Source organism: Sarcophilus harrisii, chromosome 5, assembly GCF_902635505.1.
Source record: "Sarcophilus harrisii chromosome 5, mSarHar1.11, whole genome shotgun sequence".
Taxonomy (NCBI): Eukaryota; Metazoa; Chordata; class Mammalia; order Dasyuromorphia; family Dasyuridae; genus Sarcophilus; species Sarcophilus harrisii.
The window spans coordinates 57,622,863-57,694,951 of NC_045430.1; the positions used below are offsets into that span (position 1 = coordinate 57,622,863).

At 34.9% G+C, this 72,089-nt stretch overlaps 1 protein-coding gene across 1 annotated transcript; it reads right to left on the reverse strand.

Annotated features, from left to right (window-relative positions):
* Positions 1–14,335: 14,335 nt before the first annotated feature.
* Positions 14,336–36,555, reverse strand: TSPAN8 (tetraspanin 8). The gene is made up of 7 exons (XM_031938977.1): positions 36,486–36,555; positions 31,816–31,953; positions 29,376–29,450; positions 29,181–29,288; positions 26,636–26,770; positions 19,131–19,214; positions 14,336–14,616 (listed from the first exon to the last, which is right to left on the reverse strand). Exons 2-7 carry the CDS (start codon positions 31,876–31,878, stop codon positions 14,563–14,565), a joined length of 519 nt encoding a protein of 172 aa, XP_031794837.1. The 5' UTR covers positions 31,879–31,953; positions 36,486–36,555; the 3' UTR covers positions 14,336–14,562.
* Positions 36,556–72,089: the final 35,534 nt, after the last annotated feature.

The following is a 72,089-nucleotide window of genomic DNA, read 5'->3' on the forward strand; positions in this document are numbered from 1 at the left end:
CATTGTCAGGCTGACAGGCATTTACTCAATTTCTAGTCCCGGGCTACTATAAAAAGAGCTGCTACAAACATTTTTGCACATTTAAATCCTTTCCCCTTTTTTTGATTTTTTTTGGGATATAGACCCGGGAGTGACTCTGTTGGATGAAAGGGTATGCATAGTTTCATAGTCTTCTGGGCAAAGTTCCAAATTGCTCTCCAGGATGGTTGGATCATTTCACAACTTCACCAGCATCATATTAGTGTCCCAGTTTTCTCACATCTTCTCCAACATTTGTCACTATCTTTTTCCTATTATTTTAGCCAATCTCTCTCTCACAGCACTTGAAAGAAAGTATAAACACATTTCAAAGTCATAAATAGAAGTATATGGTATAGTTGTAGCCATGTTAAGAATGATGGAAGTAAATGTTGAGCTATCTGGGAATATTTTAAAGCACAAAAATAAAACATAATCATAGTAGATTACTTCAACGAGTTATTGAAAATTAGTGGAAAGGGGGCAGCTAGGTGGCATAGTAGATGGAATACTGGAACTGTAGTCAGGAGAACCTGAATTCAAATCCAACGTCAGCTATTTGACATTTACTAGCTGTGGCTCTGAGCAAAATAGTTTAACCCTAATTGCCTCATCAAAAAAATAGTGGACAAATATTGGAAGATTATGGCAATATACATTTGGCATATGAAATACAATTTCAAAAAATTGAAAGATATTTCAGAAAATAAAAATATATCACAAACTTTAGTGAACTTTAATCAATCAATGGAAACAAAAGTCAAAAAGTTAAAATATCCAAAACCAAAGCAATGAAAACAACAAAATTAGGAATCCAACATCAATCGAATATTTTAAAAACTAATCTTAAGAAGTAAAGATATTACAGTGATGTGACTTACTCTCTTTTGCTGTCAAGAAGAAGCAATTATCAGATTATTTTTATTACCCGATAATTCCCAGACTATCTAGGAAAGAATTCTTTAGCAACCTCCATTGTCCATTCCCAACCTGGGTAACTTCAAACAACATTTTGAAATATTGATTAACATTCTTTATACAAGTCTGGGAACTGATTTGCCAGTTGTATTCAATCTGGCTTAATTCCCCCACTTTTGAGTTCCCTGAGCTTCTTCTACTCCTTGATCCCCCTCCCTCTTGAGTTTGAGTCTTTATACCTGGGAAACCCCCAATGCTATTTTTTCCCCTATGAAAGATCTGCTTATGATGAAGATCTTTGCTAAATTCTCTTCAGGACTAAGCCCTTGTCTTTTTCCTTAGTCTAATTATATGCTCTCCCAGTTCTATTTCATACTTTCCATTTCTGGTGTCTATTATATCCCTTCATTTTGTCTATAGCCCCTTCCCCTAAATAAATCTACCTTTTGTCAAAAAGAATGGCCATTATGAATTTGTCACATGTTTATTTTGAACTAGGTATTGTTATCCCAATCACATCAACAGGACCAATGAAAACCCTGAAAGTATATTTAAAACTTTCTAGTCATCATATTCATTGTGCACAAAATAGGGACCAGAACCCCTGAAAGTTGAGGTTTTACTCCAGTGAGTCCATGGATTGTCACTGGTTATCAAGTCAAGTAAGTATTTATTTAACACTTACTTCCTAGGCATTGTTTTTTTAAAAATGCTGTGAATACAAAGAAAGTCCTTTGACTCAAAGAGCATATATTTCTAATGTGGTCAGAAGATTAGGATCTCTCTTCTTTAGAATTCTCATGAATTCTTCCCCCATGAAGATTGAGAGAATTGAATAACCAATCTTCACCAATCAGAAATAGTTTATGCAAATGAATTTTAAGCCACTGATTATATAAATATAATCCCCTAGGAAAGTATAAGCATAATGGCTTATTTAAGTATTCCTGTCAATGAGTGCTTATGGGGCATAGTTGTGTTCAGAATTTCTTTTCTGTGAAAGTATACATATATAAAATCTGCAACAAGAGCAGCTAGGTGGCACATTGGATACCACCAGGCCTGAAGTCAAGAAGACTTGAGTTCAAATCCAGTCTTAGACACTTAATAGTTGTGTGACTTTACCCTGTTTGCCTCAGTTTCCTCACCTGTAAAAATGAGGTGGAGAAAGAAATGGCAAAACCATTCCAGTATCCTTGCCAAGAAAACCACAAGTGGAGTCATAAAGAATTGAACACAATTGAAAAACAATATTTTAAAATAGAACTGAGTTTGACTTTCAAGTCAAAGATGAAGTCAAACAAGATCATATTTCTCTTAATATATCTGAATAATGGAAATATATATTGAATGGGACAGATTGGATGAACTTTTCTCAGTATTGAGACTAGGCCTAAGTCACATGATCCCGATACGCAGAACAGGAAGATGAAGTCTTGGGCCTCAAATTTCAGGAAGTCACATGATCCCTTTTTCTAGTCTTGAACCTTGGGTTGCAGGGAGTCACATGGTCTCTAAAGGTCAGACCCTCAAGAAGTAATGCCCACAGGAAGTGATGTGACTCCCAGGAAGCAGACAACATTGGTGACCACTGGTCAAGGATGGTTACTTTTAGTGTATCCAATGAAAAGGCTTGAGTCTTTTGTTATTTAAACCTGAGAAGGCAGAAGCTGGTCAGGTTCCAGGAGCACATGATGGGAGTTGGGATGTCTCCCTAGTGTGTGTCTGGGCCTTTCCCTGCAGGAATTAAATGAATACTTTCTCTTTGTACCTGAAGATGTCTCTGATTAGTTAATTTGAGAAAGGGATATAGCATCTGTCCCATACAATATGATCCCAAAACATGTTAAACATCAATTATATCTCATGGAAACTTTCTCAAACAATATCAAAATGTCATTTGGATTCAAAAAAATGTACAATTTGTTATGGGCTCCAAATAAGAATGGAAACTAAATATTTTGACTTTGAATCCAGGAGTCAGATTAAAACAATGAGGAAGAAAATATTTACAAATACAAATGTCTTTTTCTTTCTTTTTTTTTTTTATTTAATAGCCTTTTATTTACAGGTTATATGCATGGGTAACTTTACAGCATTGACAATTGCCAAACCTCTTGTTCCAATTTTTCCCCTCTTTCTCCCCACCCCCTCCCCCAGATAGCAGGATGACCAGTAGATGTTAAATATATTAGAGTATAAATTAGATACACAATAAGTATACATGACCAAACCGTTATTTTGCTGTACAAAAAGAATCAGACTCTGAAATATTGTACGATTAGCCTGTGAAGGAAATAAAAAATGCAGGTGGGCAAAAATATAGGGATTGGGAATTCAATGTAATGGTTTTTAGTCATCTCCCAGAGTTCTTTCACTGGGCGTAGCTGGTTCAGTGCACTACTGTTCCATTGGAAATGCAAATGTCTTCTTCAAGAAAGACATTTCAAGTATAATGTTATAAAATAGAAAGCTGAGACTTCAAGTATTTAGACATTTACTGGCAAAATCGAAGGCAAAGCTTAACAGAAAAATATATTTAGAATAAATTACATCTAGGCAATATCAGTATGATACACTCAGCATAGTAAAATGGATAATAATAGATATATACAGTGTCCAAACAAGGAGTTGTTAAACAAAATTTGGCATTACCTTATCCAAAAAAAGGTAGAGGATCACTAGACATTCCCAGAGTATATAACAATGGTTAGCAATTTACAGAAATCATTTTGAAATAAAGACCAACTTCCTAAATCAATAGTAAAGGCTGACCGAAGGTCTATCATCAGAATTATAACTTTTAGTCTTTTTCATTAGTATCCCCTTCTATTCTCATTCTCATGTCTTTTTGATATGTCAGTATCAGTTGGAACTTTTTTATTTAAAATACAGATGTCTCTATAGCTAACATTCATATAATTCTTTTTAAAAGCATTTTACTTCCATCTCACTTAAGCATCACAAAATTTTTGAACTATTATTATTGGTACAATTTCTTATGGCAACAATTTAGCTATTCTATCAACAGATTTAGTTTTGACCCAAAATAATATATACTCTAATAAGCAGCTAGATGAAGTGCTGGAATTGGAAAAAGGTAGACATAAGTTCAAATTATGACACAGACATTTAATTGTGTAATCCTGAGCAAGTCACCTAACTTTTCTGATACTCAGGTTTCTTTTCTGTAAAACAGGGAAAATAAAAACATCTGCTTTATAAGGTGATCATGAAGGTCATATGGGATAATGTATATGAAGCTTTTTACAAACCTGAAAGTATTGCATAAATGTTAGCTATTATTTTATTATCATATTGTTTTGTATTATTGAATATTATATATTGTTATATATTATATATTATGTTATATATATTATGTGTGTGTTATATATTATTATGCATAATATATAATATATTATTATATTATTATTCATATTGTGATAGTTGAATCCTATGTGACCATGTATAATTTGTTGAGCACAGTCTGCCATGACATACTATTACCAATTGTCAAAAGATCTCTGAGTTTATTTCATCATTTCTGCTGGGGAAGATGGAAAGCAGTCTTATCAATGGTTCTACTCAAAAATGGAGAATCCACTGAAAGTTGTGATAATCCTAGCAAGAAGAAGGGAAATAAATAAAGGCACAAAAGTGTGAAACATGTTCAAATTTGACAAGTGTCTAGGTGGATAGGATATTACCGGATACTTAAAGGTAGGAAAAGTAATATAACAACTAGACATAACATATATATGGACATATAATAACTCAATACTTTGAGTTTCAATAGGGGCAGAAAAGTAATGTATTAAGTATTATATTTTAGGAAAATTAATCTTGGCTCTATATGCAGAATAGTTTATGGAAAGGGAAAGTACATCATTTGGGTAAAAAGAAATAAGAACTCAGACTATACTGATAGTAATATGTCAACTAAATAAACCAATATGGGACAATAGAAACAAGCTGACTAGCTTCGGAATCTATTAGACTCTAAACTCTTGAAGGACAGGGATCTTTTTTATTCTTATTTATTTCCCCAAAGTATCCAGCACAATGTTTTATTCATAGAAGGTGCTAAAGAACTACCTCTTTTATGAAGAAATCAATAAATGTATGTATTGATGTGAATATTTGACAGTTTGTCTCTATCTCTTTGTATCAGTCAGAAAATGCTTGATGGAAAAGTTGGATTCAGTGCAATTCTATTAACATAATTGTCCTCTACACAAATAACATTTATAGATCTCATACATTTATACATAAAATGTGTATATTAACAGGAATATATACTGAGGATTTTTTAAAATTGTTATGTTTTCAAGTGCACTTCAACCCCACAATCCCAGGGACCTATGAGATGGAGACTTTATCCAGAAGAGAGAATTCTCAGGTTCTGATTGCATAAATAAGCAATTTGTTTGAACAATTTATTCCCTGTCTAAAAATTATTATCTAAAATAGAACAGGACCTGAAAAGAGTAAACACCAACAATTTTCTGCTTACTTTTGCTATAGGTAGAAAATAGTGGGAGTGCTTTGTGTGTACAAAAGGTTACCCTAGGAGATATTTTTAAAACGTAATTCATTAAATCTGGAATATTAGTAAAATCTTTTTTAAAGGACTTTTAAGGAGTGGAGCCAAGATGTCAGAAAAGAAACAGAAACTCACCTATAAGTGCGCCCAAATTCCCTTCCTGTAAGGCAAACGCATGGGAATGAAAGGTTTTTCTTGTTCTCAGGATGTGACAAGAAGTTGCCACATATACATGTTGGAATCCTAGTGTTAACTCAACTTGAAACAAGGTACTAAGTGGAACTGAGAAACAATGCTTGTGTTCACACCTGTACTAACTGGAGTTTACACGTTTGGGAGATTTCAGGTTTAGTATGAGATATCCGAATTCACACCTCCCTTGAAACTCTCAGGGCCAGAGAGCACTCTGGGAGAAACCCATAATCCCTCTCTCTCAGAAGAGATCCTATATAAGAAACAGACAGAGGATCTCTTGGGGTTTTGAGCTGAAAACACTGAGAGAAGAGTTCAGCTGAATTAGATTGGAGAAGGAAGCGGCAGTTCAGTTGAGGAGAAGCACTCTCTCAGAGGCACAACCACATTCATCACTCTGGGAGATTAAGAGCCATACGCCCTCTCTCAGAGGCCTCCATCTGGAGACTGCAGAAAGCAGAGGCAAAGGACAAAGCTGCAAGAGCTCTTATAACCAAGGAGAGAGAGCAGAGATAGAAGCAAGGGACAATCTGCAAGAGCTCTTGGAACCAAGCAGAGAGATAGGCCTCTGAGCTAACTGGGCCCAAGGAAAAACAAGACTTGGAAGGAGAAAATAAATGTTTGCATTTTATCAGCTGGCTGCATTTTGGGTGATTATTTACTTGTAACTGAAACTAAGGCTGCCTCCAGAAAACTTCCCCAAGAAACCCTCTCCTCCAGAGAGAACTATTATATTTAAAAAGAGAAAAACAACACAATACATGTTGAACAGGGAAGTAGCCAAAATAGCCAAAGGTCACAGCTAGTTGCTGACTGTGTCAGCATGATCCCATGGAACCATGTCCCACTTAGCAGTCAGCAGCTGATGTGCTGGGTAGGCTCTCTTCTGTCTGATGTTCCTTCACTGTTCACGAGGTGCTCATGCAGGTTCTCTGAATAATAATTGGAGAATGCTCACTGATCATGCTTGCTAAGTTATATAAAACAAAAGCTTTCCTACTCAATAAAGTCTTTTTCTTACCATCACTGGCTTCCATCCCATCAATCTGTTCCTGAGAAAAGGAGCTTGAGCTGGTCTCATGTTCTCCAATTGAATCAGCCATGACAACTGGCACCCAATATGAGGCAGGCACAGATACCAGAAACGCCCTAAGTACAGAGTAACCTCCGTGGTCAAGACAACTTCTTTGAGGACTCCAGGGAGTATTCCACTTGTGCCACATCATTCCTGGGCCAAGTGGAGAAAGCAGAGAAAGTAAGATAATGGAACAAAAGATAAGGGCACTTTCACCCACAGACAGAGAAAGCTATGTCCTTGTATTGTATAAATGTATCAAGAAATGGGGGATATACAGTACCACCTCAAGGACATTAGAAAGTTCTTGACTTAATTTATCAGATATCTCCATGGCTCCCCAAAGAAGGGTACTACAGTTGAGACAGGTGGAAGGTGTTCGGTGAACAATTAACAAATTATGACAAAACTTGTTCTGGAGCCTTAGTCCTACACATTTTACCATTTACCAACTGGTTAAGCAAAGCCTAAAGGGAGAAACTCAAAAAGAAAATCATTGTTTTCTAACCAACACACAAACAAGTCTTTCACTTAGTAGTAGGGATCCTCCACCTGAAAGGAGGGAGAAATCAGAATGGCCATTACCACCTTCAGACCCAAGCTATTCTTGCTTATATCCAGACCTAGACTTACTGGAGACTTCCCTAGATGATTATAATATGGACATGCCACAAGTTTCCCAAAAAAGGGAGGAACATGTGGCGCAGCTAAAAAGACAACAAGATGGCTCAGCCTAAAATAAAGTCAAACAGGGAGGGAAGTGTGGTTAACAACAGAAAGCGCATGATGTCCCCTAATGGAAGCAAAAAGGAATTGGCATTACAACAAACCATAAGAAATGCCAAAAAGCAGAGTAAAACTATTAGTGCTTGGGAGGGTCTCTTTTTAGTCTTAGAGAAGGATGATCCTTTTAATCCTGGGCAGAGAAGAAGGAGGCATGAACCCCTTTCTTTTAAAACAATAAGCAGTTTGAAAGACTGTCCAGAAATATGGGCTTACAGCCCCTTTTGTTATGTACCAGCTAGAGATTGGAAGGCATGACCTAGGGCCATTCTCTCCTCTGGTCAATCTGTATTCTGGATGGCTGAATTTGTTGAATAAGCTGGAACACTTGCAGCTCAGCTAGTACAGGGTGCTAACATGACTGTAGTCTTTGAACAACTCAGTGGGACAGGAAGTCAAGCCACCATAGATAATCAGTTGAATTTCACAGAACAAGCATATTTGCACACTTCACAATGTACACAGAAGGCATGAAGTAAAACACTGGTAGAAAAGATTGAAAAGGAGAGTGTCATCCAAATAAGTCAGAAAGCTGGTGAGCTCTTCACTGATTTTGTGGCCTAGTTGCAAGAAGCTGTGGTCCGAGCAATGGGGGATGTAGGGAGAGCTGATAGATATTGAAAATCTTGTTGAGAGAAACTGTTAATACTGATTGTAAGAAGCCCATGATTGGGTTAAGGAAAGATAATTCCCTAGAGAAAATGATTCAATGGTGTGATACAATAGGCTCCCATGTGTACAAGACAGAAAATAATTTGGATTTTATCTTGATTTGCATACAATATATTTTAAAGATAGATTTTTAAAATGTTTCACTGAAACTTGTACTTCTTGAGCTTATGAAATATCTAGTTAATAGATTGCCTCTGAATGTGGAAAAGACTACTTCCTTTACTATATTTAAGCATTTTGTCCTGTTTTTGCCTGGCTCCATGACTTCATTTTAATGATCATTTTCATTACTCTGACAGAGAGGGGAAAGCCTCAAGTTCTTTGGTCGAGTGTTAATCAACACTCAAAATAATGGAAAAGGGGTATGCTTTAAATGTGGAAAGTCAGGTCACTTTAAATGAGAATGCCAAGTAAGAGTCTAAGGGTCTTAAAAGGAGCATCATCTTTGGACTCCTTACCCAAAAGGGTCTGAATGCTGGAGTCAGGGAAACAGGGTCAGGGACCTGCAAACCAATCAACTCTGGGGTATGACTGCTCAGACCACTGCCAATAACAACATGGAATGGAAAAACAAATAAGTCACTTTGGCAGACAAGGAACCCTCACCAAAATTCTCCTTGTATAGTAATGGGTTCTATAGATTATCCCTCCATGGAGCATGTGAAGTCTCAATACAAAGATATCTAAATGGAGATAACCTCAGAATTTTGTCTCTCTTGCCTTCTACCTAACATTATTCTCTAGCCATCCCAACAATTCGGCTTTATACCCATATCCTACCTATTCTCACTTTGTATAATACTGACAATGATGGTACATATATAGAAAAAAGACAATACATTGCTCAGAGTATAATCCTTCCCAGTGAGCTACAAGTTAAAATGAAGGATAAAGACATATAACAACTCCCACCAGCTTCCTCTAATACAGAAGCCATTGTTGGCACCTACTTTACATAAGCCATACAAGTGAATAGACCCATTACTATGATACAAATAGGAAATGTAATCTTGGAGGGACTCATCAATATAGATGCTGACTAGACTGTTATATCTGCTGATCAGTGGCCTCCATAGTGGCCTATCACAATTGCAGATATCAAGATGTCAGGTTTAGGTGGCACACAGGACACCAAGATATCATTGCACTCCCTAAAATGGAAAAAAGAAGGGAAAACAGGACATATTAGGCCATTTGTAGTTCAAGGGCTACATGTAAATTTATGGGGTTGAGAGATACTATAAGATCTGATTGTTGTTCTCACAACAGATTTTTAGAAGAGGCCATTGTACAAGTTGCCACTATCACCCCCCCCAAAAAATGTCATGGAAATCCAATAGCCCTGTTTGGGTGAAACAGTGGCCCCCCTCTAATGAAGATAACTGCCTTAAAAGAAATAGTACAAGAACAATTGAAATTGGTTTATATAGAAGAGACCCAGAGCCCATAGAATTCTCCAGTCTTTGTTATCAAAAAGAAATCAGCAAAGTGGAGAATGTTAACTGATCTGAGACAAATTAACAATGTGTTGGAAGATATGGACCCTTACAATCAGGCTTACTTTCCTTCCCTCAATATGATTCCCAAACACTGGATTTTATGGATCATAGATATTAAAGACTGCTTTTACTCCATACCTGTATAGTGATTGGAAAATGCTCACTGATCACGCTTGCCAAATCATATAAAACAAAGACTCAATAAAGTGAAGTCATTTCTTATTATCACTGGCTTCTGTCCCATCAATCTGTTGCTGAGAAAAGGAGCTTGAGCTGGTCTCGTGCTCTCCAACTGAATCGGCCATGACACCTTCCAAACAACTTTAAAATTCCTCAAAACAGAATTCATAAAAAAACATGATAAAATAATTGTCCAGTCCAGAACTATTTAAAATGTTGTTGGGAAGACCACTAAGGTAAAAGTGGAGCACAGTCTAGCACAAGTAAGACAGCAATCGAATTTGTGGGCCACTGAATTACAAGAGTAGCTTCCTGAACTCTCAGCCCACAGGAGTTTGGACAATGGTCAAAAGGAGAACTGAGGTCCCTTTAAAAACATATACATTAAAATCTTATCAACACACTCATGTTTATCTTTCTAATACATACTTAAAACTACTGAGTGCAAGAGTTTAAGCAAATCTTTAAGTGTAGAATGATTGTTTCTGATCATGCTGATGTGGATTGAACAACATATGGAAAATCAGAATAAGAAACAAGAATTTGTATTCCTAGCCATGAAAAAAAGATATTACAACAGAGAGAAGGAAAAAGCAGAAAAGAAGCTAAGAAATTAGAGTTGTAAATAATAAGGTTGAAAAGACCCTCTTGGATGCAAATTAAAACAACTCTGAGATACCACTACATACCTGTCAGATTGGCTAGAATGACAGGAAAAGGTAATGAGGAATGTTGGAGGGGATGTGGGAAAACTGGGACACTGATATATTGTTGGTGGAATTGTGACTACATCCAACCATTCTGGAGAGCCATTTGGAACTATGCTCAAAAAGTTATCAAACTGTGCATACCCTTTGATCCAGCAGTGTTACTACTGGGCTTATATACCAAAGAGATTTTAAAGAAGGGAAAGGGACCTGTATGTGCAAGAATGTTTGTGGCAGCCCTCTTTGTAGTGGCCAGAAATAGAAACTAAGTAGATGCCCATCAATTGGAGAATGGCTGAATAAATTGTGATATATGAATATTATGGAATATTATTGTTCTGTAAGAAATGACCTGCAGGATGATTTCAGAAAGGCCTGGAGTGACTTACATGAACTGATGCTGAGTGAAATGAGCAGTACCAGGAGATCATTATATACTTCAACAACAATACTATATGATGATCAATTCTGATGGACATGGCAAATGGTTAAATGATTTCCTAGGGTCACATAGTTAAGATGTGTTATATCTGAGGCTAAATCTGAACTCAGTTCCTCTTGACTGTAGGAGCAGACTAGTGCTGTATCCAGTGCTCCATTTAGCTGCCTCTTCCTAGTTGGTTTCTTGAAGAAGGCTGCTCTCAAGTCTGGGCATTTTCTCTAGCTCCCATGTCTGCAACACTCTCCTTTTTCTTTCTGCCTATTCACTTCCCTGGCTTCCTTTAAATCCAAATTAAAAGGTCGCTTTCTACATGAAGTTCTCCCCAAACCCTTTTCAATTCTAGTCCCTTTTTTCTAGTAATTCTCTAAAATTATTTAGAGTATGTATAGCTTGCTTTATCTATATTTGGTGTCATGTCCCACCAATTAATTTGCAAATTCCTTGAGGGCAAAGACTTTTTATCTCTTTTTGTTTCCCCCAGACTAGCCTAGAACATAGTAAGCACTTAATAAATCCTTATTGATTTGTCAGTATCCAGGTAGGTGGTAGCTTTCCCTCTTTGGAGCTCTTTAAACAGAACCTACTTGACTAATGTACGTTATACTAAGACTTCTTTTGTTTTGGGATTGGATTAGATGGCTATTAAGATGCTCCCAAATTCAAATTATGTGGTCAACTTTTACATTCATATACTTTGTATACACATGTACTATGAGCACAGATACATATTCATGGCAAATACAAAGTCATGTTCAAAGGGAGAGGGCAGCATCTACTACTGTATTCAAGGAAGACTTCAGGAAGGAGACAACACTAAAGCTAATCATAAAGGAAGGAAGGAAGGGATGCTAAAACAGAGATGAGGAGTGAGTTCATTCCAGATGTGTGGGACAAATACAAACTTGGAAGAGGAAATCAGAATGTTGTATACAGAACACCAAATTATCCAGATGAGCTAAAACATAAAGGCCATAAAAGGAAGATAATGTAAAAGAAATCTGAAAAGGTAGGTTTTACCCAGATAATTAAGGGTTTAAAAGACAAGGGAAAATGAGGAAATCAATCATCATTACATTCAAAGACTCATTGGTATCTAGGGCATTTTCTTAATTTATCATCACTTTTCTCCAAAGAAAGCATTTAATACTGGAATTTAAACAATCATTCTCAAAAGCAGCCACATTATCTTTTGCAGTATATAATCAAATTTCCATGTAAAAGCAAGGATAAAATAGCCAACCTTATATTTAGGAACCCCTCCCTCTAATAGTCATCACCTGAATGACTCTTAGAAAATTAACTTAAAACTTTTAGAACTCCAGGTACTACTCAAAGAATACACATTGTAAGCCAGATTTTTTATGAGATCCACATACCAATGAAATCAAAAGAAAAAAAAAAAAGAGCTCATCCTCACCACCTTAAATTAACAATGTTTCACCATGTTAACATTTAACCATAAAGACATTCTGTAAAATGGGTTGTCTACATATGAAGGCTAATTGAATGATAAAGAATGCCTTTCAGCTAGAGTGTCTGTGTGTGTGTGTGTGTGTGTGTGTGTGTGTGTGGTATGTATATATGTTGCTCATGATATTTTTAAAAAGGTTTTGTAGTTGAACACATTCTGAGAAACATATATCTATTCTCTGAGAAGCCATTAGTCCTTCAAAACCAGTGAGATGGGAATAAAGATTTAGGGGCTTAGTCAATGTTATTCAAAGTGAAGCTCCAAATCAAAAATACAAACTAGTTCTCCAAGTCCCAAATGCATGAAATTCTTTTTCCATTCATCCAGTAAATGCTGCATCATTCCATTTCATTAAGTAAAATTGATGCTTATTCTTACAACTTACTGGTTTTGTTTGACTCATCTAACTCCACTGCAAACTTATCATGTTTTTAAGTTTTTTCTTCTTTTTAAAGATCTAGCTTCCATTTATGAATTTATTGTTGCTTGTTAAGATTCCTGAAAATCAGAGGTTTAATCTTTGCCAAGAATTCAAACCTCTTTTCCCTATATTTAATCTCAGTGGAATAGCTGGCTTTACTGGAATTCTTTGAAATTAGTGTCACAAAATTCTTATGGAGGTATTTGGAGCCCAGACACTTCAGTTAGCTGTGTCTTTTGACATTTCCATGGCTGAACCTCAGATAGGACTAAAAAGAAATTACTTATTTGCCTCTCATCTTACCTGGCAAAGATGACTAGGATAGTCTTCTTGTTCTTGTGCTTTTGAAACATTTCTTTTTAATTCCCCTGTCATTTTTATAGGGCATTTCTTGGATCATTAACTTTATTCTGTCTCTTGATTCCACTGTTTGAACCTGACAGCTATATGGAAACTTAGATTACTTCACTGTAGAAAAACAAGGATTTATGTAGATTTAATATCAAATTTCAGTTGAGAAATTCTAGGTTTGGAAAATGAAGGAATAGATGGTTTTTGGTTGTTGTTTTGTTTTGTTTTGACTTCACTGATCATACTCCACTTTCAAATATATGTCCCCACTTCTTTACCCAGAAATTATCCTGTATAACTAAAATCAAGAAAAAACTCAATCCAAATGCTTACCAATCCAATAATTAAGTCTATAACCTCTCCATTTAAGCCCATCTCTTGTGATCTTCATACATGTCCTTCTCAAGGTTGACCAGTGGAAAATCCACAAAATGTGCAATTTTTTGAATTCAGTGAGACTAACCAACACATCATCTATCATAGTAATTACAATAGTATACATGCACACATGCATACATACACACACATATTTTCAGAGTATATATATATATATATATATATATATATATATATACATACACACACACACACACAAATTTTCACACATTTTCAAAATGGAAAGACCCATTTTTGCATCCTTGGAGGCCAAGCTTAATTCCAGTGGTTAGGATAAATTATACAGGGTTCAGTTTCATTTTTTTCTTCCTTTTTCCATAATGTGTTTATTGATTTACTAATCCTACTTATTTTACTTGGCAGAATATTCATGAATCTTTCTAATAAATCTCTATATTCTTCATGATATAGCATTCATATGATAGTTTCATATGATATAGCATTATTTTATTTGTCACAATTTGTTTAGCCAATCTTCATCTACTTTGTTGTCCATACATTTTATCAATCAAATAAAAATTTACATCTAATCAAAAAATGTTAAATCTTAATGGAGATTTATAACTTCATTTAATTGTTCTGTCACTTGGAGATCAAGATTGTTCCACTGAACTATTTAACCCACTTTACCACCTGAACATAATGATATAGAAGGAAATTAAGTCAATTTAAACAAAATGTATTTTATTCTGAAAAATATACATATTATTCCTATGTCACTCAACTAAAGACATCTGATGCATAATGAATGCATCATGCTTTCAGCAAAATGTAATAATTTAGCAAACTGGATACTCCTTGACAATATTGTGTTGTTTGATTTTTTTTTCTTTTTAAAGCAAAGTAAATTGTTAAAAGACAAATACAGTAGATAATGGCTTAACTTCTGTAGTTTCAATTTTTCCCAATTTGGTGGTATAAGACCATAGAAAACACCAATCCAAGTACCTAGAAAAAGAAAAAGAATACCATTACTTCACTAGGTCCAAGAAATTGCAGTTGCCAATTAATATCAGAAAACAAAGAAACAAAGGATTAAACTTCTGATGAGTCAACTTTCCTCTTACATTCACAATTGCAACACCATATCGCCAATTACCCCAACCCCTCCCTTTTATAAAGTTCCTGTCTTCCTCCAATTAGCATATAAACTCTTCAGGGCTAGGTATAAATGCCAGCCCTTAGCAGAAAACCTGGAGTGACAGGTAATAAATGTTCCATCTATATCTATGTATTGATCATCTATATTATCTTTCATCTATCTCTGTTTTCCCAGCTATTTATATCTATATCTATCATCTCTTCAGTATAACATGTGTCTGAAACTACAACATGAGCCAAGTGTTCTTCTATAACTTTTTCAACAAAACCTTTATTCCCTTTTCTAAGGTAATCAGTCTCTTTTACTTTTGGATGGCTCCAGTTATTGAATCTAAATTTACTTCTTAACAGTTTCTATCTATTGTTCCTACTTTTCCTCAAAGGTTCAAAAAAAAAATCTAATTCCTCTTCTGCAGAGGGAAGCATAGCAGTCTTTCAGGTACTTAATAGGGGTTGTACTGGACACCATTAGAAATGATCTCACTCAAACCATTTGGAACAATTGGCAATCTTTCTTTTTGAAAGATGGAATAAAACAGGATCTATAGCATAGGTCTATGTTTATTTCTTTAGAACAAATATCTTCACCTCCATCTCTTTATTTTCAGAATGGAAAGTGGACATACTGACTTCCATAATTTCAAAGGATCAGAAATTTAAAACTGGAAAATACTTCAGAAGTCAACTGTTAAGGACCATGCCTAGGTGATGGGGCAGGTCAATTCTCCAAGAGCCTCCACAGTTGTGAATCATAAACTTGAAGGAGTTGCAAAGCAGCCTTCATAAATGTTCCTTGTGGATTGGGAATGAAATAAATTGGAGGGAAGAGAGAAGAGGAGAGAGGTCAGGTCTGAGTTAGACCTCCTGTATTACAACAGTCAACCAGTCCAACTTTCTCCTTTTTCAGTTGAAAAAAGTAAGACCAAGAGAGGTTACTCAGAATAACACAAGTTACAGGTACATGGTAGACCAAGATTGAACAATAGACCAGTGAATCCAAATTCAGTTTTCCCAGTTCAACAGCTTCCTTAAGGAAATCCACTCTCATGATTTATTATAGACTTTATTTTTCCTGATTCAAAGACTTAGAGGTACACAAAAGTAGTCACAAAGTACTCAGGGACCCCAAATTTAGGCAATCTTCTTAAATAAGGATTATACAGAATTAAGATTCCAAGAAATTCCAAAAAGAAGTGGTCTCCAGCACAATTAGCTTTAGTAATGAGAAAATAAGAGTGCAGTGGAGAAAAGGATTGGACATACAATTAAAAAGGCTGGCAATGAGATAGCCTGGTGGATAGAGCCACTGCATTTGGAGTAAAAAAAGATCTAAGTTCAAATCCTGACTGTGACACATATTAACTGGGTGATCAGGGACAAGTCATTTGACCTCTCAGTGATGCATGTAGTCAACCAACTGAAGGAAGAGTTCTTTATGTGACTGAATCAATCCATTGTACCAAACAATTAAGTACCTACTATGTGGCAACCTCTTTCCACTATTTGGCATTCATATAGTGCTATAAAGTTTGATTCTTACAACATTATGAGTGTTATTTCTCTAGCATTCCCATTTTACAGATGAAGAAACAGGTTAAATGACTTTCCCATAGTCACATAGTTGTCACATAGTGACTGAGGCAGGATTTTAACTTAGATCTTTTATTATTCCAAATCTAGTGATTCTATTCATTGGGCCATCTCATTGTCCCTTCTAAACCCTGTGAGATCTAGTGCCACCAATGAACTAAAACTCATCTCTCCAAATGTAAAAAGATGGGTTAGATGATGGATGATGTTGTTGGCCACAAAAACCATGGCTCCATTCATAAAACAAAAGCTGAGCATTCATTAGCTGAACAAGACATTCAATAACTCATTATTATGTTCTCAGTGGTAAAATAATCTTATCATGTTTTGAAGATGAGAAAACAGCTAAGAGAGACCATTCATATGCAAAGTTTAATTAAATAAACAAAAATAATATGTCCTTCTCAACAAGAAAAGTTCATTTTGTTCAGAAACTGTGGAACAATAGCTCAAAGTCATCATTTTTCCATACTTGGACTGCTAGACTCTTGTGAGTAATAATCATACTAGCCTTTTTAGGGTCACTTTTCCCTTGGATATATTGACAGAAAATTCCCTATTTGTTAAATAAGTTGATCTGTGATTTAAATGGCATAAAGAAATTCCTGTTTGGAGAAACACACTTTACCCAAGGCCAGTCATCACTTCAGCAATCTAGGTTACTAGAATGATCTAGAACACTATCTGATACAACCACTATATGCCAAAGACCAAACTTACCCTGAGGTCTTCTGGGTTTTGACTACAGTAATTAATTGAGAAAATTGAATAATCTGATTGTTTTTTACTTCAAATTCTGATAAAGGCTCTAGAGATTTCTTTGGAAGGAGAACTTCTTTTGAAAACAGCATTTTAATGTGGAAATATTTTACATGTGTACATATATACTGTATAATCTGTATAATGTATAATCTGTATCTGATTGTTTACTATCTCAGAGACAGGGATAGAATTGGGAATAGTGAAAAAGTTAAAGAATTATTTAACAAAGAATTGAGAAAAATAAAATATATTAAATCAAAATCTTAAAAAAAATATATAGCCTTTTAATTTATCTGAAATATTAATGCATGTGGGCAAATTAAGATGATGGATCTTCAATATGATCTCCAACCCCTAACAGAGAAGTCAACAAATGAAGACCTAATTTTCCAGAATCCATAAGGATCTTCTTTGTGTTTTTCTTTGAGGATCTGTGTCTTTAGCGGGGTGAAAACTGTACTGTACTTGATATCAATGGCTCAAGACAATTTCAAAGGATTCGTGACCAAAAAAATGCTATCTACCTCCAGAGAAAGAACTGATGGAGTCTAAAGGTAGATTAAAGAATACTGTTGTTCACCACTGTTTATGGATTTTGGGGGGATGATCTCTTCTTTCACAACATGACTTACATGAATATATATTTTGTATCAGATCCAGTGAGTAACTTTGGACAGTTGAACAAGATAATTTCCAAGATATCTTCTAGCTTGAATCTTGTGATCATAATAAAGGCTTTTAAATTCTCTGCACAAATGCAGATCAGAGGGAATTTGATGGGTCCCTGATTTAACAATTTGTCTATACTCACATGACTAATATGTCAAAGGTAGGAATTGAACACATGTTTTAGAAACAAGTCTGAGAATCCAGAAACTTTTAGACTGAATTTGATTTTAAAATGCATTATAAATATGTGTATGTGTGTGTACATATACACATATATAACCTGAATATATTTGGGTTCATTCCTTCAAATTAGGTTTACCACTACTTCTTTACTCAAAACCTTGCCTAGGAAATGAAATCATTTTTAAGTTGCCTAAATGGCATTCTTCCTATGTGAGTGCTTGTTTTATCTATGTTCTGCAGTAAAATTCCTTTCTATGTTTCCAATGAGAGGTTAATTTGGTATAAAAACTCTGGGGAGAAAATTGTATGGCACTCCATGTGAGAAGATGATATGCAGAAAGCATGCATATAACTGCCACAAAATAATGATCACAATTTGTAATGGGTGCAACAAGAAGAAAGGAATTTCCACCTTTACCAGGATTGTATAAATGAAATCACTCCAATGAAGCTCTGGATTTTCTAAGGTTTGGAAATATTGCAAAATATAAATCTCTAAATGAGTCATTTTTTTTATTCACTTAGACATGAAAAAATGTCCATCAAGGATGCATAAAAAAACAAAAAGTATAAAATCCCATGCAGGGATTAAAAAGGTGATAAAGAACACTTCTAAGATGAATCATTTGAACTCTCAATGGTACAGAAAAGATGCTGACCTGTATTGGTTCATGAAGTTTCCTCTCTTAAGAGTTCGCTCCATTAAGGAATTAATAGGTCTAGCCCTTAGTCCCATCAAGATATGATAGTCTTTTTATATTTAACATTAGCAATTGAGTGCAAGGCCTTAATTAACCTTAATTGATCCACAAGGTATATTTAGAAATTCATTGAAATGAACTCAGGCTCTGTAAGATGGAGGTTGAGCATGGGGTTGCAATATTCTACTTAGAATTTCTAAGACTCAGTTGCCTTGACTAAAATGAAATTGGGAAGGTGGGAATTGGGGAAATTGAGCTTTGAACTGGTTCAATTTCCATTTTCTATTCCAAAAATCAATGAAATGAGAAATTCTTTTTTTTCCTGCAAAAGTATAAAAGTTGAGTTCTCTTTTAATTATTTCCAGTTGGAAAAGACAATTGATCTCAATACAATCACTCTGTGCCCCTACTGATAAACCCTGTAAGACAAAACTGAAGAAACTAATTTTTACTCACCTCAATCACTGCTACTCCAAATGCAATTCCAGCAATAATAACTAAATTTTTCCTTAAAAAATTTATAACATATTCACCACATGTCTGTAAAAAAACAAACAAACAAACAAAAAACAAAGAGGGGGGTTAATATAGTGAAGAGTTTAATTTTTTATGTTAATTTTTTAACACAAGGGATGGGTTGCAGTCCACACTGATGAGATTACAGATGCGCTGGAAAAGGGAAGCTCAAAACCAGGGACCATGGAATATATGGGCCTATCCACATATTTAGTTTTAAAACTTAACTGAGCTGACTCTACAGAAACCCACTATCCTGTCTGTATATTGTAGGTTGGATGTTGTTTCCCCAATTAGACTGGGAGGTCCTTGAGGACAGGCATTTTCTTTTGCCTTCCTTTGTATCCTCACTGCATAGTGCATTGCTTTAAAAATGCATATCAACTGACTAAAAGTATTAGAAGGACAACAAGCTGTTTGAACTCATGCAAGAATTAAACGAATTTTTTCTTTTGGGAAAAGAAATTAAACCTTTTAAATCAGTGAATCAATCAACTGGCATTTATTGAGTATCTACCATGTTACCAGGCATTGTAAAAATGACTTTAGATACAAAGACAAAAGCTTATATTCTATGTGAAAAAGGAATTTAGAATGACCAGGATATTGTAGGTATCACACTTGTGCCAAAGTTCTAATTGGAAATTTTATTGAGGCAAAAGAGGAACCACTAGTTTCCAAAAACTAAACCATTGGAGACCAGTTCTGAAAGTTGGAGAACTGGTCTGAAAGTTCCTGCCAGTCTGGGAAGAATAGTAATCCTAAAAGGCACGCAGAATCTAACCAGAAGATTGTACCTACCAGGTGATGAATTTTGAGCACAGGGGGAAAAGAAAAGATTATCTTTTCTAAAGCACACAAGTTTTTATTCTAATTAATCAAAATAGCCTCAAGCCTCTGCCCTCTCCACATAGCTGTCATGGTTTTCTATTCTGAATTTAATGGGAAAAAATAGTTTCCATATACATCCTCAACTTTTTTTTTTAACTTCACTATCATTAACCTCCCCCCCCTCCTCCCATTAAAATGAAAAGAGAGAAAGAGGAAAGGATAGAAGAGAGGAAGAAAAAGGAAGAAGGGGAGTTAGACAATGACCATATCTAAAATTTCTTCTTTTGATTGCAAAGTTATATAATTAATGTCAGTCAATTCCTAATTTAAACAGTTGAATATTTTATGTTCTTGTCTTTTTTAAACATGTTTCATCAAAGGCCCTCAAGAGACACAGTTGGTCTGTTTTTCACAATAATGTTATTTTCCTTGTATAAATAGTTGTACTTGTTCTGCTCAGTTTACTTTCCAGGATGCTCCAAAATCATCCTTTTTCCCTTATGTCTTTTTAATATTTTACTGCATTCACGTAACACAATATATTCAGCCTGTTATCCAACAGATGGCTACTTCTTAATTTCTAGGAGTTTTATTTTAATTCACATTTAAAGACTAGGAAGTTTGTTTTGGTTCTAGCCACTTGCTCCTTGGCTTGTGTTCCCTTTTCCCTTATCCATTTCAGAAAAAAGTAAGAGTTCATTTGATGCCTACTCCTTCATTTTTTCTCTGTTTGTATACTCTTTCCACTCATGCCAAATATGAGATAACAATTTTCTTTTTTTTTTACTAATGTATATTCCTTTTATTCTTTCCCTCTTAAAACCTTCAGAATAGAATCAATCCACATTCCCCATATCCTTTTGTAAAAACTCATTTCAATTCTCTGAAGACATTAAGCTTGTAAAATGCATTTTTTTTCTTCTCCCCAAGTAGAATTTTACCATTGAATTATCTTATGGCCCCTTCAATTGCTCAATAAAATGGACTTCTTTATGTTACCTGTTTGTACTTCACAGATCTTACTCAACTCTAATATTTATCATCAAGAATACTTAACAAGTCACTTTTTCCCTATGGAGGATTATAGTTAATTATGGCAAGGTATTCTGGTTTGGGAGTGTATAACTGGTTTATACAAGAAGCCTCCAGATCCTGACTGTGTTTCCTTGGTACACATTCCCATTTGTAGTTGCTTAATAGTATTTCCCATCCTTCTATCCTCACACTCTCCATCCCCTTCACCAGGAGCTTTTCATTATAACCTGGAAATTCTCGTGATACTTCCCTGGGAAGTTTCTTGTAGGAAGTGATCAGTAGATTTTTTTCCCCCACTTTATCCAGGGCTTCCAAAAATTGTTGGAAGTTTTCACACATGATTTCTTGATATTTAAGAGTTTTTTAATCATAGTTTTTAGGGAATCAGGTGAGTCTTATATTACTTTTTCTTTAGGTAGTTATTTTTGCTTGTTTTTTTTTAAGCATGGTTTTTAGAATAATGATTTTCAGGTATTCCATTTATTGGAAATTTTCCCTCCAATTCTTTCTATTGGGGCTCTTATTTCTTATTTTATATTTTATTTTTTCGAAAGTATTCATGAATACATTGTAAAGAAAACCCATCTTTTTCACTTTCGGTTAAATTATTCTGGAACTACTCTTTCCTTCTGGTTTGAAACTTTGGGTGATCGTTCTATCTAAAATAATTGTATGGTGAGAGTTGAATTGTTTAATGATCTCTCCAGCTTCTTCTATTGGAGTTTTTTTTTTCCTTTTTTTGCAAGGGCCCTGCTGTGGGTAGTTAGTTCTACTTGGGCCTCTTTCACTCATCTTAGTTCCCACCTTGGCCTATACCCTAAAGATCCCCTTGACTTTTGAATTTCAGAGTAGTTGATCTCTAAAACCTTCTATGGTATCTCAGAGGGAAAAAAAATTAAGATCTTTGGAGTTCATGAAATTTGATGTTCTTGTATGGTAGCTACACCATCCAAACTGATCCTTATTCTTCCTGGTAAAAATACAATTTTCAATGACCAACATTTTCTATGCCTGATAGCTTCTTTGGCTTTAGTGTCTGGGAGATTATCATTTTATTTGTCTGGCTTTGATATCACTCCCCTTTCTTATTTCTGTGGTTTTTAACTGGCTTTTTTTGTTCATTATTATGTGAAAGCTGGATGGTCTCTGCTTCTCTTCAAGAAGCCGTCTTAGCTGCAAGCCCTGACAAAATGATTTTTCCTAAGTATAAATCTAACCATGTGTACTTTGAATTCAAATTCTAGTGATTTTCTATTATAGCTAAGATAAAAGATAAACTTCTTTGGTTTTAAAGTTCATTTAAACTTCCCTTTACATACTCTAATCTGAATGTCTTGTTCTGTGCAGATCACACTCTTTCTCCCATGTCCATAATTTTAGAGTGGCCATCTCTAATGGCCACAAAGATCTCCTTTGTTGCCTCTTCACCTCTTCACCAAATCACTCAGAGGTTTCTCCAAGGCAATTCAAACAGTACATTTCCATCAGATATCTATTAAGACTTCCCCAATTACTAGTACATTTCCTCCTTACTAACAGCATTGCATTTAACCACTGTGTATTTTGTTTATATTTTGTTTGTGTTTATACATGTGTTATCTCCTCAGATATAGGGAAAGAACTATTTCATTTTTACCTAGTATACATAGTAAGTGCTTAATAAATTTTGGTTGGTTGTATGATTCATGTCAGTGGAGGAAGTGTATCCTAATGAAGTAACAAACTTTATAATTTTTTGACATCTAAGCTTACCTCTGAAATGTCCATAATTATGATTTTACTATGAATGGGGAGAAATCCAAGTTCATTCAAAATGTAAAATTTAGATTCACATATTAGCATCAACACTCTAAATATTTGCAAAATATATTCAATGTCCCACTGGAGACTGGCTAATAATAAGCTTAAGCCAAAGGCTGGGTTCAGAATGTCCCAACTTCTCACTGTGATTTCAGAGAATTATATGAAAGTATCTAAGGCATGAATGATTTGCTTTAGGATACAGCTCCCTATTCAAGTCCAGAACTGATCATTGAGAGCTCTAGAAATTAATGAATAATGTATAACTACTACTGAGTGAGAATAATTTGGAATCAACAGGGATCCCTTAAATGTCCCTGGACCAATAGAAAAATAATGTTAAAACAAGACAATAGCAACAACTCATAGTTCCATTAGGAAGGAAACATCTTATAGTGGAAAGATTTCTAGAATTTGGAGTCAAAGAACTTTGGTTCATATCTAGTTCAGTAATTTATTAGCTGTGTCTTTGGATAAGTCACAGTTTTTTGACTTGAGCTAATAAGTAGTGAAATTTTCTAAGTCCAATAGTCTCTCTTTTTGTACCATACTGTTTTCCAAACGTAGAGGAACTGCTAGATTGGGTTAAATTTCAGACTCTATAAAACGGATTGAGTATCACTGCCTTTCGAAGGAGAATGAGTAAACTTTATCCAGGGGAATTGAGATCATGTCTTAGAAGTACTTTTTCTTTGAATGGATGCTCATCAGTTGGGATATAGCTGAAAAAGTTGTGGCATATAAAGGTAATAGAATATTATTTTATAAGAAATGCTAAGCAGACTGATTTCAGAAAAGTCTCCAAAAATAGAAGATTTGCACATGTTTAATCTATATTGGATTGCTTGCTGTCTTGGGAAGAAGGAGGAGAGGGAGAAAAATTTAGAACAAAAGGTTTTGCAAAGAAAGGTGAAGGTGAAGAAAGGTGAAAATTATCTTGCATATATTTAGAAAAATAAAATACTATTAAAATTTTAAAAAAAAACTTTTTTCTGGGGGAATACTGGAAGAATCTGAGTTTTCTGGTACTTACTTATTGTAGAATTTATCATCATCTTTAAGTTACCTTCCTAATTTGCAATGCTTTTAAAAATAGTAGATAGCACTTTAACTAACTATCATTACCTTCCTAATTTGCAATGCTTTTAAAATAGTAGATAGCACATTAACTATCATCTACCAGTGGATTTTGCATTAACAATTATTTCTTAGGGAAAGTATTTTCCAAAATGATGTAGCATTCGATACTTCCAAAATATTTTCCTATAACCCTAGTATACATTTTTCCCACAAATTAAAGTGATTATCCATGAGTAGAGTTAGTTCAAACACAATGGCAGAAAATCACAAATATATATATTAAAGGCAACTAACAGTTATTACTGAAGTGTCTGAAAGTCCTTTCTTTGAAAACTATTCACACAATCACCCTAAGATGAACCATCTTAGATGTCTTTCTAGGTTTGATTTTCTCCAGTTCTTAATTGTTAGTGATAGCTCTTGAGCTGTTAACTGGCTCTCTTCTCTGCTGCCTTTCTCTATATACATCTGTCTTGTGTCTCCAGGGTTTGTGAATCTAGAAACTCTCAAATTGCTAAAAAAAAAAAAAAAAAAAAAAGGGGGGGGGGTTCTTTCTAGTTAAGTTACTGCTAGATGCCACTGCAATTTGTGAGGGAAGGGGAGAAGCAAAAAAAAAGTTTTTCTTCCCCCTTTAAAAGAATTTCCTTGTACATACTAAGTTGAAGGTAGCAGCTAGATAGAGCACATTAATAGAACCAGCCCTGAGAGCTAGCCAAAACCAAATGGGGCAGCAGATAATACAGTACATTGACCAGAAAATACAATAAAGAAGTCAATTATTTTTTAAAATGTTATTTTAATTCAAAAATTTAAGCTAAGATCTCAGGTGTTAACCTAAACCATTATATGACAAAAATGGGCAAGGTTGCAAGCACTGGTTTCTGCTCTTTATTTCATTCCTACAAAATGTGTTAAATACACTTAAATAAATAAAAAAAAAACATGTCTCCTGCATACTAAAAACAACAACAGCAACAACAACGAAATTCCTCCATAATTCTTAAATGCCTTCCAGCCTCTAGAATTTAGCTCAATATTCAGTCTTAAGAAGGGCAGCTAATTTGCTTGCCCAAACTTTGTAAAACAGTTGTAGACAAACCTAACATTGTAGAGGGCCAAAACTCTGGACAAGTATACTTGAAACAAGGATACTTACAACAAGATGCTAACTCAGTGGAATTGATGAGATGATGGTTCTCTAGTTTGCATATACTTAGTACTTAGCATGGTGATGTAATGGTTCTCTAGTTCACACATATTCAGTATACTGTAATGATAGAACTGTAATAGGGTTGATCCCGAGGACCTCCAGAAAGCTAGCCCAAACACCTCATTTATACTTCTTCACACATTATTGTGGGATTGTAGAAAAACTCCTTAATTCTTCTTTTACATAATGTTTCTCTTTTTCTCTCTTAATAAATAGCAATTCTGATTGATATGTTAGTATAAGTAGCCAGAATGTTTGCAAATAAGGCAATCACCTTTTTGGGCTGTCCAATGTTGAAATTTCTTTAATTTGAGATTGAACAAACTGAAGTAGGACACCCCCAGCAATCAGATGTAAGAATTTTTGACACAAGTACTGATGTGGTTATTGTAAATCTTTTTTTTTTTAACTTAGTACTATGCCCAACATACAATTTGTTTTCCCACTCATGGAATCCACAATTTAAAAAACTTTATCATTTAACTACGAAGCAAATAAACATATCAAACAAGAATCACATTTTTAATTTTCCAAACAGTTGGGTTCTCTTTGGAAAATTAAAAAAAAAAAAAAAGGATTTGTATTTTTCCAGATTTTTCATAAATGATATAAGGCAGATAGAAATATTTTTGTGGATTTATTACCTGACTTTTGGGAAAGTGATATATAGGTTCACTGAGCTTTTATTTACTTAAATAACTTAGATGTGTTGCCACAAAAATGGTGGTGGGACAAAAAAACTAGTCACGTGAAGCTCAGAGCAACAGCACTTCCCTAAGAGATAGTAAATCTTTCAGAACAGACCTGTTAATGTTTTGATAAAAGCAAGATAAAAATGTTGGAATAATTATTTTATTCCCACTCAATTTTTTTTTCCCCTTTTCTTCTCATTTTTCATTTCCCCATTAGAATTGTCAGCACTGAGGGGAAATGGCAGTACCAAATGAAATCTTGACACTGTTATCAATATTTAATTTATACTTTCTATTTAAAAGATCCCATAAACTCAATAGTTTTCTCAATAATTTGCAAGTTTTCCAGTTAATTAGGATCGATGACTATAAAGTGCAAATAAATGTGATAAAACTCAAATTCTACATACATATAAAAATCCTTAATTTCTTGGTAGGAATCAAGTTATTTCTAAAATAACTTTCTTACTATCAAACTTACTATTGTAAGAGAGATCACTGTAAAAAAGAATAGATCTTTTCTTTTACATGATTTTTAATTTTTTTTCCTTCTTACTATTGAAAGCATCTCTAGAATTCTTCATAACTGTCTAGAAATTAGCCAAATGGGCTCATGGAAGAAAGTGGCAATACCCATTTATTATCTGATGTCTCCCTTAATGTTTTTTATTTTAATATAGATAATCCTCTGAATTTTTACACTACTCTTTGAAGTGTGCAAAATTGTCTTTGTGATGAATATTTTCACATAGAGAAGAAAAGAACTACTCACAAAGCCAAATTCATCTAGTTCTTACCTCATTGTAAACCTTTTTTCCCATATATTCTACACAAGTATTATTTGTAGGAATTTCACATTCACATGAAGTAGAATACTTGCTGAAGTTCGTTCCCCAGTCAGCAGCTCCATTGACCAAGCCACAGCATTTAAACTGAGGTTTAAAAAAAAAAAAAGCAGAGATAAAGAAAATTTATGTCTATAACTAATAATGTCTTTCTTTTCCAACATCATACATAAGCAACCATATATTCTTTGATTCTTTGACTCATTATTTCTTCAATATTTACATAGAAGAAATATAAATTGCAGAAGAGGCAAATTAAGTCTTCTATCTCCAAGTTTTTGAATAAGCCCTTCACTACATAAATCTCAGTCTACTTCAAAGTTCAATTGAAGAGTCGCTCAACTTCTATTAAAAAAACCTTTCCAATCTTATCAGCTGCTAGGGTCAAACCCCAACCAACAACAAAAACATTATTTTAATTTATTTAATATACATGTGTTGTTGCTTTCTCAATAAAATGTAAGCTTCCTATGAAGGCAAGAACCATGTCCTTTTCGTTTTTGTATACCCAGTACCTAGCACAGTAAGTTTTTAATAAATGCGTTTTGGTTTTCAGTATTTGTAGAATCCCAAAATTTTAAAGAGATTCTTTAAATTGTTTTAGACATTTGGCCTAGAGACAAGAAAAGACACTTGACCTTATTCACATAAGCAGTGAGGGCCAAAGATAGGGACAAAAAAAATCCTATAGTCTAACTCCCAGTTCGATGTCTATTATGAAATTGTATGAAATTGTTGATCTGCCAAGTTGTAATTGGTATGCCCATTTATCACATATATTGTATTTGGTTTTAGAAGACCTGGACTAGCTCCTAATCTGTCCCTACACTGCTTAAGAAACTTTGAATCTCAATTTCCTCATACGTGAAATTGATAAAATGAATAAAATTATATTTAGTCTTTTTATGTCATAGAAGAGTGTCTTATTCACTAAGGACAATTATCCTTCCATCCTAGCCTTTGGCTAAAACCCTGGAAGTTCTTCAATTAGCCTGGATCCAGCCTGAAAATTCCTGTCATCTTCTCACGACACCCTGAAGCCTCAGGATCTGAACCTGCATATGCGAACTTTGTTCCAGAACCTTCTCTTGTGCTCTGGAAGCCCTTCCAGTATTAGACTTCCCTTCCCCCAGCCTGTATCTTTTTGCCTAGTGGGAACTGACCTCTTAGGGTTCATGGGATTCAACTAACTAAAGGAACCTTCCATAAATATGGTTCTCCATAGTGATGAACTGATCCAAATTTAAACCTCCATGAAATTAAGCTTATAACAAAAATTATATATTAATTAAACCTTTCAAGTAGCTTTGTATAGTGGACAGACCTGCCTCAAAATCAAATTGACATGGATTCAAGTTTTCCTCTGAGACATGTGACTCTTGGCATATTGACAACCTTATTTTAGTGCCCTCCAATAACTTTATAAAACTATGGATGGAGCATAATAATTATTGACCTTTATTGGGAAATGGGGAGAAAAGGAAATAAACATCTATAAAGCATCAATTTCATGCAAGGAACTGTGCTAAATTATTTTTAAACAAATGTTATTTCAGGTGATCCTCATACAACAATCTAGAGGCCCAATGTCTTCATTCTATGGTATAACATAGCATCTTCAAAAAATATTCCCTCAAGAAAGCTCTTCACATTTATAAGCCGGTCCAATTAAAGTTTAAATTAAAAAGTGTTAGTAAGATAAGCTAACTAGTGCCTGAGATCAGATTTAATCATCCTGACTCTAGGGCCAGTACACTACAGCACCTACCTTCAGAATAACATTCTTATTGAATGAAATGGTAGATTTCAGTTGAGACTAGTGAAAAACAAATACGCAAATATGTATTTTTTCCCATATAAAGTTTGCCCATAGAGATCTATTAACGAATCCTATTAAGATCCCAGATTAAGAATTCCTGTATTTATCATGTTCAATTCAATCCCACAAAATCTTAACATGACATTATGTGCAAAGTAATGTACAAATTTAATACAGAGATAAAAATGATCCTCTCCCTTATTTAATTTCGTCTAAAGAAATCACAGATTACCGATTCTTCTTGTGCAGCAAAATAACTGTATGGATATGTATACATATATTGTATTTAACATATACTTTAACATATCTAACATGTATTGGTCTACCTGCCTTCTGGGGGAGGGGGAAGGGGAAAGGAGGGAAAAAATTGGAACAGAAGGTTTTACAAAGGACAATGCTGAAAAATTATCCATGCATATATCTTGTAAATAAAAAACTATAATAAAAAAAGAAAAAAACCACAGATTATAAATGCTGTTGTCTTTCTTTCATAGGTCAATCAAATAAAAAAAATTTTAATTCTCAGAAACTACAGCAGTTCACAGTCTAATCATAGACCATCCTACTATCTCTAAAATGATCTGACTCTTTTCTAGAAGGAATACACAAGCTGGAAATTGAAAAGCTAAGAAGAATCATGTCTAGCTCCCAAGATCTCCAATAAAGTTCTTCAATTACCTTCTTTTGTATTTGGTCCAAGTTCTTTTGAAATGCTTCATTTTTAGGTTCATTTTGGGACAAAATTTTCACTTCTTCCTGGAAAGTCTTTCTAAATGCGTTTTCAACCTATATAATTAAATAAAACATAAAAGGTAAGCCATAGCAGCAAGTTAATACCACAAATTTTGCATCATTCATCTTATACATACTCACTTTGGATCTGAAGATAACACCTACTATACCTGCAGCAATCTGAATAAGCAAGATCAGAAGTAATCCAATGAAGAACTAGAAAGAGCAAAAAAATAATTTGTTTCCATTTCATTCTACAAAAAACCAAGATCATTCTAACCTTATTATGTCATTTCATGGTCAACTCGGAATAATATTAATCAAGAAATGCTGTATACAAAACATGTCACTTTTCCCTTTCCTTCTACTTCCCCTAAAAATGTTTTTTTTTTTAATTTTGCCATCTCACTGTTTAGTAACACTTTTGAAGAAGAAGAAAGCATAGAATCTGGCCCAAAATAAAGGTTTCCTCACCAGTTCTAAGAATGGCTCTTCAAAAGAGAAGTTTAAAACTGTAGGCCAAAGTTTGGGAATTAAATTGGGAAAATGAAATTCATAAACATAGTCTCCTTCCTCCTCTTCCACCCCATTCTTCACTACATAGTTTATGAGATGAGGCAACCCTCAGTCATTTTGCATAAAAGTTTGTAAGATAAATAGTAAATAAAAGACAATTTTAAAAGAGGATTTTTCCTTAAAAAGGTAGAAAAGAAAGCCACAGTCCCCCTTCACTCTGAATAGATTTTGATCTACCAGTGTTGTGCTACAGTTCCCTTTTATTGTTCTGACTCAGTTTCCTTAATTGTCCTGACTTAGTTTCCATAATGATCCTGCCTAAGTTTCCATAATGGTCCTGCCTTAGTTTCCCTGAATTGTTCTGCCTCAATCCCCTTAGTTGCAAACCTCCCCCCTCCCCCGCCCCCCTTCATTAAGACTGATATAACTCAGGGCTACTTATTCTAAGGTTATAAATTGCAATGTGTAAATTCAAGATAAGGGGGAGTTCAGACTTCCTGTTTCCTAATGCCTCCCAAGTCATCAAGAAATTATGGTCCTATTCCCCCATTCTGTCATTGTTCTTCTTTATCTCAATTTATCAGAATAGGTGCCTCCCCTCACCCTGTCAAAACCAGATTGATAGTCTGTTCCCACTCTCAGTGCTCTGACTCTGCTCCTGCCTCAGTCTACCCCTGTAGCTGAGCCATGTGTATAACTTCATGGGAAGCACACATTAGCTGCTGGATAAATTGGACATTAGCCCTAGGGGCAGCATGCCCCCAGCACAATCTCTCTCTTTCATATAAATTATTAAAAACTCTCTAATCTCTATCTTGCCTCAGTTTCTCACAAAAGTTTCTCACAAAGCTGAGATTTGATAAATTGAATTTAACTTTTACTTTACCTACATCATAATAAGACCTGCAACAATAAGTAAACCTTAAACATAAACATATATGTTTTGATGGAGAAGCAATTAAGCTATTGCTATTAACATGAGGCAGTTAGGTGGTACCAGGCATTTTACAAGTATTTCCTCATTGTTCCTTATGATAACTTTAGGAGGTAAGGGCTAACTGAAATAAATTGAAGTTATTTGCCCTGGGGTGATACAACTAGTGACACAACTTGAGGCTATATTTGAACTCAGATCTTCCTGATTCCATTTCTAGCGCTTTATCCTCTATACCACCTTGATGGGATCTGGTACCAAAGATGGTTTTTATAGGTCTCTTATTCTGGTGATCTTTCCATGTGAAATATCTAGACAGATATCTCAACTTCCACATCCCATCCCGAATAAGAAATGCCTTCTTATTAGTAAGTTCATTTCAAACCATTTCAAGAATGTGACTCTCCCCATGGGAACTTAGCCTTTCTTTAACCCTATGACACCGGGAACATGCCACATGTGTTTGGCTTCACTTATACAATCCCAGGAACTAGCCACTCCTTGGGACACAATGGATGTCAGGGAGGATTGGCCCCCTCCCTGACATCTACATTAATCAAGTCATATCTTGGAAGGCCATCTGGCATTTCCTTCTCCTATACATAACTTTCTATGTATAAGCAAGTTGGCTCTGTGCCTTCTTTGTTTTCAAGCCCTATAAATTTAGTCCAGTTTTAATCGTAGTTAGAACCTCACCCACGGAGATAATCTTTCTGCCTGGGATCTCTCCCCGTTTGGGACTCAAAGGCTGTTCATCTGAGGTTCTCCAGCCTGCTGCAACTTAAAAATCACAACTTAGAGACGACTATCCTCAGGACAGGTGATGCTTTCTTTGTTTTCTATTTTAATCATAGTTCTCCTTATTCTTTGTCTTTTAAGTATTATTTACTGTATTGGTTGTTATTGTAGGAAATCTATTCCGTGTATTGTATAATTAAATTTTACTTTCACTTTAATTGAGTCAGAATGTGTCATTTATAGGAGTGAATCCGAACCTTTCCTTAATTAACATAACCCATCCTTAAATGTAAACATAAGGATTACATTGATCTTGGTAAGATTCCTAAGGAAGGAAAGATAAGCATCAGACTTCTCAAAATTCAATACAGAGACTGAGACCTTGTAACCTACCAAGAGCAGCATGCAGTGACTTTCTTTCATAGCACCACAGCATCCCAGGAAACCAAGGACCATGATAATGGTGCCCACAGCTATCAAGAGATTTACAGCCGAATATATGTTAAGTCCAGCTGCTTCTCCACGGATGATCTGAAGACAAAAGACAAGATAGTCATAACACAATTCTTTTTTCAAGTTGATCTAATAATGAATAATTTCCCACACAGGTTTCCCCATCCTCCACAAAAACTTTAAAACAGCTAGATGACACAGTTAGATGATCTGATAGTTTCAGATGTGGGGACAAAATGATCCAAGTTCCTATCTAGCCTTAAATTATTACTAGCTGTCAAAATCTGGGCAAGTCACCGAATCTCTATATAATAGCAACTATTTCATATTTATCTGAGGATAAAATGAGATATTTGTAAATCTTCAAAGTGTTATAAATAAATGCTAGTTTTTATTTATTATCATTACTATTACTAGATATTAAATAGGAAAAATGCATTAGCTTTGAAAATAATTTCACTGTAGCTAATATGATTTTTAGTTCATATGATCTGCAACTTACAATTAGGCCAATTATACACTCAGCTTGAACACAAGGTCAATATTTGGTGACATTGAATCCATGAATTGGTTAACACAATAAAAAATTCTTTTACAAAAATATCTTGATAGTACACACAGTGGTCAAAGTGCCAGACTTAAGAGTCAGGAAGATCCACATTCAAATCCAGCCTCAGACACATACAAATTATTAATTTATGTTTATATTTTATTTCAGTTAAAATTGAGGAAACTGTATTATGATTTTAATAATGATCAAGATGTATATAATGAATACACTAATAATTTAGATTCCTCAGAGCTGCCTGACAAATCAAAGTCTTACAATGCCATTTGAAATGATCAATTTTTGATAATCTTTTTCTGTGTATGTTAAGTGAAACGAATCAAAAATTGTAGAACCTGTTCCAGTCACAGAACTCTGGTCCTATCCTCATGCCAAGTAGTGAACAATGTAATTTAAAGCCATCACTTATGAACTGTTCCCACAAGAATGGAGAACAACCACATTGTTCTGAATTTGTGGGCTTATCATGGGAAACTACTCAGGCCTTGAAAATGATTGTACTATATGATTTACTGTATGATTTGTGTATAAAACCTCTACCTTCCTGCAACAGGAGGAGATCTCCTGCCCTGGAGAACTTCCATTTGCAAGCTATATTCCTCATTCTGAAAGTGATTAATTAAAATTACTACTTAATCTCTAAAGTCTATTTCTGTTTTGTGTGACTCCAGCTATACACAGTTTAAAAACCAAGGCAGTAAAATTCTGTTAACATTTATAAAACTACTTTGGAAAAAACTTTGGTGCACTATATACATGCTAGTTACCTTCCTGGAAAAAAAAAATAACAAAGACAAAACACTTCAGACTTGTGTGGCAGTTCTTCCTGGTCCCACCATTCAACAGCATAGGCTTACTTAGTTTGGTAACAAAAGCAACCCCTCATGAAAATGAATGAGTTCTTTTTTTGGTCCTAACTTACATGGAATGTGTCATGGCACCCAAAATAAGTATTTAGTCAATTAAGTCAAAGAATAATACCCTATTATATTTGTAAGAAATGCTGAGAAGTTGGGTTTACACAGTGTTGCAAGCTTTGAGATAGTGTGGGATAGTGGGTACCTTTGACCAATAGGTTTTCAGAATGTGAGAGGTTAAGAAAAGTTAAGATTCCACAGAATAATTAAATGAGCAATAGAAGCCTTGAGCAAACAAGGAATTGGAGAGTAGGGGGGAAAGAGCTAGGAAGACCAGGTGGATTCAGTCAATCAGAAAGTTTTATGGTTTTGAGAAAACAACAAACTTAAGAGCCCATCTAGCCCAAACTAGTTGAAGTCAATGACAGGACTTGACCAAATCACTACTACACCTGCTGAATAGGCTAATTGAATATTAAACAATACACCCCATAGGAGGAGTTTTCTGCTATTTTTGAAAATGGGATGTATGATGAAAGAGAGAAAACATGTTTTTATACATTTTAGAGGGAATCATGTAGTGGACGTATCAACCAGAAGAAATGGACCAAATTCTCTGAAGGGAGGGGCTGCACCATGGCAAGTACAAAGCTTCTCCCACTTCTGTGCTCAGTGATCCCTCTTTTCAAGGAGGAGTGGAACCCACTTCTGACTAGAAATGTTAAGACGATTCCTTAAGATTCTTCTTTAATAATTTTTCCTCAATATCTGATTTTCAGTGTAAGAGTGTGTTTCTTACATGTTACAGTCATTCTTTCACACTTGTCCCAGTGCCCAACAAACTAACCTTTGTTTGTACTAAGTAGTTAATGAATGGTTATAGGATTTTAACTTGAAATGAGGAAAGTGAGGCTTATGAGTTGACTTGTCTACTCTTTTAAACGACAGAAACCAAATTAGCACCCAGGTCTACTAAATTCTCAAGTTAGAACTTTCCTTATTCTACAGTTTTGTATTTTATCCAAAATGTGCATTTTCCTTCAAAATATTTTTGTACACAAGTAGAAATACTTTTCAAAATACCATAAAATTTCTCTTCCCCACCCTGATAATCAGTAGTCTTTAATGTCTTTTATCAGTTTATTTGAACTTTTAAATATATATAATAAAGACTTTGTAAATCCCTTTTAGTTCTTCCTTATTCAGAAGTGAAGGATGAGAAAAGGAAATAATGCACAATGAATTTTCCTGTTCTAAGTAAAGCCTAAAGAAGAGCTGGTAGAAGGATGGCAATGAATAGATATATGTGGAAAGGAAAGCAGGTTTGCTCCCTAAAGAACAGCAGGTATATTTTAAACTGTTGACTAAACTATGATCATGCTTTCAATATAAGAACATCAGTCTCAGGTTGCTGAAAAAAATTTTAAGCTATGCTGAGTGGATATGAGTTGGATCCAAGTTAAGAGATGGTCAATAACCATCTGTGCAAGATTAATGAATGGAGTATATCAAAGTGAAAGTGAGCTATTTGGTCCTGAAGGAAAATATCTTAGAATAGTGCCAGTAAAATCAATAAATGTTTATTTAGTCACTACTATGTACATGCACTGAACATACAAAAATAAATAATTCAGTTGCTTCTCAAATTGTTGTCAATGTATGCAAATAGGCTACATATAAGATAAATTGGAAAGAATTAACAGAAGGAAGGTATTGAAATGAAAAATGAAAAGTTTTTTTTTGTAGAAGATGGGAATTTGTTGTTCTTTTGTCCTTCATTCTAGAAGATGACCATGACATCAAGGAGGTGATGCCATGACAAGCAAATAAATTAGATTTAAGTGAGGGTAAGCTGTGTCAAAGTAACCAGTTTCATTTTCTCCTTCAGAGCTATCTATCTGGGTCAGTGGCAAGATATAGAAAAGGACACCTGAAGATAGCCTTGGATGCAGTGGAAGATCTTGGCCTTTTAAAACTAAAGTCTAATGATTTTCAGTTCCTGATGCTAAGTGAAATGAGGAGAAGCAAGAGAACATTGTACACAGTTGCAACAAGATCGTGTGATGATCAGCAATGAGATGATGCAGGGTAATTCCAATAGACTTGTGATGGAGAGAGCCATCTGCATCCAGAAAGAGGATTATGGGGACTGAATATGGATTACAACATAGTATTTTCACCTTTTTTTCCAAGAATTGCATATGTTTAACCTGTATTGGATTACTTGCTATCGGGGAGAGAAGTAGGAAAAGGGAGGAAGAAAATTTTGGAACACAGGGTTTTGCAAGAGAGAATGTTGAAAACTATCTTTGCATGTGTTTAGAGTTATTATAAAAAAAAAATCTCAGTTCCTGCCCTCAAAGAGGTTTCATTCAACTTTAGATTATCCATGGTAATTGCAGTCACCAAAATTCCATGGCTAATCTGTTCTTTGAGTCTTTTGCTAATGCCATGTGTCACAGGCATATTTTTCAACATCCAACCCCATTTAGAGTTTTCAAGTTTGCAGAGTGCTTTAAAATTATCTCATTTCATCTTAAAAGAAAAAAAAAAACTTGGAGAGTAGATTTTATTTTTATCTCCATTTTACAGATCAGAAAACTGAGGTCAAAAGAAGTCAAGAGAGGCCACATTTCAGAGGCCAAGATTTCAGATCTTCCTTTCTCCAATCCAATACTTTATCTACTCTATCCTAATTAAATACACAAATAAATACCCACTGAGATATAAAGACAAAAAGGGAGACATATGAACTAAGAAACATATCTATTGAGGGGTAGGAAAGTTGGGTGCCATGGACATAGATCACTTGAATTAAATTAAATAATCAGGGATTGGGGAAAATACTAATCAGGAATGATCTCATATAAATGAGATGAGCTAGATCTTGAAAGTAGAAAGGAATCCCTTTCTTTTTTCTTTCTTCTTTTCCCTCCTTGCTCCCTTGACAGAGACCATCGAGACCCTATTTAGACCTCCTGAATGGCTATGGACTCTGTTTCCCCCAAGCTTCTTGATAATTACTCACCAAATAAAATAAAAATACCCCTGTTCAGTGTAGTACATGTACAAAGAACGTATTTTATAAAACTCTTCTGAAAAGGACCTCACTTGCTTATTCATATTCAGAATTTTGTTCAGTCATTTCTACAAAAAGTAATGGAATAATTGGGGGAAGAACTTACCTCTTGACCATGTTTGCTGACACGTGCATATATTGATACTCCCAAAATCACACAGCCACATATCTAGAAAAGGGGGGGGGAGTTGAGAAGACATGTCAAGTTACAGTTAAGTTGATACTTAGGAATAACTAATAAGCTTTCAGACATCTTTGATTTTACATATAGGTCTTAATTTCTGGGATGAAGAATTTCTTGAAGTGTTTGTATTATTAGAATTTACGTTAGTACTTCCATTTTGCTGAACTCATTGACACACTTTACATATAATTTTCACTTTGTTTACTGCAAATTCCACATACAAACTACCATGTCCAATATGTAAGGAAATTTTCTCAGTAAATCATTCAATGAAGGGCGTAATTATCTTTCCCCAAAAAATAAAAATCTGTTTTGTCTCCCCAATTCATAATAAAAGAAGCCCCAATTTCTGAATTGTTCAAGTGAAAAAAAAAAGTGTAGGAAGTGGGTAACATATTTCATTGTTAGTTCTTTGAGATATGGCTGGCCATTAGTCTCAAAAAATTGCTAAGAACTGCCATTAGAGGATTTAAAAATTGCCAAGAACTCTAAGGAGCAAAGTGACTTGATCACCCAAGCCAGAATACTGCAAAGGCAAAAACTGAAAGCATCTCTCCATAACACTGTATCTTATTATTATTGCCCTTAAGTTAAAGAATGTGTTTTTAAATAGAAAAATATATTGTATTCAAATAGATGAGATTCATTAATGACCACATGAAGGATAAGGATCTATTAATAGTTCTATGCTTCATATAGTCTGTGTCTCTGTGGCAGTGAATTGCATACTCACACACACACAATACACAGTATCAGAATTGAAGTATGGAATAGTAAATATTTGTAATTATATATATAATTATATATTTTCCACACACACTTCAATAATAAAGTTCCAGTGACTTAAAGACAATATTCTTACTAAGGTTCATCTTCAAGGAGGCTTTCCAGACTTAAGGTAAGTGAATAGTTGACAATTAGTCAACTATTCATTATTGATGTAAGAGGCAGGAGGCTGTTTGAATAGGCAGCAAGAAGGCATTTGGCAAAATTTGGTGTTACTTTGCTGGGGTATGAATTAAGGTTTGCATATTCCAATAAAATTAATGCTTGTAATTTTTATTTACAAAAAGAAACAGTACTTAAAGAGTTTTCAACTCTTAAATGACTTAAATAGCTTATTTCATTTGGACCACAGTCACTACATAAAATGTAAAACATGTTGCCTTATTGTAAATAAAATTCTTGTATTTGGGAGAGTAGGGTGAGTTAAAAAGTATAGATTTTGAGTTGTCTATAAGCAGATGGCCTTGTCAATATACTGATGGTAGAAGAAAGGAATGGAATGCTAAAATTCAGTAACTTACTTTCTTCCTGGCAGTCCTCCCTAATGGAACTCAATGAATACCAAGAATACCTAATTATTGGCTTTAAATTTTATGTTTTTGTGTGTAGTTTATAGTAACATTGGCAAAAAGCTTTTGTGAGCTTCAGAAAGCACCCTACTATTTCTATCTTGTTGACCCCCTATGCCCTTAAATCCAAGTTACAGCTTCTACCACCTTCCAAATGAGACAAAAGACAAAAGCAGAGTTAAAGAGATATAGACAAAACAGATAGAAACAGATTTCATATATACTCAGAAAAACACAAGAAGATTGAGCAAAGGGTCTCCATTTTACACTCTGCTACAACAAGAAAACATATTAATTCCTTCCAATGCATTTAAAAGAATGCTTCAATGATTCTTGGAATAGCATCAGTTTTGTTCAATTCTTTCTCACTCCTACTTTCCAGGCAGGATTTGAACTCAGGTACTCTGATGAAAATCAATGTTTTTTCCACTGAAACAAAAATTATAATTCTCATACATTTTAAGTTTTAAAAAAGTTAACTTAAAATTAAGTTTAAAAATTAAGTTAAATTTTTTTTAATTTTTTCATGCTTTTTAGTTAAAATAAGTTTACATTAAGACTAATTTCAAACCAGGTCTATTCAAATAAGCAATGATACTTTTTTTAAATGGAAAGTGAATTAAAGAAAATATGGAAACATGTATTACCACCCTTTTTAATGGAGGTTCAACTAATATAAACTACCACAACAGGCCAAGACGGGTCTAGCAAATGTCACAACTAGGAAGCAACTGATGTCCTTCCCAGGGAGAAAAATAGAGTAACCAAGAATAAAAATGTGAAAATCTCAGAGAAGAATGACATGAAATCATGAAAATGAGAAATTATAAGAAATATTTCCTCATAAATAAATAAAAGAATGAAATTATAGAAAGTTTAATAGGACATTAAGTTGAGCCAGGTAAGCTGTGCCTTTAAAGGTTATTCTAGAAAAAGAATTTTAAGTAGATTAAATATGAAACAGATCTGTCAACAAGTTTAAGATACAATAATTATAATTTTTTTCATTTAATATTATTTTATTTTTTCCAACTTCATGTAAAGACAGTTGGTAACATTTACTTTTTTATAAAATTGATTCTCATTTTTTTCCCTTTCTTCCAGCCTCCCCAAATCAACAATTATCAGATTATGTACACATGCAATCATATTAAATATTTGTTCTGTTGTGAAAGAATCAGAAGAAAAAAGAAAAAAACAAGATGAAAAACACAAAAAAGTAAAAATAGTATGCTTCAATCTACATTCAAAAGTCATAGTTATTTCTCTGTATGTAGATAGCATTTTCCATCAAGAGTCTTTTGGAATTGTCTTAAATCATTGTATAGTTGATTGATCAGAGAAATGTAAATTAAGACAACTCAGATACCACTACACACCTGTCAGATTGGCTAAGATGACAGGAAAGGTAATGACAAATATTGGAGGGGATGTGGAAAAACTCTGATACTAAGGCATTGTTGGTAGAGTTGTGAAATGATTCAGCCATTTTGGAGAGTAATTTGGAACTACTTTCAAAAATTTACCAAACTGTGCATAATTTGTGCTCCCTTTGATCCAGTAGTGTTTCTATTGGGCCTATATCCCAAAGAGATCTTAAAGGAAGGAAAGGGACCCACATGTGCAGAAATGTTTGTGGCAGCTTTTTTTGTAATGGCAAGAAACTGGAAACTGAGGGGATGCCCATCAATTGGAAAATGTCTCAATTAAGTTATGGTATATGAATGTTATGGAATATTATTGTTCTATAAGAAATGATTAAGAGGATTATTTTTAGAAAGGCTTGGAGAGACTTATATGAACTGATGCTAAGTGAAATGAGCAGAACCAGGAGATCATACACAGCAATATCAGTATTATGTGATGATCAATTAATATCTGATGAATGTGACTCCAACAATGAGATGATTGACGCCAGTTCCAATGCTCTTGCAATGAAGAGAGGCATCTACACCCAGAGAGTAGACTATGGGAACTGAATGTGGAATACAACATAACATTCTCACTTTTTGTTGTTGTTCGCTTGCATTTTGTATTCATACTCATTTACTTTCTTTTTTTTTTTTGACCTGATTTTTCTTGTGCAGCAAGAGAATTGTATAAATATGTTTATACATATTGGATTTAACATATATTTTAACATGTTTAACATATATTGGATTGCTTGCCATCTAGGGGAGGGGATGGGGAAAGGAGGGGGAAAATCTGAAACACAATGCTATTAAAGGGTCAATGTTGTCAAATTATCCATGCATATATTTTGAAAATACAAAGCTCTAAAAATTAAATTAAAATAAAATAAAATCTTGACAAAGATCAATAAAGTATAATTTATTTATTGGAATTAATAATATCATTAACTTGATGGGGTCTATCAAGCAAGTGATTCAAATTCCAGGAGAAAAAAATTTTTTATGATGTCTATGACCCTCTTCTCAGAATTAAATGTAAAACTATAAAGTACATTGAAATATAGCTTTTAAAATATTCATTGAAAAACAGTTTGAGTAATAGTTTGAGAACTTTTTAGGGAAAAAGCATTGCTCACATCAGAATTATGATTATCTTGTTTCATCATGATTCAAATTTAGACATGGAATGTCTCTAACCTAGTGTTTAAAAATACCTCAAAAGTCCAGTTTTCCCAACATTTCAAACACACACACACACACACACACATACACCCCATGAAGATTTTTCCACAAAAAAAGTGTTTGGACATTTCTGCTGTTTGGGGAGCTGCATTTGTAGGGAGAACCATGTAGTCAGATGTTAAGAACATTTGAAGGAAGGTACCAAAAAAAATTACCAATTGGAAATCATCAGTTTTACCTCCTTATTCATCAAATATTTAAGCATCACAATATTTTAGTGAATAATTTTTTATTCTATAAAATTACATAACTCTGCAAAATGGAAGACACTAAAAAGAAACTCAATTGACTCCAAATTTTTGATAAAGATGTCTAGGTTAGAAACTAAACTGATCAGGATCAAGGAGCTGGAAAAGGTTTTTCTTTATTGTGCTTGTTTAACAAGTCTCATGTATGCTGACACACCCAGCATAGAATTAGAACCTCATTAATAGAACATGAAATGTATGAAAGGGAAGGAGGAACATAATTAGGAGTAGAATGTAAGAAATAATATTACACCTAAGGAAGAACTGGCAAATCCTTTCTCTAAAGGGAGGGAACTACGACAAAGTAAAGACATAAAGCTCATCTGCTTCTGTTCCTAGGGCTCCCTCTTCCCATTAGAAGGGTAGAGCCTGTGTCTGGCCAGAAATCCAATTCCTCTGGACTTTTCTCTCAATAAAATTTCCTTGTTACCTGACTTTCAGAGTCAGCTTGTTTTTCACACTCCCCACAGACCCCTTTCTGTCTGTGTTTTAATTTCAGGTACTGATATTATCCATCGCTGAAAAGACATATTGCTAGTCCTCACAACTGTTCCCTTCCCCTCAAAAAACAAATTGAGTGTGAGCTTACCCCTCAAGGTGGGTGTCAGAATAAAATGAGAAAGGAATCTACACTGCTGTTCCTAAGTGATATTAGAAGTATCAAACTATACCTAAGTGATATTATAATTTTACATAGCTGTAAAATATCTTTATTAGCATAGAATTAAGAGTTGATATTAACCATAAAATAAAACAAAGTAAAACAACAAATAAAAAAATTACTACTCAATGTTATCTAAACCCCAATCTTTGGCCAATTTCAAATATAAAGTGTCAGGTCTAATACCCTAATGCCACTAGAGACAGATACTTCCTTCTCAGAAATAAGAAAAAGGATTAACAAACATTCTCAGATCACAGAAGTATGAACTAGTTGTTCTTTTCCAAATGCCCATAAAATGGCTGACATAAAAGATAAAAGGTCTGCCTTTAATCAGTAACATTTGCATGAATTCAATAATGTGGTTTTACCAAATAAGCATTGAAGAAATGACTGGATCATGATGATTTTTTTTTCCTTGAAACAGAAAGGTTTTATAGCAATTCAAAATCAGATCATAAGTTATTCTTAAAGTGCCTAGATTTATAATTCAATGCATATTATGCAAAGAAATGATAGAAATTACTGAAGGCCATAAGAATAGAATACAAATATTCAGAAGTTTATTATATTTTACAAATTAATAGAGGGCAAATAATTGAACTACAAATTGGTCTCAAAAGTTTCTGCAGAATCTAAGCAATAAACTACACTGGAACCTGAGTGTTATTACAAGCAGAACTTTGACCCCCAGTTACCCAGATAGAGTGGTCTAGAAGATGCTATTGCATAAGAAGACCTAAAGAACATAAACTTAAGAACCAAAAAGCAGTTATTTTATCTACCTCTAAAATAACCCATGAAATAACATGAAATATAAAAGAACAGGAAAATGATTTGTCTTTGAACCATTTATCTAAATTGCATCAAAAAACTTCAAAAATAAAAGACTAAAATAAAGATAAAGATGAGGCTGAGGATAGGGATAATAAATTATCATTTATTATAATAAATATATTTTATTTATATTGAATATAAATTCAGGTGAAGAAATGCCTACAGTTAAGATAGATCCATACTCTCTGTGCCATTTATAAGCTTGGAAAGTTATGTGGAACACGGAGATTAACTTGCTTGCCCAAGGTCACACAGTCAGTATGTTTCAGAGATAGAACTTAAATGAAGTCTTTCTCTCATAACAAAAATAACAGTAAAATTAATAGCTGTAGGTATAATTGGCCTCTGATTCAATATTCATTCCTCTCCAATTCATCTTCCGCAAACTGCAAAAGTGCCTTGCTTACTAATCTCTAGTATCTCCGTTCTGCCTCTAAAATATATATCTATTCTTTTCTATTGGGCATTTAAAAACCTCTATGACCTAAATCTAAACCTTCTTTTCCATAGTTGCCACATGAGAAAAAAGAAAAGGAGACATATACAAGGGTGTTTTGAAAGTCATATCAGTACCAGAATACAGTGTGCTTCCCACCTCTCATGAAGAGGAGAAATAAACATATCTTTTAATATATATACTTTTAGGTTCATCTGTCTCCAAGATTTCATGGACCATCACAAAAACTTATACATGTGCATAAAACATTCATTTAAGAAATACAACATTGTTATCTTCCTCTCAGGGAAAGATTAAAAATAACTAATTCTTAATGTCTTATACTGATTTTTTAGGTATTTTAGAAACATTTTAGAAACAAGATGTTTAGTCAAACAGCTTGATTGAATCATCATTTGTCTTTTTTCTTTAAATAATAGCTTTTTATTTCAAAATATGTGCAGTTTAACATTCACCCTTGCAAAATCTTGTACTTCAAATTTTTCTCTCTCCCCCTAGACAGCAATTAATCCAATACATGTTAAGCATGCACAATTTTTTCTATACATATTTCCACATTTATCATGCTGCTCAAGAAAAATCAGATGAAAAAGGGGAAAAAATGAGAAAGAAAACAAAATGCAAGCAAACCACAAAAAAGGTGAAAATATTATGTTGTAATCCACATTCAGTTATCACATTTCTCTCTCTGGGTACAAATGTCTCTCTTCATCATAAGGCTATTGCAATTGGCCTGCATCATCTCATTATTGAAAAGAACCACATCTGTCAGAGCCATGTTGATCATTACATCATCTTGTTGCTATGTACAATGTTCTCTTGGTTCTACTCACTTCACTTAGCACCAGTTTATCTAAGTCTCTCCAGGCCTTTCTGAAGTCATCCTGCTGATTATTTCTTATAGAATAGAAATGATTTCAGAAAGGCCTGGAGAGACTTACACGAACTGATGCTGAATGAAATGAGCAGGACCAGGAGATCATTATATACTTCAACAACAATACTATATGATGACCAGTTCTGATGGACCTGGCCATCCTCAGCAACGAGATCAACCAAATCATTTCCAATGGAGCAGTAAGGAACTGAACCAGCTACACCCAGAGAAAGAACTCTGGGTGATGACTAAAAACCATTACATTGAACTCCCAATCCTTATATTTATGCCCACCTGCATTTTTTATTTCCTTCACAAGCTAATTGTACAATATTTCAGAGTCTGATTCTTTTTGTACAGCAAAATAACGGTTTGGTCATGTATACTTATTGTGTATCTAATTTATATTTTAATATATTTAACATCTACTGGTCATCCTGCCATCTGGGGGAGGGGGTGGGGGGTAAGAGGTGAAAAACTGGAACAAGAGGTTTGGCAATTGTTAATGCTGTAAAGTTACCCATGCATATAACCTGTAAATAAAAGGCTATTAAATTAATTAATTAATTTTAAAAAAAAAAGAATAATATTCCACTACATTCATATATCATAATTTAATTCAGCCATCCTCTAACTGATAGACATCCACTCAATTTTCAGTTCCTACAAAAAGGGTTGCAAAAACATTTTTGCTCATGTGAGTCCTTTTTTCTTTTTTAGATATCTTTGGGATATAGACAGAATAGAGACACTGCTGGATCAAAAGGTATGCACAATTTGATAGCCCTTCAGGCATAGCTCCAATTTGTTTTCCAGAATGGTTGGATCAATTCACAACTCCACCAGCAATATATAAGTATCCCAATTTTCCCACATCCCCTCCAACATTTATTATTATCTTTTCCTCTCATTTTACCAATCTGAGATGTTTAGTGGTAACTTCAGAGATGTCTTAATTTACTGAATTATCATTTTTCTAAGCACTAGGAGCAACTCACTATTCTTCATTCAAGTTCTATCTTGCAAACAATTGCCAATATAAATCTTCCTAAAAACCTGTGATACTTATCAAAAAATCTCTAGTGGCTCCTACTACTCCTAGATTAAAACAATATATTGCTCATTTTGCATTTAAATCCTATATGATAAACAACAAATACCTTACCTTGTACATAATGCCTTTAGGATTTATATTAAAAAATCTCTTCCTTTGTATTTAGTGACCTTCACAATCTGACAAAATCTTTTCCTAGCTTAAGATCTTCATTTTCCTTCATTTACTGTGTTCCAGCCAAATTAACCTATTATACAATTCCCTAAAAACTTTACCTTTCCATCTTTTCCAAGAAACCAAGATGAGGTCAAAATAGGTTCTTGATTTAGACATAAAGTGTGATATTATAAGCAAATTAGAAGAACATAGGATAGTGTACCTCTCAGATCTGTGGAGAAAAAAAGGAATTTGTGTCCAAAGAACTGGAACTCATAATTGAACACCAAATAGATATTTTTGATTATATTAAGTTAAAAAGTTTTTGTATAAACAAAACTAATGCAGACAAGATCAGAAGGGAAGCAATAAATTGGGAAAACATTTTTTAATTTAAGGGTTCTGATAAAGGCTTCATTTCTAGAATATATAGAGAAGTGACTCAAATTTATAAGAATTCAAGCCATTCTCCAATTGATCAAAGTATATGAATGGACAATTTTCAGATGAAGAAATTAAAACCATTTCTAATCATATGAAAAGGTGCTCTAAATCACTATTGATCAGAGAAATGCAAATTAAGACAACTCTGAGATATCACTACATCTTTCAGATTGGCTAAGATGACAGGAAAAGATAATGATGAATGTTGAAGGGGATGTGGGAAAACTGGGACACTAATACATTGTTGGTGGCACTGTGAACAGATCTAGCCATTCTAGAGAGCAATTTGGAACTATGTTCAAAAGTTATCAAACTGAATATCCTTTGATCCAGCAATGTTTCTATTGGGCCTATATCCTAAATTGATCTTAAAGGAAGGAAAGGGACCCACATGTGTGAAAATGGTTGTGGCAGCCCTTTTTGTAATGTCAAGAAACTGGAACTGAGTGGATGCCCATCAGTTGGAGAATGGCTGAGTAAATTATGGTATATGAATGTTATGGAATATTATTATTCTGTAAGAAATGACCAGCAGGATGAATACAGAGAACCTTGGAGAGCCTCTTACATGAACAGATGCTAAGTGAAATGAGCAGAAGCAGGAGATCATTGTACATGGCAACATCAATATTATATGATGATCATCTCTTTTGAATGTAACTCTTTTCAACAATGAGATGACTGATGCCAGTTCCAATGATCTTGTTATAAAGAGAGCCATCTATATGCAGAGAGTGGACTGTGGGAATTGAATGTGGATCACAACATAACATTCTCATTTTTTGTTGTTATTTGCTTGCATTTTGTTTTCTTACTTGTTTGCTTCTCTTTTTGATCTGATTTTTCTTGTGCAGAAAGAGAATTGTATAAATATGTTTACACATACTGGATTTAATATATTCACATACATATATAGGAGGTGCGGGAGAGAGGGCAAAATCTGAAACACAAGGTTATTCAAAGGTCAATGTTGAAAAATTATTTGTGCATCTGTATAAATGAAAAATGAAAATAAAAAGCTTTTAAAAAATCTAAAAAGTAAATACTATTGTTGAATTCTGGATTTTGATCCAGTCTGATATCTGCTTCCATTTTGCAGAAGAGTTCATCCCATTCATATTCACAGTTATGTTTGAAATTGCATATTTCCTCTATCCTATTCTTCCTTTGCTAGGGTACTTAGCAACAAGAATGCTAGGGAACAGAATAACAAGAGTCTGCATTAATCTTGAGACCCTTCAGAATGTACCTTGCACACAATGTTCCATTTGCATAGGCAATGAGTCTGTCCAAAGACAAGTCTTGTGCAAATCTGACCCTTGTGGTCTTTGGCTGGTTGGATTTCAGTCAGCTCACTCTTGGGAATAGATGTTGAGGCCTTGGGTCTAAGTTCTGCTTCATTAGCTACAGGTGCGGGGTACACACCCTGTAGACACGCCAGGACAGGCATTGAACATGCACCAGATCAAGATCGCCCCCATCATCTTAGGAGTTGGGCTCTTGGAAACACAAGCTAAACACATACTTGTTGTTGGGGCATGTTGGCAAGGGAGATGAGAAGGGTATAAGAACAGGACAGCAGAGGGAAAGTCAGGAGAGACAAGATGATATAACCAAGCAATAAAGCTTCTTTAACTGCATAAGGAGTGTCAGAACTGCTCTGTCATATCCGGAGACATCTGTCTTCCAGAGACGTCGGTCTTCTGAAGGTCGTAGAAGTGATGATAATTGTGGGTAAGTGCTCAGACACCAGCTGGTGTCAGCAGGTCTGCAGTAGCTGGGGACCTCAACATTCCTTCCAGTTTGTCTTTTTTCTCCTTTCACCCTTTCCCTCTTCACTGTTTTTTTTTTTTTTTGTTTGTTTTTTTGTTTTGTTTTGTTTTGTTTTTGCTTCTGTCTGCCACTGCTAATCTCCCTCCTTTCTATCAGTCCCTCTTTCCCCCTTACTTTAATCTCTTCCTTTCCTATTTCCTTGTTGGATAAGATAGATTTCTAAATTCAACTGAATATGTATATTATTCACTCTTTGAGCCAATACTAATGAGAGTAAGAATCAAATGATGTTCATTGTCTACCTTTCCTTCTGTATCCTCTTTCATTTGAGGATTCACAGGCAGCCATTTTGACACTATTGTCCTTGATCCTCCCTATCACCATAGTAATGTTATATAGTCTAATTCTTTGGTTTTTGCTTATTTTTTCTGCCTTCTTTGGTGACTTGGTATTTTTATGAGAGAGATGGGCTCACCTCTTGCACTATGCCAGGCTTTTTGTGCTGGGACTCTTAAGTCTTACTGCTGGCTTTCACTGAGCTTCAGGAAACCCTGAAAACTGCTTTCTTTCTCTGGAGAGTAGGCTTCCCTTCTGGCTTATACTAAAGGGTATGGCCTCCCTATTGGCTCTCCTTAGCTGGGGGATTTAGCTGCTGGCCAGTTTCAAAGGTGGTTTCTTGCTGTTGCATTACTATAGAAACAAGATCTCTATATTAGCAGATTCTGGAGGAATAATTTTGTTGCTGATCTGCTTGAAAGTTTGACCCTAGATGCTGATTGCTATGGAACTATAGTCTCTTTTTTGGTAAGTCCCAAGGACAGGGCCTTGCTCTTGGCCAATCCTGGGAGGGACTTCACTACTGTCAGCAATGAGGTCAAGCTTCACTGGTGGGCTTGTGGTGAAGTGAGGTACCTGGGGAGGAGCTGGGAGGGGTGAAGGAGGGCACCTTGCTACCTTGTACAGACTGATCACTTTCCTAGTGGCTGTTGATTTGGGGGTCTTGCTGGTGACTTGCCCCAGGTTTGTGCAGGATTATGAGGTTAATTGCTACTGTTGCTCTTTGATCTCATTCCTCTCCCACCTGTGAGACAGATCTTTCCTATAGGATTGGTAAGCTACTTCCCGTGTCCTAGAAAATTTCAGTTTTCTAGTTGTTTAGAGAGGAAATTAGGAAATCTTCAAAAAGTTCTTTCTTCTGCCATCTTGGCACTGGAATTCTGAAAGCAATCTTAATGGCAATCTAGACCAACCCCCTCATTTTTAGATTAAAAAAACTGATACTCTGAGAAGTTCAATATCCTAATCCATTTATTAGGATTTATTTAGGATTTAGATGTAGAACCGAATACTTCATCTATTTATTAAATTGTTTCACATTGCCTCTCTAAGCATAAAATCAATATTATTACCTGGAACACAGTAAAAATGTCATAAATTCTTGATCTGTTATTTGGCTATCTATATCTAATCAATATACCTATTTATAATCTCTAGCTTTTTATCCATCTAATCTATCTAACCCTTTGTCTAATCTTAGATATTATCTGTCACCTATCTTTCATCTATCCATGGAGACATCCATGCATTCCATCTATCTTTCCATCTATAATGTCAAACAAATCATATATACTCTTGGAACTAGAAAAATGTTTAACAATCACTTAGTCCAACACTCTCATTTTATAGATAATGAAATTGAGATCCAAAGGGTGACTTGTTTAAGGTCGCACACAGGCATTTATTAACAAAACTAGCAGTAAAACTGAGATTCTTAGTATACCATACCAAATTAAAAAAAAGCTGTGGTGTTCAATATGAGCAAATGGGCAAATAATAATAATCCTCAGAAGTAATCTATTAATAGGCTCTTATTTGGTGCCCAGAACTTGAAACAAAATATTTGACAGCAGATCAAATATATCTCCACCCCCAAATTCCCTTTCCCAATGTTGAAAGTGAGGTCTGTTTTGTTTTCAACCTTATTGACTTGAAATTATTTCGAACTCTAAGTTGCTTGATCAGTAACACATGAGACTAGAAACAGGTCTAGGGAGATCATTGGCAGCATCCCAGTGACAAATCTTTCCTTTTCTGCATGGTCCATTTCATTCCATCAGTGGCAGATTTATGCAAAATACATTTTTCCATTTCTGCCTATACTTTTTTTCCTGTGAGCTACAAAGTTTATATGCCTAAAAGATTTTGGCCTAATAATTTAAATGTATGGAAATGAATAACATTTATTCTCTAAATGATTAAGTTGAAGTAAAGTGTTCAAGTCTTAGTTATGTGGTACTTGCATATTACAGCAACTTTGTGAATATATCTATTATTTACAAATAACTCACAAAAGAATCTTGTAATAAAATTTTGGAGAGCTAGGCAAAAAAACTTCATAATTTATTCTTCTCATCATGTTTGCTGCTTTTTAGGATCAAATCTTGAATGCCAGTATATTTCTTTCTTTTTTTATTATAGCTTTTTATTGACAGAACATATGCATAGGTAATTTTTCAACATTGTCCCTTGCACTCACTTCTATTCCAATTTTTCCCTTCCCTCCCTCCACCCCCTCTCCTAGATGGCAGGCAGTCTCATACATGTTAAACATGTTAAAGTATATCTTAAATACAATATATGTGTACAGATCTGTACAGTTATTATTAATTGTGCCACAGTTCCCTTTTGATGTCCTGATCTAGTTTCCCTAATTGTCCTATTTCATTACTCTGCCTCAGGTTAATGTTTGATGAGATAAAGCTCTACCTCAGTTGCTCTGTTCCAAAACCCCAGGCTATAATGAGGCTATATGAGATAAAGGTTTTGTCTCTTTACAATATAGACATTTGTTGGAATCTTTACTAAAGTGTTAAGACATTTCTTTACAAAGTGTTAAAGACATTGGAGTTAATTTAATCTTAGAAAGAATTATTTTGGGCCAGAACTTGAAACAAGATACTAAGTGGAACTGATTGAACAATGCTTGTGTTCACACCTTTAGAGAGCTCAAGTATCTAAGTACTCAATGGAGTTCACACAAGAGTTCAGGGCTAGTATGAGAGCTCAATTCACACCTCCCTTAGGACCAGAGAGCACTCTGGGAGATAACCCAGAATCCCTTTCCCTCAAGAAGGAGGAGTTAACCTTTGGGAGATCACATAAATGAAGGAAGCTCTTGGAGTGATAGGAAGAATTTCTCCGGAACATCAACAGGGCTCTGAGACAGAACACTCTGGAAGAAAAGACTACTCGCCACAGACTGGAGATTGAGAAGCCATGAGACGGAGTTGAGCTGGAGGCTGAAGAAAGCAGAGGCAGGAGCCAAGGACAAAGCTGCAATATCTCTTGGAACCAGGAAAACCACCAACAGACATTCCTTCTTAATGTTTGACAGGATAAAGGTTTATCCATTTTAGATGTCATTAGAATCTCAGTAACCTCTCCAGTATCTCCCATCATTGTGTCATCCTAGGTGCTTCCCCCCCCCCCATTAGGTTATCCCCATCCAGGTACCTCCCCCGTTATTTCATTGTTTTTGTTATCCTATAAAAAAGCTCGCTCTCTGATACTTAGGGCTGAACTCTTTGAGATGACAGTCTTGTCCAGCCCATGGTCCCAGTATATCTCACCATTTAATAAACTATTAAATTGGTCTCTAACCTCTATCTTGCTCAGTTTCTCTGGCATTACATTATCTTGTTGCACAAGAAAAATCAGATTCAGAAGGTAAAAATAACCTGGGAAGAAATACAAAAATACAAGTTCTCCACATTCATTTTCCAGTGTTCTTTCTTTGGGTGTAGTGGATTCTGTTCATCATTGATCAATTGGAATTGAATTGGATTGTCTCATTGTCAAAGATATCCACTTCCATCAGAATATATATCCTCTGATTTCAGAAAGGCCTGGAGAGACTTACACGAACTGATGCTGAGTGAAATGAGCAGGACCAGGAGATCATTATATACTTCAACAACAATACTATATGATGACCAGTTCTGATGGACCTGGCCATCCTCAGCAACGAGATCAACCAAATCATTTCCAATGGAGCAGTAATGAACTGAACCAGCTATGCCCAGAGAAAGAACTTTGGGAGATGACTAAAAACCATTACATTGAATTCCCAATCCCTATATTTATGCCCACCTGCATTTTCGATTTCCTTCACAAGCTAATTATACAATATTTCAGAGCCTGATTCTTTTTGTACAGCAAAATAACGGTTTGGTCATGTAAAAAAAAAAAGAATATATATCCTCATATAGTATTATTGTTGAAGTGTATAATGATCTCCTGGTTCTGCTCATTTCACTTAGAATGCCAGTACATTTCAAAGAATTTTTGCTTCCTCTAAATTTTCTAGCACTTAAAATAATTTTTCCCAAGTTCAGGTTATCCTGAATATACAGTCAGGAAATAGAGCATAACAAAGTTCTTCATCTGCCACTGGTCAGTAAATACAGACTTAGCTTTCTATAATGTTTCCATTATATATGTGTGAGGGATAGAAAATCCTATCCAAAAATGACTACTCAGAGACTTCTCAAAGTAAAAAGCAGAAAAGTTGTTTATTTAATTAATTCTCATGAGAATGAGCAATTCCACCACGAGGAGGGAAAGAGAAAGAGCTCATGGTAGAAGGACTAAAGAAGGGGATAAGGTATATAGTTTTTATAGGTTTTAGATACAAAGGATTACATCATGAGTTAGAGAACATTAAGAGACAGGTGCCCCCCCCCAATCCCTTAATTGGATGTTATTCATGCCAAAAAAAAACAGCAGATTCCCTAGTTCCAGGAAGAACCATACATTAGGCAACTAATTGTCCAGATGTGGATAACTTGAACAGAGATAAATGTCATCATTTGAGGTTAAAATACATATGTCTAAAATCTAGTTCTTTTTCATATGTAAATGTGCTAACAGACTTGCCATCTTAATACTATCTAGATTTATCCTCTCCCAATTTATAAAGGGCTTCCCTATCAAAAGTGCAAAATCAATCTAAATTAGGCAATGGAATGATCTACTCTCTACAAAATCCAAATAAATCTGAGTTCATTTTATTCTTACATCTCATTGACTTTCTAACTTACCCTTTTCAACCTGCAAGACATATCTGATCTATTTACATATATATATTATTATTATTATAGCTTTTTATTTACAAAATATATGTATGGGTAATTTTTCATCATTGATCCTTGCGAAACCTTCTGTTTTAACCTTTTCCCTCTTTCTTCCCACTCCCTCCCCTAGATGGCAGGCAGTGCAATACATGTTAAATATGTTAAAGTATATGTTAAATACAATATATGTACACATATTTATACAGTTATCTTGCTGCACAAAAAAAAAATCAGATTTAGAAAGAATGTAAAAATAAACTGAGAAGGAAAATAAAAATGCAAGCAAACAATAACAGATAGAGTGGAAATCCTATGTTGTGATCCATACTTATTTCCTATAGTTCTTTTGCTGGATGTAGCTGGTTCTCTTCATTACTTAATAATTGAAACTGATTTGGATCATTTCATTGTTGAAGAGAGCCACTTCCATCAGATCTCATCATCACATAATATTGTTGAAATGTAGAATGATCTCCTAGTTCTGCTCATTTACCTTAGCATCACTTCATGTAAGTCTCTCCAGGGCTCTCTGAAATCATCCTGCTGGTCATTTCTTAGCGAACAATAATATTCCATTACATTAATATACCATAATTTATTCAACCATTCTCTAGTGGATGGGTATCCATTCAATTTCCAGTTTCTAGCCACTACAGAAAGGGCTGCCACAAACATTTTTGCACATACAGGTCCCTCTCCCATTTTTAAGATCTCTTTGGGATATAAACACTACTGGATCAAAGGGTATGCAGAGTTTGATAACTTTTTGAGCATAGTTCCAAATTGCTCTCTACAATGGCTGGATCCATATATATTGCCACCAACAATATATCAGTGTCCCAGTTTTCCCACACCCCCTCCAACATTCTTCATTATCTTTTCCTGTCTTCTTAGTCAATCTTTGAGGTATGTAGTGATATCTCAGAGTTTTATTAATTTGCATTTCTCTGATTTCTCTGATCAATAATGATTTGGAGCACCTTTTCATATGACTAAAAATAGTTTCAATTTCTTCATCTGAAAATTGTCCATATCCTTTGACCATTTATCAATTGGAGAATGGCTTGATTTCTTATATATTAGAATCAATTCTCTATATATTTTACAAATGAGGCCTTTATCAGAATCTTTGACTGTAAAAATGTTTTCCCAGTTTATTGCTTCCCTTCTAATCCTGCCTATATTAATTTTGTTTGTACAAAAACTTTTTAACTTGATATAATCAAAATTTTCTATTTTGTGATCAATAACGATCTTTAGTTCTTCTTTGGTCACAAATTCCTTCCTCCTCCACAGGGCTGAGAGGTAAACTATCCTATGTTCTAATTTATTTATAATCTCATTCTTTATGCCTAGATCATGGACCCATTTTGACCTTATCTTGGGTTACAATGTCAAACGTGGGTCAATGCCTAGTTTCTGCCATACTAATTTCCAATTTTCCCAGCAATTTTTGTCAAATAATGAATTCTTACCCCAAAAGCTGGGGTCTTGGGAAGACATATCTAATCTAAAAGGGACATCCTCTTAAATTCAATTAAAATTATGTACCAATTATCTGAAATAAAAAAAAATTTCTGAATAAGAGAGAATTTGGGGTACTTCTCTCCCATCTTAGAATTAGGATATTTAGAAGACCTCCTTTAATATAGGAAGCCCTCACCTTGTCCCTTCTGGAATATTTGAAATAATGACAGAATGGAGTTATTCTGAGGCGATATAGCATAGTGATAGACTGGGAGTGAGGAAAACCTGAATTCATATCTCTCCTCAAATACTGGCTGTGGAATTCTATGTAACTTACTAAACCAAACTGAACCTCAGTTTATTTTTCAGTATAATGGAAATGATAATATACATATCTCATAAGACCGTTATGAGCTACAAATGAGATAAAGACATAATATAGTGATATCATTTTGGTTCTCTTTGAGAATGAAGGACAACAGATTAAGGCAACAAATTTCATAAATATAGATGTCAGCTTTTGTTATTGTTGTAGTTGTAATTGTTATAAAATCATAAATTTGGAGTTAGAAGGTACCTTACAATTCAATGGATCCAACCTCTTCATTGTACTTTTAAGAAAACTGAGAAAAAGTAAATTATTTAGATAAGATCACACAGTTAGCAATTAACTTGGGAAAGCAGCAAAATCCCAGACAGTAAATACCAGAGGGAGTTCAAATCACATAGCTTTAGGAATAGCACAATTCTCTCCTATTTAATGGGCACAAAATGTGGCACATGCACTTAAATATATTCTTACAGGAATAACTCCCTGGTTAACAAATCAGCTCTTACATGGTACTCTCTAGTGGCCAAAAGTCACCATTGCTCTTCTTTGTTCTGTTGTCATGACAAAAAATGAGAGTTCTTTGCCAAAGAATATACAGGAGCCAACCAGCTAAATGGCAAGGGTGATTTGAAATCCCTATGCTTACATTTCCTCTGAATCTTGGCATTTGTTGAAACAGCAGAAAAAAAGACAGCCTCATGTCTTGATAAAGTGCTGCTACTTAAAGGCTATTGACAGCAATTTTGATAGAGCTGACATAGCTGAGAGGACTTGTTCTAGTGGACATCAACCCTCTGTGAATGCTGATGCAAAATCTGAGGGTGTCAATCGCTGCCTCAGTAAATGGTCTTGATTATAAAGCCTGAGGCAAGCTAGGTTTTGAGATGAGATGGAATCTAATAGATTTTGAGATACCTTAAATAGTATCATATTAGTAGGCATATTAGTCTAATATTTTCATTTTATATATGGGCAAACTATGGCCCCCCCAAAATAAAATTACTTTCCCAAAGTCATGTTGTTGTTCAGTTATGCCCAACCCCATTTGCGGTTCTCTTGGCAAAGATACTGGGAGTGGTTTGTCATTTCCTTCTCCAGCTTATTTTACAGATGAGAAAAATAAGGTAAATAGAATTAAGTGACTTGCCCAGGGTCACACAGCTACCAAGTGTCTGAAGTTGGATTTGAATTCAGATCTTCCTGACTCCAGACCTAACACTCTAATTACTGGACCACTTAATTGCCCCTCCCAAATCCATACCATTATTAAATATCAAAGATAGAATTTGAACCTAGGTCCTCTGACTTCAAAATCAGAGAGGACATTAGAGGTTAATTATTCCAATCTCTTCATTTTATATAAGGGCAGGTCACTCATTAATTTTTCAGTTGTATCCAATTCTTCTTGACCTCCTTCTGTGATTTCTTAGCAAAGATCCTGAAATAGTTTGCCATTTCTTTCTCTGGCTCATTCTACAGATGAGCAAAGTGAGGCAAACAAGTTTAAGTGATTTGCCCTGGGTCACACAGTTAATAAGTATCTGAAGCCAGATTTGAACTCAGGAAGGTGGGTATTCCTGACTCCAAACCCAGTTTTTTATCTATAGTACCACTTACCTGCCTTGGGCAAACTGAGGTTCTAAAAAGTAAAATTGCTTTCTCAAATTCATATCATTATTAAATATCAAAGATAGGATTTGAATCCAGATCTCCTGACTGTAAAGCTAGTGTTCTTTTCTTTGGATGATATATTTTCTCTGCTAATATTATTATCTAGCTGTCTTATGTCAAATATAATTTTTATAGAATATTGAAGAATATTTTGTTATCAGGTCTATCTTAGAGTTATCTAACAAAATGACATGACAACCATATTGTCACTAAATCTTCCTTTAAATTGTGTTCCAAAGTAAATCTTGTATTGGGGTCATATTCAAAAATCACAATTTCTATCTTTCACTCTTACAATATAGAATACTAGGATGGTTATTCTATGCACATCTCTCATTCTGAGTCACCATTGTCTTGTTGACATTTCTCATGTCATACACAAGACTCTATGCACAGAATGCATTCACATCCAAGACTTATCTCTTCCATAGAACATTCTGTGACATTATTTTTCAACACCAGTTTTTTTAATGTTCTACATAACACATTTGAATATTTGTTTTTCTTAAAAGGAGAATCATTTTTTAAAATAATTTTTCTCTCCATTCCATCTTTTTTTAAATGGAGTATGTTTTTCAATTTTCTTTTTTTAAAAAAGTGAAATGAAGAAAAAAAATCTAAAGTAAATTGTTAAAAATTTGTTCTTTGATGCATTTTGTAATAGCATGGCTTAATCTATGTACATAACAGAAATAAAATTGAAAACTGGAGGTTTTCATGTAATATAAGAACAGATTCTTATACTTTTCCACATTTCACCATATTCTTCCATTTATAGCTCCCACTGTATTCAAAGGGAGAAAGGAGAAATATACTTTGTATTGAAAAAGAACTAGTAGCTCAGTCATAATTGGATAAGTCCATCAAAGAGCTAGCTAGGCAGCATAATAAGTGAAATTCTGGACTTTGAGTTATGAAGACCTGGATTCAAATCCTTCCTAGATATTTATTAGCTATGTGAAACTAGGCAATCCATAATCCCTTTCATAGTATCAATTTTCACATTTTTAAGATAATCAAAGTAAGCACATCTCAAAGATGGTCAAGAAAATCAAATAAAATAATATAAAACACTTTGCAAATCCTTAAAGTGCTATGTAAGTGCTAGATTTTATTTACTGGAAAGAATATTGTTTCTGGGAGATATACCCCACATACTAATGGAATGTCCATGAGATCCATGAAAACCAAATGGCATTCCATGTAACCAGAACCTATAAATATTTTGAAAATTATATCTATCCACAATGTAGGACCCAAATAATAATTTTCAACCATTAATTATTCACATTATACCCCAAATGTCACACCATATAAGACTGATGATTTTTTCTTAATCTAATGAAATTTGACTCCACTGTGAAAAGTATTTTAAGGAAAATGTGTCTTCTATCATCCTGCTACAATTGGTACAGATCCACTAGATACTTTTAAGAATTATTTTGGGAACATGCAGTCATGCAAATCATGTTTGCCTGGCCCAGCAGGGGATAGTAAAAGACTTCTCAAACACCAGATGAGATTTAACAATCTCAGGAAAATGTAACATGTTCTGAATGTGTCACATAACATTATGAACAATGCAAAAAATATATATTTAATTTATATTAGATACATTTTCCTTGCCTAGGAAATTCCAAAAATTTTCTATAAAAGTGTAACCAGAGTGCCCTGACATAGAGATTCTCTTAAAATCAAATTATAATTATTTACTCTTTGTAAGAAATTAGTTTTAGTATCTCTGTATCTATTTTGCCTTTCTAGGTATCCATTTTGCTAAAAGTCTGAGACAATTTCCATAGACATTTCCCCTTACAGTATATTTTAACAAGAGAAATGTTTTCAGATAATTTTTTAAAAATAAAATTTGTCTTGTCTATTTTTGTTACTCTGGCTTAATTCTTGTGACTCAGTGTGAATATTTTGACAAATGTTTTATAAGGTAGTAACTGTCAATTATCTGATAAAATATCACCAAAGGAGAAAGTGACTATTTTCTGATTTCCATTCAATAAAATATTTATTAAGCACCTAGAATTAAGTGGTATTCTTTTAAACCAAAGATTGATTTCTTTTTCTCCTTCAAACATAAAAAAGCAAGAATATGAAGGAAAAATTAATCTTCTAAAGTTGATGCTCATCAACAAGATCAGTGGCATACATAATCTGAAATTCATTTATATTTGTTTTGCAATATAGTGTATATTTTTGCTACATATATATCTTTCCAATTATATTTTGCCCAGTCCAATATTAAATGCAATTTGATTTCTCTGAGCATATACTTCTTATCTTTAGTGTCAAGCAATCCAGAAGTTTCCTAAGCAATAGAGAGATGGAAATCAGCCTATAACTCACATATAAAGAGTGAGACAATTCTATAAATAATAGGGTTTAAGGTCTGTGATCAAGAACGGTTTTTCTTCTGATCTCTTAAGAATGTCACCCAAAATTTCTCCCAATATTCTATCTGGCTAAATCAATGCAGCATTCAGTCATCTTACCTTATAGCTGAAGTAGACCTATGCTCATAAAGTCAATACTATCAGTTTGACATGGTTCAAGAATCATAAGAGCTAACATTTAAGACTTTAAGACTTGCCAAACATTTTACAAGTGTAATAAGAATTTGAGTACCGTTTGGCATTCTTGGATTTGGAGTTCATCATCAGTAAAACCTTCCTGGTTATCAAATTGCTTCTGCTTTTCCAATTAATATTTATATCATTAATCTGCTCTCTCACAAACACATGTATAATTCATTGGACATAAAAGGCAGCAGGTTAGAAAGTATGAAAGAATGGATATAAATCCATGAATGTCTCTGAAAGAATAGTTCAATCTTTATATCCCATTGCTGGAGATGTCAGGACTGGTATCTGAGGACTGGTATCATTATTCTGGGTGCTTGGTTTCCAGTAGAACATAAATATGAGATGCAGAGGCAGACCATCACTAGTCCCATAACTATTGTGTACTTTTTTCCCCCTCAGGCAATTGGGGTTAAGTGACTTGCCCAGGGTCACACAGATAGGATGTGTTAAGTGTCTGAGGCCAGATTTGAACTCAGGTCCTCCTGACTTCAGGCCTGACGCTTTATTCACTGCACCAAGTAGCTGCCCCTTATTATGTACTTTCAACAGCATTTATACAAATGGAGACATTTTGAATACTGTTGAAAAGGTCACTTACCATGGCAGTGTATTTTCTAAGAATATGCATATAGATGATAAGGTTGATACACATATTGCTAGCTCTTTGTTTGGGAGGTTCCAAAGGAAAGTGTTGGAAATAACAGGTATTAGATTTGTCGACTAGTGATACCAAGGTGGTGGTGTAAAAGCAGAGACTTGCCTATACTCTTCCCTCCAAATACCTTTAAATGATGACTCTAAATAAATTTTGAACCCACAAAAAGTCAGTGTGAAGCAATTTTATAACTCAAATTTATAACTTGGAAGCTCAGTAGGAAAAATTTGTTGTACCAAGGTGAGTGGAGCAAGTCTCACACAGGTCATTCAGTAGAGGATGTTTGTCACACTAGGGTGAGGAGAACACAGTCTGCCATGGGCTGTGCCAATGCAGCCCTGGCCCTAGCAAACCAGGAACAGGTCTTGGGAGCCTCTGAATCAGCAGCAGCTGCTCCTGGATCTTTCATCCCATAGCCAGTAGAAAAAAATTACAGGGGTCTCTGCTAGCTGAGGAAGGACATTGCGCTTAGCTCATACTCAGATCTGGGATGCAGTCCTCAGTGGCAGATCCAGAGCAAGGAGGACCACTAACATACTAGAGTTTGCAGTCACAGTGGAGGAGGAACCCTCCTTACAGTATCAGGTAGAAAAGAGTACTTGTGCAGACCATGGGACAGGTTAGGAGAGAAGTAAACACATCTCTCCTTAAATCATACCACTATGGAAGAATTGAAAACTTACAGGATCCTAGAAAGATGTCTCAAAATAGCTGCACAAAAGCCTTGGAGCTTGGGACATTGCACTCTGGAAGCAAAGCCCTAATTTAACAAAGAATTAAAAGACAAGTAATAGACTGGAATATGAGAAAACAAATAAAAAGATTCTGACAAATATGGTGATTAAGAAGATCAAAATACACACTCAGAAGAAGATAAAAAAGTCAAAACTTCTACATGTGAAACCTCCAAGAAAAATAAGAATTGGCCTTAGACCATGGAAGAGTTCAAAGGGAATTTTGAAAGTTAAGAAGAGAGGTAGAAGGAAAATTGGGAAAAGAAATGAATGATACAAAAGGAAGTACAAAAAGCTAAGATACAAAAAAGCTATAGATACAAGAAGGGGCAAAGGTGATAGAAAGGATGAAGTCCCAGTGGACAGGAGGTAGACAGAAGCAAAACACTTTCAAGGAGGGACCAGGTGAAAGGCAAGAGAGATAGAATATACATGGAGGGGGATAGAATCAGCAAGAGTAATTGTGAAAAGAATTTTGAAGTAAGTTTCTCTGATAAAAGTCTCATATAAATCTGTTTTATCAAACATATAGAAAACTGACTCAAATCCATAAAAAATAAGAGCCATTGTCCAATTGATAAATGATCAAAAGATATGAAAAGTTTTCAGATGAAGTAATCAAAGCTATTTATAGCCATATGAAAAAATACTTTCACTATTGACTAGAGAAATATAAATCCTGATTCTGAGGTCATATCTTAATAGGCCAAAAAGAAAAATGACAAATGTTGAAGGGAATGTGGGGAAAATGAGATATTAAAGCATTGTTGGTGGAATTGTGAAATTATCCAATCATTCTGTATGTAATTTAGAAATATGCCCAAAAGGCTACAAAACCATGCATGCCTTTTGAACTAACAATATCGCTGCTGGGGATGTATCCCAAAAGAGAGTTTAAAAAAAAAAAAAAAAAAGAAAGAAGGAAGGGGACCTAAATGTATAAGAATATTTATAGTGGCCATTTTCTTAGGACAGAGAATAGGACATTGGGGGTATGCCCATCAATTGGGGAATGGCTGAATTAATTATGGCATGTGTTTATAATGGAATGGTATTGTGTTATGGGAAGTAATGAGCAGGGTGTTCTCATAGGGGGCTGGGGAGACTTCTATGAACACAGTGAACACAATTTCTAATGAACACAATTTCACAGAGTAAAATGTACTATGTACAAAGTAACAGCAGTATTGTGGGATGATTAGCTGTGAATGACTTTAGTTAACTTAGTTACTTTCAGCAACACATTAATCCAAGACAACTTCAAAGGACTTGATGAAATGTACTATCCATACCCAAAGAAAGAACTGATTATGTCTTGAATACAGATTGAAACATACTTAAAAAAAAACAACTTTATTTTTCTTCAGTTATTATTATTTTTTTTTTGCAGGGGGAATCTTTTAAGGCATGATTTTTGTAGAAATGTTTTGAATGATTACATATGTGCCTTCTCAGTGAAGGGGGGATGGGAAGGGAGGAAGAAAAAGAATCTGGAACTCAGAGTTTTAAAGACAAATGTTAAAAATCTGTTTTACATTGCACCTAAAGTAAAATAAAATAAAATAAAGTATTTTAAATTGTAAAAAGCACATTGTCAATCAACCTGAAGATCTATAGAGCTGTTATATTAACTATATTGTTGTATACCAGCATCATGCCAAAAAACTGAATGTTTTTTCATTTAAATTGTCTTAAGAAGATTCTGAAAAATACCTGGCAAAGTAAGGCACTGAACACTTGAGGATCTTTCTTGAGCTAAACTGTCAAACATTTCAGCTCTACTATAGAAAACACAATTTCATTGAGCTAGCCACATTGTTTGAATGCCAAACATAAGTTTGCCTAAAAAGATGATTTTGTGAAGAATTCACACAAGGCAAACAGGCATTCACATGGTGATCAGAAGGGGCAATACAAGGACAACTCTTAAGGTCTCTTTGAAGAACTTTGGAATCAATTGTGTAACATGAGATACACTAGAAAAGGACCTCCCAGCAAAGCATACCCACATCAAAGAAGATGCTCTGTTCTATGAATGAAGCAAAGTTTCAACATCTGAAAAGAAGTAATCAAATGTTCAGATTTAGAGATATTTATACTACATATGTCTATGTAGACTATTTATGCCCAATCTATGGTAGAGCCTTCCAAACTTGTCTGATCAGCCACAATTGGACATACTGCTCTTTAACTACAACATAGTGATGTCATTTTGGTCAGAGAATGAAGGACAACAACAAATCATGTCTTTAATATAAATATTACATTTACTATACAGCTTGCCTTTTTTTCAGACTAGTATTCAACAGCTCCTACTAATCCTGAATTTTCCAGTCTATAAAGATCAATGCATTCAATTAATTGATTGAATGCAATAGTATTAACTGTGTCAATTCTATAAGAATTTCTTACTTAACTACTGCTATATGCTTTCTCCAAAGAACTAAAAAGATCACCTTAATCCCTAATGTTTGGGACAAAAAGACCTTCCCAAACTGACTACTACAGATCACTCATAGAAAGCAGAATTATTTATTAGAATCTTGAGAAGTGGACCCCACCCTGGTCTGCAAGCAAAATTCCACAGTAGGATAGGGCCAGAGTCTTGAAAATGCTTACAGCTTTTATACATTTCAGACAAACAACCTCCAAAATCCCACCCTGTATATATGTTGTGATTGGTCACATAAGTCTACTGTTCCCTTAGTTGGTCAGTGCAATGTAGTAGACAAGGTGATATACAGCTTCTTTGGCCACTCCCTTTGTTGGACAATGGAATGTAGTCTAAGCCTTATCCAAAATCATGTGACTCCGGAGAAGCTGAAACTGAGGCCAATAAGGCTTGATCTACTTTAAAATTTGTACATTCTTCACCTTTTCCCACACAGTCCCCCCTGTTATTCATAAATATATTTGTGTGTGTGTGTATATATGTATATTGCCTCATGAAGAACTTATATTGTGGTCAAATTCAATTAACATCTTTACACATTGCTTGTTAATCTCATCTGGATCATTACCAGTTTGTCCTCATTACCCTCTAATGGATGCTGGTGAACACAATTAAGCACTGACCCATCATCACAAACAATATTTGACTTGCTCCATCTGTTTCTATGCTCACCACAATCTATAAAATTTACCCTCTCTAATGGACAAGTAAAGGTCCATTCACACTTACTTTCTCCCTTCCATGGCCCTGTATCTGTTTGATTTAGGCAATTCCCCAATAATGTACCTCAGATCAATACCACTATCAAGATTTTACATGCAGTTCATCAGTTCCTTTTTAGTGTTTGTCTCAACTTGTTCTCTGAATTCAGTTTGGAAGTCCACACCCTAGGAGTGTCCACCGATCCTTTAATTCTGGTATGCTGAGTCCATCCTCTTTCCTATGTATGCACTGCTTTATCTGATATTAAGAGGATCTGGAACAGTCCTTTCCAGCTCAGGGTCAGCTTGTCCTCCTTCCATGTCTGAACCAGGACCCAGTCTCCAAGCTAGAACTTATGTACTATGAATTCTGAGGGAGGAGTCTGAGCAATAAGCCCTTATACTTGTAAAGTTTTCAGATGTTACAGTAAAGACATGACATATTTCCTTAAAAACAAATCCGTGGTTTCAAATATTGGATCCAAGGAAGTATTTTCAATCCCTTTTGGATAAGGGTAACCATACAATAATTCATAATGTGATAATCCCACATCTCTTCAGTTGCTGTTTAATTTTCTTATCCATCCTTTCCACTTTACCTGATGAGGGCAGATGCCATGGGGTATGTAAGTCCCATGATATTTCTAGAGCTTGGGCCACAGATAGAAGGATCCTAGCTGTGAAATGGGTGCCTTGGTCTGAATCTGCTCCACCAACCTATACCCTAGAATGATGTTCAAGGAGTACTTTTATGACTGTCGAGGCAGTTGCCCAGGCAAGGAGAAAGGCCTCCACCCATAAGGTCAGATGGTTCACTACGACTAACAGGTATTTGAGATACCCCACTAGTGGCAGTTTGGTAAAGTCCACTTGTATTCTATGGAAAGCCCTGATACCGGGGGACCTTCCTCCTTTTTGAACTTGTCATTGGGCTGCCCTATTCATCCTCTGACAAACAGGATACCGGCTGACCAGTTGCCTGCTATTGTGTACAAGCCCAGTGCCACAAACTTAGTCAGCACCAAGTCACACAGGCCTTGGACACCCCAGTGACTGCCCTGATGTAAATGTTGAATGAAGTACATGTCTCATACCCACTGTGGTCAGTACCTCTCTGCTGTCAGGGAGGAACCAGTGCCCCTCTTTATCCTCCTGAGTGCCAAGGCTTTGGATTTCCTGCTTCTCTACTGGGGTAAGGGAAGGTGGAGGCATTGGAGGCAGAAATGCCAGAATTAGCCCCATCATTTCCTCTGTACTTATAGATTCCTCTTCCCCAGCCCATTTCACCTCCTCATCCGCAAAGCAGTTTCCCCTTGTCTCAAATGAATCTCCTTTTTGGTGCCCTTGCCCATGAATCATTGCAACATTCTTAGGTAATATAAGATTAGTCAAAATTTTAGTTACCAATGCTCTGTGTGCCATTCCCTTCCCTTTACTGCTTCCATTCTTTCCCTCAAGTAATTTACAGGATCTTAATTTTTTTTTCCTTTCACTTATACAATGATCTAAATATTTTACCTCACATTTCACAAATTGCAGTGTCTTAAGAAATTCTCAGTCCCTGTGTTCCTAAATAATTCAACAAACTGATAGTGACTTGGATAAGGTCACTCTTTTTCCTCCCTGCCACAAGAAGATCATCTACATATTGTAAGACTTTTAACAATAAGAAATTTATCCCAGAATGTTCACACAATTCTTATATACCCAAGTAGATGTTCCATAAATTGAATATTATATCAATCATTTTGCTTTTTAAAAATACCCAATACACAGAAAAATCCCAAACTACATATTGTCCGTAACAAAAACATTTTCAAAAGGACAGAGGCAAAAACTATTATCCTTGGAGTCCCTTTAAATAATTGGCATCAATACAGTTAATTAAAACTTCCTATTTTTACATAACTCTGAAAAGTTCTTAAAAACATCAATTAAACTTTTTTTTGAAATAACCTTTTCAAACTATATATCACATTTCTGATCATATTCTTTAAACACGAAACCATTATGTATCTAAAGAAACAAATGTTCTATCAATTAACATCTTGTAAGAGCAGCTTGTCTCTTTGATTCAGTTTGTTTTCTTCAGCCAAAAGTGGCTGCACTTTCCACTGCTGCTCTCCCCTTGCAAAAACACATCCCATCTCACAGACGTCTCTCTATGACTATCCTCTCCAACCAGTTCCTTCTTTTTCCCACTGATTTCTTCTTGAAATCATTTGTTCCCACTAATCAATCCTTAAATCACCTTCATTCTCCTGTCCCATCTCTCTCTCTCTCCTTCCAATGCCTACTTGCTCAAACTTTCTCTGACATAAATCAGTCTCTCTTGTCCCTTTTCTTTAAATCACCTTTAAAAAAAAAAAAAACTTCAAGATTCACAATTAATTTTGAACCAAATTTCATAAAACTCATAATATAGTTTACAAATTACTCAATATTTTTAAAAAGCAATATACCATTTAAGTAGGGAGATACAAACATGACCCTCCCCCCCCCAAGGTAAGCTACTGGCATTTTGTTTAATAATCTATATTTTAATTTGAAGTCCAACCAAACAATAAGGCAAAAAAAAAAAAAAAAAGTTTTTCTCTTCAGTTGTAAAGACCACAATATTCAAACAATTCTTAAGATTGTTATCCTCTTAATAAATCTAATATGTGCAAGGCAACAATAAAATTATTTCAATTTCAATTTTATTTCAATTTCAAAATTATAGTATCTCTTTAAAATATAGTTAGTTCCCAAAACTCTTAATCAAATGTTGCAGACAAACAATTATCCATTTTAGCTTTCTTAAACTTTCTGTTCTCCAATTCCATGAAAGCAAACTTGCTAATAATGATTTTTCTTTCTTCTCCTGGGAATTTTATCTTTTGGAAATATGCCTAGTTTTCCCACAGGTCCAATAGGTCAGAGAGCCCCCATGTTTAGCTATTTACCTCTCTTACTCTATTTTTATTCCTCCCTTCCAATATCTGCAACTTGTTATTTCCAATCTTAACACACATAACCAATTTAAAGTTATTTTAAAATTAACCAGTACTTTAGTTTATGAAATTTCCTAAAATCTACCAAGATATTCCATTCAAACTTCTTTTCTTTAGTAAGCCAGGAAAGAGTTAAGCACTAATCTCTACTTTACCTTGAAATTTTTTTCCTTTGGCTGAGTCCTGATAACAGGCTCCTTTTTCACAGGCGTGATAGCCACTGTTCTTCTATTTTTTCAAAACTTTCCAAACTTTCAGTCTATGGAGTTTTTTTTTTCCCTTCTCTCCCTCCTGCCCCTTCTCCCCACAAAGCTAAAGCTGTTAGCTAGAGGTAGAGGAGAGAGAGAAAAAGATTTTTCAAACTTTTTTTCTTACCGAAGCCACTCTGAAAGAATTACTACTCTGAATGAATTCCAACTCTCACACTTCTAAGCCTGCAACACAGAGGCTGAATTCTTATCTCTTACAAGCTTGCTAACTTTTAACACAGAACAGAATGCAAAGCAGACAAACATACACACACAGACAGACACAGAGTTCTATTTTTCTTGAATTCCCTACCTAACATCCTGATAAATTCATGGACTGCTTCTATACCACTCTGGACCCAGTCCAGGTTTTTTGGGGAGGTCCTCCTTCCCCACTGTAGCCACCTGAGTGCTCTCCTAGGACAGTCCTTTCCTTGGGGTCTAATGCAGTACCAACACAAAAACAAATTTAGTAGGGCTAATCCTTTGGGGTCTCCCTCGACCCATCCAATAGAACCCTAGACTCCCAAGAGCAAATACCTCGAGAACACATGTTTCCTTTTCAGACTGCCTCTGACCATTAGGACTCTACTTCCTTCAGTCTTCAATTCTGCATTCCACTGAGTATCCCTACCTTGGGTCATTGTCTAAGAAGGGAGGAAAGCTGCACACCCAGAGCCAGAGATCATGGAGAAAACTACTCCGTGGGTGCCTGTGCCTGTCCTTGTTTGAGGTGCACACAGCCATCTCCCCCCAAGACTCCATCCCAGAGAACCCCCAATTGTTTGGGACAAAAAGACCTTTATTTGTCTTTGGAATACAGATGGGCTTTTGTAGTTGGTTAAGTAATAAATGTTTCAAAATGTTATAAAGAAAAAAGTGTCTGTTCTGCTTCAAAGGTTAATAATCAATTAAGCCAGAGAAGCTAAAGGTTTTTTAAATAACTCTGGAGATTTGGTTTATTTTACCTCAGGCTTTTCTCAATAAACAAATAGAGATAGCCAGTTTGGAGACTTCTTGAATATTTGCAGACCATTAAATAATTAGTCAGGGTCCTGTCTACGCAGTTAGCTCTTAAATGTTTTCTGCTGGAAGAGCAAGCCTTTGCTCTTCTACCCAGAGCCTAATGATTGAACAGATCCTTGATGCCTAGTCTTATTATTCTGAGAAATTCTCAGTTTTCCCTTTCACTCATGGTTAAAGTGTTACAAAGTTTGCTACATTCCAGTCTGTTATAATGCTTACTCAAACTAATACGTTGACTTATTACAAATGTTTGTTCAAGCTTAGCTGGTCACAAATACTTTACCTAAACTATTTTAAGTTCTTTATCATGATACTGTGTGTGATGGCTGCCTGGCAATCCCTAATTCAAAAATGACTGTTCAGAGATCTCTCAAAGTGAAGATCAAAAGCTTTATTAAAATCTCCCCAGAAGCAGGCAGTCCACTCACTGGGTTCTCAGAAAGAGGAGGCCACCAATTACAGAGTTAGAAGCAATTAAATAGTCATAGGAATCAACGACCTTCCTTCCTCTCCCCTCCCCCTTTTTCCCCTTGCCCCCTCCTCCCCACCCCCCACCCTCCACCCTCCACCCTCCACCTCTCACTCATCACCCACCACCACCACCACCACCACCAATGTGGTTAATTGTCACTGCTTGCTCAGGTGGAAGTAGCAAAAGTTTGCTAAATTCTAGTCAAGCCAATTTAGTTGACTTATTGCAAGTGTGTTTGCCTAAATTCATTGTGGTCAGCTTATTACAAGGTTTGCAAATGCTTGCTTGAGTAAATATGAACACTCTATTGTTTGTACAAAGAATTTAATTTTCCCCAAACCCATTAGACCTTCATAAATTAAAATTTAGGCTATAGGTTCAATCTACCTTAGTTAATGATTTTATGAGAAACCACATAATTCCTCACAATAAGATTTATTTAGAGGTAAGTAATCATTTAAGCTAGAGGGGTTAAAGGTTTCTAAAATAACTAAGGAGACTTGATTTACCTCAGGCTTTCTCAATTAACAAATAGAGATAGCTAGTTGGAGACTTCTCAAATATCTCCAGGCCATTAAATTATTAGTTAGACTCTTCTCTAAGCAGTTGAGTCAAGTCAAGGGATTATCTCTTAGATGTTGTTTACTGGAAGAATAACAGATCCTTGGTGCTGAGTCTTGAATTACCCAAGATTATTATTCTGAGAAGTCCTCAGTTTCCTGTTTTGCTCAATGCTTATACAAAGAATTTCATCTTCTCAAACCCATCAATTTATTTCATACATTAAAATCTAAATGGTAGGTTCAATATACCTTGTGAGAAAACACACTCATTCCTCACAGAATGCTGACCATGGAGCCTGATCCTCATTTCATACTTATTCCCCCAAGACAGGTTGGAAAGGTATTTGGGCAAGGTTGTGTGGAGTCCCTACAGCTACTGCTGCTTCTCTTTCCACAGGTGGGGCAGAATTTGAGTTTCCCTATAGTACTTCAGCATTCTCTTTTCTTAATCTCATTTGAGATGAGAGGAGTTAGCAAACAGAGGGATTTGGGATTATATTGATCTTGTTAGCATTCCCTACAACTGAGATACACTCAGGACTCCGGGGAGTGGAGTGGAAAGGTCCCTTAATCTTCTGGGGTGCTTTCCCAAAGGAGCAGAAAGGGGACTCTGGACAAGAGAGGGGACAAGGAAGGGTTAGTAAAAAAGTTGCTATTTATCTAGTTTGGTTTTTTTTTTCTTTCAGAATGGGGTAAATTCCTGAAATTATCCTTACTGTTTCCAGAATTGTTCTTGCAATTTTAAAATAACTACTTGACAAACTTCTTAATTATTGCTCTCAAAACTTGAGAATCTGCTAAAATGCTATTTTAATTTTAATTAGCTAACTTTATTTCTATAGCCCCCAGCTGAGGTTCACAAGAAAATGTTAGACTTTTCCCACCCTTTTTAAGGTGGGAAACAAGGATGTTAAGAAATCTTCCCAGCATTCTAACTACAGCACAGAAGTTTTTTCTTGCTGGCTGCATTTTAAATATTTCTAGGTAACACAATCTAGCTCACAGAACAAACATGACACAGATATTCTGCACAAAGATGCTGACACAGACAAAAATGACTTGAAAGAGGACTGTGCACATCTTTGCCAAAAGGCATAAAATTTCTTTGCCAAAAGATTCCCCAGGAACTTTGCTGAAAATTGCAAGAATTTCCAAGTTTGAATTTCTATTCAAGGAAAACTTGCTCAGTGTGGAGTTCATGATGACCTTCTCCCAAGCTTGGGGTGTCCCAGCTATAGAGTTAAGGGAGAAAAAATAAGGGATTTACCTTTACAAGGAGGGAATAAAGCCAGGAGAGGTCAGACTCCCCTTACCGGCCCACCAAATGTTGAGGTTCAGAAGAGACCCAAAAGATTGTGGTCACAGATAGATGTTGTGAGGTATCTCAAAAGTATTTACAGGCTTGAACCCATATCCAAATCAAGGGACAAAGTTTATTTTAATTTTAATGCCATTTGAAGAGGCTAAGTTCCAAAAGAATTTAGCAAAGGACTCAAGAGAAAAGAGATTTATAGAACAAAATTGATCAGAGCTTCACATTACTTATTTGCTAATTTTATGGCTTGCAAGTAAGTTTGAGTGGTGGTACATTCACTATTGTCTCAGGAACTTGGTTATTACTGATGAACAGATTATCTTGACAGTCAGTAATGTTTGTAGGACTATTCTAAGGGCAGAAGAGTTTGAAATCATTGACGGACAGATTATTAGAACAATAGCATTCTTAGGTCAGAGAGTCTTAGGATCACTAATACACTTTGTTGGTGGGGGGGGGGGGGAGGGAGGAGGGGAGACCTCAGAATCACAGATTCCAAAGCCAGAAGACTTTAGAATCACTGAACAATCTATTAGAACAGAAGCACTCTAAGGTCAGGAGGACCTTCCTAGTTTTATCTCCCCTACAGGCTATATTCTATCACAAGAAAAGAATGTAAAAATGAGTCAATCAGAACAATTAATGAGAAAAATCAGTCTGACAGCACTGATTAGATGAGAGAATATTCACTGGGGAAGCTGGAGAATAGAGTGTTCTCAGGTACATATTATTGAAAAATTTTTCAGTTTTAGTGGTGTTTTTTTCCCTGACAATCTATTGGAGTTAAATGACTTGCCCAAGGTTAAGTGTTAAGTTTCTAAGGCCAGATTTGAACTTACATCCTCCAGATTCCAAAGTTGGTGCTTTATCTACTGTAATATTTTAACCAAAAGATGCAATTGTAAAGGGGAAAATAATACTATAAAAGGGGGAATAGCAATCCATAAGAATTTTAATATTCTGGAAGCAGCAGAGTGAATAACAAAGGTTCAATTTTACATTTTCTTAATTTTTCTTTGCATATTAACCAGAAATCAACCAAAAGGTCATATCTACTTTTCATTTTTTAACACTGTAATTGTAACATCTTTTGTAAGACTAATTTCCTGTCTTTTAACAATTATATATTTCATTGTTTTATTTCTTGAATGAGTGGAGGGCTGAATGAAACGATTGATGGATGGATGGATTATTGACTGGTTTCTTAGAAATACTGCCATATTGCATTCATTCTTCCTTTCCCAGTAGAGGGCGCTAAAATTATGGCTTTAATCACCCCACAACCTCAAGTGATCTCAAGTGATCAAAACAAAAATGTAATGATTTTTTTTAAGTTTAGAAAAAAAAGATGAATTATAGTTCACTCTTGATTCCTACTAAATTGACTAAAGAGTGAGACTTTTACAATATAAATACCACATAGAACTTGAAAGACTAGCCATTTCTGTAGCTTGTTTTTCTTAAAAAGCTTTTTTTAGGCAAGAATTTCCAGCTATTTTGGAAGTCATGACCTGATATTTTCTTTCTGCCTTTCTTATTTGCCTATCCAGAATCCAAGGGAATGGAACAAGAGAACAAAAAAGTGGTCTTTATACTTAGCTTCCTCTTCCTAATTTGCCAGATTATAAATATGGATATAAAAATAAGGATACATATGTGTCATATAATTGCTGTTTTCAAGTAGGTTGAGCTCTGAAATCAGTGAACCTCACAGGAAAGGTCTGATTGAATTTTTTCAAGCCCATGGAAAAGAATACCAAAACACCTGGTTTTCCTCATCATCCCATTCTGACAAGGAGACTCAAGGTGAAGCTACACTTGACAGTGTCCATAAAACTATTCCAAAGGATCTGCACACTCAAGTAAGTCAGGGGATTCCTTCCAAAGAGAATTTTATTCTAACCATTAAAGGCATTTTGCTCCATTTTTTTTCTGCAACTAAAATGAAATGTTTCCACCAATGTCATTTTTCCTTCTGAGGACAACTTTGGCCCAGTATTCTATAACCTATACAGACCAGGTTCAGTCTTTTGAGACTGAATTTTCAAGCAGCCCCTGAAAATTACTTTCTTTTTTTCATTATACTCCAGACTCCCAGGTCTCTCCAGGATATCCTGAGTTGGCTCAACTATATAGTTCATGTTTAGGTACTGACAGATATGAATAGGTAAAAGGGGCCCTAGATCTTAATCAAACATTAGAAGTAACAAAAGCACTCATCAGATAGTAGTACAACCTTGGTTCCAATCCACAAAAAATATAGAAAACCAATACAAGACAGTATCCTGGTGTTCACTGCAAAGATCCAATAAGAATACAACTTAATGATAAAATGCTTTCCCACCAAAAAGGAAAAAAATGGACTTGAGACTGATAGAAAGACAACTCTTTTCCCCTGGGATGTGTGCCAACCAAATAATCCATGATAATAGCAGAGGTCAAAAATTCAAGTCTTATGCTCTTCCACGTTATTATTTAGACTATGGCTCTTCCAACTTCAGAAGAAATGTCTTATCCTTTTCTTTCTCCAAAAGACTGCTGTTGCACAGAAACATCTCTTCTCCTTCCAGAAGATCAGATTTCAAATTCTCTATCTTGAGGCTGTTTGGGCTTGAATAAGAAAATACACACAACACTTAAAAAAAAAAGAAAAACA

What these genes read in the sequence shown, in the direction of transcription:
- TSPAN8 (XM_031938977.1), bottom strand. Translation starts at nt 31,878, where the DNA reads ATGGTCCTTGGTTTCCTGGGATGCTGTGGTGCTATGAAAGAAAGTCAC. An exon ending in GTGTTATCTTCAGATCCAAA is followed by an intron (nt 29,289 to 29,375) that starts GTGAGTATGTAT and finishes TTAATTATATAG; the next exon opens with GTTGAAAACGCATTTAGAAA. An exon ending in GAAAAAAGGTTTACAATGAG is followed by an intron (nt 19,215 to 26,635) that starts GTAAGAACTAGA and finishes GTTTTTTTACAG; the next exon opens with ACATGTGGTGAATATGTTAT.